The sequence below is a fragment of the Garra rufa genome, chromosome 7, assembly GCF_049309525.1.
Source record: "Garra rufa chromosome 7, GarRuf1.0, whole genome shotgun sequence".
In the NCBI taxonomy this organism is placed as follows: Eukaryota; Metazoa; Chordata; class Actinopteri; order Cypriniformes; family Cyprinidae; genus Garra; species Garra rufa.
This window is the reverse complement of record NC_133367.1, coordinates 45,779,750-45,851,838: the sequence shown is the minus strand read 5'-3', so window position 1 is coordinate 45,851,838 and position 72,089 is coordinate 45,779,750. Positions and strand designations below refer to the sequence as shown.

Here is a 72,089-nt window from a genome sequence, read left to right as displayed (position 1 = left end):
CTTTGGGAACGCCTCCAGCGTGCCCACGCTCTGAATCACGTGTGAAATCAGTCCAATAGAGAGTTACGTATGACGTCACGGACGGGGTGACGTCAGGAGCCAGGAAGCTATAAAGCACATGCGGTGAATGCAGCCGGCAGCTTCTGTCTTTCAGTCGCGCTCTGTGTGAATTGTTTGTCTGTTAACACTGTTTTTGAGGCCAGTTTGCTTCACTTTTATTTGAGTGTTAACATAGATAGAGATGGGCGATAGCAAGCGTTTTAAGAAGTGTATTCCTCCGTGCCAACGTTACATCACGGCCGAGGATACACACGCTATGTGTGTTGCTTGCTTGGGAGTGAGGCATGCCCAGTCAGCCTTTGAGGAGGCTGACTGTGTGCATTGTTTGCGGCTTCCCCTCCGCACGCTTCGCTCCCGGAGGGCTCTTTTTGAGGAAGGAGCCCTCACCAGCGTTCCTCGCGGATCAGGTCCCGCTTCGGCTGAGGCTGAGCGGCGCCTGCATTCGTGGGGATCGCAACTGGATCTGGTATCGAGTTTGGAGACGGGCGAGCCCCTTTCTCCATCCTCCTCTGCCAGATCCATGCCTCTCTCTGGCGTAGAAGCCCGCTCGTCGGTTTCTTCTCGCCAGGAGGAGCACTCGCCGCTGCGTCTATCTTCCTCTGAGGAGGGAGATATGGATGTAGGCGAGCAGGCTGGAACCACGCCCGCCCAGCCACTCGAGTACGAGGAGTTAATGGAGGTGATCACCCGTGCTGTTGCCAAGCTCAACATCAGCTGGCCAGACGTGGTGACTGGTGAGCAGAAACCGACAAAGTTAAATGAGCGGTTTCTGCGCCCAAAAGCCCCACCTCCACGCCGAGGTCTGCCATTTTTCCCCGACCTCCACACTGAGGTGTCGAAGTCGTGGGGAAAGCCATTTTCGGCCCGTGTTCACGCTCAGTCTGCCTTCACATATTCCAACGTGGTGGGGGCTCGTGAGCACGGTTACGGGACGATGCCTCAAATCGAACAGACGCTTTCTAGCTATCTGTCCCCGAGTTCAGCATCGTCCCTAAAGACCTCGGCACTCCCCAGCAAGCCTTTAAGAACAACATCTTCCTTGCTGGGGAAGGGCTACTCGGCAGCAGGTCAGGCCACAGCCTGCCTTCACACCATGGCAGTGCTGCAGGCATACCAGGCTGACCTGTTGAAAGAGTTCGATGAGGGCGAGGACGGGGCGGCGGTCGATGTCAGCGAGCTGCGTCGTACCGCCGACCTTGCTCTGCGAGCCACCAAGGAGACCGCCCGTGCCATTGGGCGGTCTATGGCAGCCATGGTGGTCGCAGAGAGACACCTCTGGTTGACCCTGTCGGATGTGAGAGACCACGACAGGGCCGTCCTGCTTGATGCCCCGCTTGTGCAGTCTGGCCTGTTCGGCGACGCGGTTCCCTCCGTCGTCGACAGGTTTCAGCAGGCTCGTCAACAAGCGGCGGCATTCCAGAGGTTTCTTCCTCGCCGCTCGAGCTCTGGGGCTGCTGGACGGGAGCAGCCCCGCCCGAGTGCCCGCTCCTCGTACCGAGAGGAACAAAAGCGGAGCGTTGCTACGCGGACTCCTCCTCGACATCAGGGGTCCCGTAGGCGCTCTAAGTCGGGGGCTTCTAAGCCTAAGGACGACCTGAGGGCCGTCCTTCAGGCGAAGAGGTCCTCGGCAAAGAAGCCCTGACGCCAGTGGCTCTGGGCTTCAGAGGGCAGGCCCCCCTGGGCTAGTAACATCTCCCCAGTGCCCTCTGGAGATCCGTTTGCTAACCCTGCCACCTCAGGTGCTTCAGGGCGCAGCGGTCTCCCGCGGTTTGTCCCCCCTGCATCCGCCCGTTCGCGTAGCGGGACAGGGGGACTCGCAAGCTCTAGTACCACCAGAGGTCAGCCTCGAGAGGCTGATTCCCTTAGTAAAGCATTTGGCAGCGTGGCAACTTCTGCCAAACGTGTCTCAATGGGTCCTGCAAACAGTAAAAAGAGGTTACAAAATTCAGTTCGGCGCTCGGCCGCCGCCCTTTCAGGGGATCACCACTACGGTCGTGGCCCCTCAGCAGGCTCTGGTGTTGGAACAAGAAGTAGAAACCCTTCTGAGGAAGGAGGCCATCGAGGTGGTCCCTCCTCATCTTACAGAGAGCGGCTTTTACAGCCGCTACTTCACAGTTCCAAAGAAGGATGGAGGGTTACGTCCTATTCTAGATCTCAGGCTGCTCAATCACGCAGTGCTGAGACTCAAATTCAAGATGCTTACTATAAAGCAAGTCATCTCTCAAATCAGGTCCGAGGACTGGTTTGTCACGATAGACCTCAAGGACGCTTATTTCCATATCTCCATCCTTCCACAACACAGGAAGTTCCTCAGGTTCGCTTTTGGGGGCAAAGCTTACCAATACAGAGTTCTTCCTTTCGGTCTAGCACTCTCACCCCGGACTTTCACCAAGTGTGTAGATGCTGCGCTGGCTCCTCTGCGACTCCAGGGCATCCGCATATTAAACTACATAGACGACTGGCTCATACTAGCGAAGTCGAGAGAACTGGCGGTTCGACATCGAGATGTCGTTCTCGCCCATATGAAGTCTCTGGGGTTAAGACTGAACGCCAAGAAAAGTGTTCTTTCTCCAGTTCAGAGAACCACTTATCTCGGTGTAGTCTGGGATTCAACCACGATGCGGGCACAAATGTCTCCCGCTCGGGTAAAGTCAATCCTCCATGCAGTCATGAGAGTCAAAGAAGGCCGATCACTCACTGTTAAGCAGTTTCAAGTACTGCTCGGTCTCATGGCAGCTGCGTCCAATGTGATCCCTTTTGGCCTGCTGCATATGAGACCATTACAGTGGTGGCTCAGAACCAAAGGGTTCTCCCCGAGGGGCAACCCATTCCGTTTGATCAAGGTCACGCGGCGCTGCCTTCGTGCCCTGAACATTTGGAAGAAAGTTTGGTTTCTGTCCCAAGGCCCGGTGCTGGGAACTCCTTGTCGTCGTGTAACACTAACGACAGATGCTTCGCTCACCGGGTGGGGAGCGGTCATGAGTGGCCACTCAGCCCAAGGTCTGTGGAGCGAGCACCATCTCAATTGGCACATCAATTGCCTGGAAATGCGTGCTGTGTTTTTAGCTCTAAAACACTTCCTACCAGACCTCACAGGGCACCACGTGTTAGTTCGCACCGACAACACATCAGTGGTCGCCTACATCAATCATCAGGGAGGTCTGCGTTCGCGCCCCTTGAACAAGCTGGCGCGCCAGATCCTCCTGTGGTCCCAAGGGAAGCTCCTCTCACTCAGAGCAGTTTATATCCCTGGACATCTCAATGTGGGAGCAGACGTCCTGTCGAGACAGGGGCTGAGGCCCGGGGAATGGAGACTCCACCCAGACGTGGTGGAAGTCCTCTGGAAGAAGTTTGGGAAAGCCCAAGTGGATCTTTTTGCGAGCCAGGAGACAACACATTGTCCCCTTTGGTTCTCTCTGTGTCATCCAGCTCCCCTGGGTCTGGATGCTATGGTACAGGCGTGGCCGAGGCTTCGCCTGTACGCATTTCCCCCGATCGCTCTGCTCCCGGGAGTTCTGGAAAGAGTGCGCCAGGACGGGATTCGCCTCCTGCTGGTGGCCCCGTTCTGGCCGGGTCGAGCCTGGTTCTCAGACCTGAGGTCTCTCCTAGACGGCCCGCCATGGGAAATCCCAGTCAGGAGAGATCTCCTCTCACAGGCAGGAGGGGCAATTCTGCACCCTCGCCCAGAGTTGTGGAAACTGTGGGCGTGGCCCCTGAGGGGGCACGACTCCTAGATTCCGGTCTCTCGACTGAGGTCGTTGAGACCATCCTTCAATCCAGAGCTCCCTCTACGAGAAAGACGTACACCAGGAAGTGGAATATGTTTGTCGCCTGGTGCAGGCAGCACCAAATCGAACCAGTTCACTGCCCGTTGGCTTCAGTGCTGGACTTCTTGCAAGCCCGCCTCTCGGCTGGCAATGCTCATTCTACTTTGAAGGGCTACGTGGCGGCCATAGATGCCTTCCACGCTCCCTTCGGTACTACTTCCCTTGGAAGACTTCCCCTGGTGTCACGATTTCTCCGTGGTGCACTGAGGCTGAGGCCCCCGTTGCGCTCACGTGTCCCTACGTGGGACCTGGCCGTGGTACTTGAGGCTCTTTGCAACCCTCCGTTTGAGCCTATGGAAGCAATTTCGGACAGGTTGTTGTCCTTTAAGACTGCCTTTCTGCTGGCGATCTCCTCTCTCAAGAGAGTGGGTGATCTACAGGCCCTTTCAGTGGCCCCCTCCTTTATCGACTTTGCCCCTGGAATGGTCAAAGCGTTTCTGCACCCTAAGCCGGGCTACTTACCCAAGGTGCCGTCAGCAGTGCCACGGCCCGTAGTGCTTCAGGCCTTCTGTCCTCCCCCATACACGGAGCCGGAACAGCAGAAGCTTAACTGTATGTGTCCAGTGCGAGCACTGGACACATATGTCCACAGAGCTGCCCTGTGGAGGAAGACGGACCAATTATTTGTGTGTTTTGGTCCTCGCAATAGAGGTCTTCCAGCTTCTAAGCTGACTCTAAGTCGGTGGATTACGGATGCCATCTCAACTGCTTACAAGTCCTCTGGTCTTCCCTCTCCTTTGGAAGCCAAGGCGCACTCGACCCGCAAAGTTGCGGCGTCCAAAGCATTCATGTCAGGGGTCCCCCTGCAAGATATCTGTAACGCTGCGGGATGGTCCACGCCGCTTACATTTGCCAGGTTCTACGAACTGGATCTCCCCTATACTCCGGGCTCTATGGCCCTCCTCTCTGACGCTCCCTCTACGAGCAGAGCTGTCTAATTGTGTTTTACTCCAGCAGACTCCTCATGCTTGATAGCAACAACTACACTGGGCTACTTTCGCCCTTCCCAACGGGGGCTGGAGATATCATCTTAGGCTACTTTCGCCTTTTAAATACGGGCTACTTTCGCCCTCTACCCCGGGCTACTTTCGCCCTTTTCGCCACGGGCTACTTTCGTCCGTTGGCAAGTGAGACCCTCGTTTCACTCGGGCCACTTTGGCCCTTCAGACAAGCTGACACTATCTGCTCTGGGCTACTTCCGCCCATATATTCAGGTGGGCTAAGGCCCCCTCGTCTACCAGGGGCTACTGTCACCCCCTTTTAACACGGGCTACTGTCGCCCTCTACCTCGGGCTACTTCCGCCCTATTTCCAGCACGGCTGAGGCCGCAGTGTCATGTTTGGCAGCATTTATACTCTGGGCTACTTTCGCCCCTTACTCTGGGCTACTTTCGCCCTTTTCCACGGGCTACTTTCGCCCGCTTGCGAGTGAGGCTGAGGCCCTCGCATCACTCGGGCTACTTCCGCCCTGCTGATATCCATTCACGGCTGAGGCCGCTTTATGCTTGAGAGCAACTATACTCAGGGCTACTTTCGCCCCTTTTTTTGACGGGAGAGGCTGAGGCCTTCGCTCCATTCGGGCTACTTTCGCCCTTCTTCTAAGACGGCTAGGGCCGCACATTACTCAGGGCTACTTTCGCCCTTCTTTCATGGGCTACTTTCGCCCTTCTCTCTCCACCCGCTCCACACAGAGCAGGGCTTGGAATTCTGGCGGCGTGGGCATATCGTTCCCAAAGCGGAGTGACGCAGCTCGACGTTCCCGAAGGGGAACGCCTCGGGTTTCGTATGAAACCCTAGTTCCTCTAGGGAACGAGACGCTGCGTCGCTTACCACAATTCTGGCATCCCTGCAGCGCTCCTGGTGGCAGAAGCTGCCGGCTGCATTCACCGCATGTGCTTTATAGCTTCCTGGCTCCTGACGTCACCCCGTCCGTGACGTCATACGTAACTCTCTATTGGACTGATTTCACACGTGATTCAGAGCGTGGGCACGCTGGAGGCGTTCCCAAAGCGGAGTGACGCAGCGTCTCGTTCCCTAGAGGAACTAGGGTTTCATACGAAACCCGAGGCGTTTAGCCTTTACTGCGTGCATCTGAACGTGGACCTCTGCTGAAGAGACTTGCGCTCGCTGATGCTGCTGCTGCTGTTGGCGGGACACTAAACACCTCCACGGCAGAATAAATAGCAGAAACAGTGGATTTTATGCTTGTTAGTGTGTTTTTCTTCAGATATTTGTCTTTTCTCTTTATTACGAAAGGTGAATTGTTGTAAATTGTTAAGCACTGTGTTTTCATAGCATTCAGAATGTGGAATAGTGTGATTTAAAAAAATAAATACATTTTGCGAAATTATGGTGTTAGCGCCTTTTGATAGCACTGCTCTGTAACAACTCTTGCATATTGGCTTCGGCTTTCCATGTTCATTTGTTTCATGTCTGAAATATTTCCAGATAGCACTCCTGCTGTGTTCTTTATCAAACAAAGTCGGTCGCAGGGTGCCGCACTCGCCTTTCTGTTCGCTTCTCTTGAATGAGACGAGACAGATACTGCGGTCACGTGTGCTGTAGAAGTGAAAGTGACATCTCGGCTAGTATCGATACTTCGGGAAATTAGTATTGGTATCCTTCAGATATTTCAGTATCGATATTTATCGAAATATCGATATTTTTGACAACACTACCAGAATGAATCAGAGTTTTGAACGAATCTGTTGGATGTCTTCTTCATAAACTCAATGATTTACTGCCACCTTCTAGCGATAATCCTTTTATATTCCAAGAATCATTTCATTCTGTAATTCATTTCAAATTTCTCTAGTCAAAATGTTATGTTTAAAACATTAATCACATTATGTTCTACAACTGTGGTGTGTAAATGCATTTACTGCCTTCTGATCAACATTAACCCATAAATACACCTGTGCAAAGATGGCTTTGGTTGATGCTGATTTATTAACCGCCTATAGTGTCATATTTATCTAAAATAACTGAATTTTACATTACAATTGAACATTAAAGATGACATACATATTTAATAATTAAAAAAAAACATATAGGTCTAATAGTAAAAAATCGACAGTCTCTTATAGAAATACATACTACAACTACTATATATGTATATATATTTTTTCCTTTCTCTTTTTTTCTGTCTCTTATTACTATTATTTTGTTTCAACATTTTATTGTATATTCTCATTTTTACATATTGTAGTCTTTTACAATAATAAAAAAAGTTTACAAAACCTATAATATACAGTAAATATAGTAATCAAAAACAAACTACAACTATATTTAGGAAGCAAAAGCCTCTTAACACAGTCACTAGCTGTTCTTAGGTTAAAGTAAATTAAAAGTTGTATTTGTTAACATTAAAGCACTGTGAAGTGAACAAACAACGATGAACAGCTGTATTTTTATTAACTAATATTAACAAAGCTTTAAAAAATACTGTAACAAATGTATTGCTCATAGTTAATGTTAGTTCATACATTAATTTTAACAAACAAAACCGATTGTAGTATGTTACCCTGAAAACAAAGTTTTGCTTGATAGAGAAAACTAGTTAATAAAACACCACAGAATTGAAAAATTAGACAAGTGTTTAGTAACTTTCTGCTAAATGACAACCAATTTAACAAACAGACACAGCTTTATTCACAAAAAAATGTGTTTTTGTAGATGTATCCACAGCAAGAGCACCTTGAGCTCAAACTCCACTCTGTATTCTTCCCTCACTTCTGGACTGACAGATTTACAGTCAACGATACCTACACAAGTAAATAAATAAATAAATAAAAATTCTGAATTAATGCAATAAACTTTTTATTTATTTTTAAAAACCTTGTTTAGTTAATAAAATAGGTAAATATATACTGCCCAGCCAGTTTTTCTCACTGTAACATGTGTCTGTCAACAACAGTAACGTTAAACTGATTACTAAATGCTGCAAGGTATAACACAAAGTAATTTGCTTTAGAATAATCTATTGTAATATTCATAATTATGTTATATAAATCATAGGTAAACATATATAAGTTACTCCATATCTTACCCAGTGTTGGGTGTAACGCGTTACTAAGTAAAAGTAGAGTAACTGATTACTGTTCATTTTTAAGTATTTTAATTACAGTTACGTTTAATGTACTTGCGTTACACTGTAAAATAATTAAACTCGCTGAATATCATTATTTAATTTGATTAATTAATCTTCTAAATGTGAAAGTAAACTCTGCCGCTTTAGAATCGTTGAAGTGCAGGTGCACGTGATTTCGCGCAAGTTTGCTGCATACTCCTATGGTATTCTTAAAGGGGATGTTGGACTCGGCTGAAGCGAGTGGCTGTTTTGCGAAATGGAAATATGCCCATTACTTCAGTTTTCTGAAACAAGCAGACAAGAACATTACAGTAATATGTAAGCTATGTCCTGGGGAGAAAAAAACTATCGGCCGCTGCGCTGTCAATAGCACGAGTACTCAAGCACCTGACACGGCAGCATAGACGAACACTTCTGTGTGATCCTTCATATTCGACGGATAAAACTGCGGCAACTCCTGCTAAACAGGCAAAACTTGATTTTACTTCGGTAGCGCAGAAAAGTGTCTGAATGAGCAAGGTTACAGTTCACTTTGTGGAAACACATGACATGATTACAAAAATGGTCATTAAAATGTTTTAAATATTAAAATATTGGATAGTATTATAAAAGCTCCTTGAAATTCTAAATAACATTTTAGATTTGTTTAAATAAAGTAAAACATTTATTGAACTCATTGTTTTAAATTAAGTTTCACGTTTACAGGTTGATACATGTCATGTTTAACTTTTCTTAAGTTTCTTAAGAATAATATATATTTTTTGTTATTCTGGAATTGTGTTTCTTACCGAAAGAAGGTTACATTTCTTACAAAAAAGTTTATTATTATAGAATGTTTTCATAGAATGTAATATAGATTATTAAAAAAGCTAAAATGCTAAACTATTTAATGTTTGACTCATGTTTTATTTAATTTCTATTTTTTGTCCACTCAAGGTTTATAGGGATTTTAAGAAGTATTTAGTTAAATTACTTATTGAGTATTTAAGTTACTTTTTAGACACAGTAATTAGATAAGTATTTTAAATACAACATTGATGAAGTAATTAGTAATTAGTAATTAATTACTTTTTTAAAGTAACTTACCCAACACTGATCTTACCACCGCCATCTTCTCTTGCCTAAAAGGAAATTACTAATTATTATTAAATATGTTTAATGCTTATTCGCCTTACTCACCTGGTGGCCATTTTGAAACTCGAACGCCGTTGAGGGGTACACAAACCCGGAAGTTTGACTGACACATACAATCTTCAGAGATTCAGCTGCAATGGAAACTACAGTGTGGACCACCAATCTTTCCTGTCTGCCCGAATTAACAATACAAAATGTGGAGCAGTGGGCCAGTATTAATTAAGGGAAATAGTAACTGGATCGAAGGTTTTATCCACGACATTGAAGGTATGAATGGACGCTAAATTACCTCAGTTTCTACTGGCTTGTAACGACATGGAAAGTATGATTATTAGCAACCTTGGGTGTCATGAAAGGCACTTTAAAAATAAATTGTACTATTATTATTATTATTATTATAATAATCATATAACACTTGGGTGTGTGAAGATTTTAATATATTTAATAAGTGTTTTATCTCGTAAAGCACTTTGTTATCAGACAAAGAAGTGTCTGTCGATTAAATACATGTTAAGTGTTAAATAATGCTCCACATTTTGTATCGTTAATTCGGGCAGACAAAAAAGACACACAGTTTCTGAAGATTGTATGTGTCAGTCAAACTTCCGGGTTTGTGTTCCCCTCAGCGGTGTTCGAGTTTCAAAATGGCCACCAGGTGAATAAGGCGAATTGGCCTTCTTCTTCTTAAAGTTTGTTTGGTGGTTTGCAAATCAACTGATAAGTGTTTTACCGCCACCTGCTGGACTGGAGTGTGGAACAAAAGTTTACTCTGATTGGCCGATACAGTAAAACTCCTTTCACCAATCAGAAACCTTTCAGCTCCTATTGCTCCAGGCTGCAGTTAGCCCTGTCTCATTTTCTTCTGCGCTGCTTACGCTGGATTAAAGCCACAGTGCATTGTTCTTGATCAGAATTGACCTGATTAGCATGAAAAATAACAATTTCACCATAAAATTATTTAAGTAAGTTTCGTGTTTCACAATCACATGCTATAAGGCTAACCAGCATGGGGCAAATGCACATAAATACTTTAGCTAATGTTTTTTTTATTATTATTATTTAATACTTTAATACTTGTTCAAAACTATCACTTTAGCTAAGTTATACTATTTTCTGCTTATTTTGTTAAATAAAATAACCAATGAATAAATATAGGCTACTGTCATTAAAATATGTTAAATAAAACATTTAAAACAGAGACAAAATCATTTTAAAAAGAGAAGATTCTGAAAGCATTGAAGTAGATCCCATAATAATTTAATATGGATTTACAGTAGTAACAACAAATGATATGTTTTATATGTTTAATATGTTTTAAATATGATTGTTTCATTATAAACATGGTGATGATCTCTAAGATACACATCCAACATAATATATGATATTTACCATCTGAGTCATGTCAACAAATGGAAAAGTCAGTCATCTATTCATTATTTTGTTAATTATTGTGCCTTTAGCCCCAACAGCAGGGCGATTTTTACCCCAAACACCATACTTTTACATATTCTTTCGTTATTGAAAAACTGTTGCTTTAATTATCTTAAACCAAAATAGGAATCATTAAGACGACCTTTGTCTCAAAATATATTCAATAATTTTAGTGATTCTCATTTGCTTCTTAAATCTACAACATAAAAAAAAAATCAAATATGAGTTTGCACAGAATCAACTACATGAAAACACATCACTGCGGCGAGTTATTGGCCAAACTTAAAATACCTGTTTAAATTATTAAAACTAGAGATATTTATTAACTAGATGATTTTTTTTTTGTTGTAAACTACCAAAGTGCAGCATGTTATATTCATCACAAACACTGTGAAAGCAAGCTGCTCTAGTCCTAAATCAAAGCACATGACAGACAGTTGTTGGAGAACACCTATATTGTTTATACCTATATAGTATCAACAAGTTGAGCATCACAATCAGGAATCATGTGGGTAGAGTGCATTTAAATTGATGTTTTAGCTGATGGCAAGTCAAAATCTCTCTAGCACTGATCCTGGTGTACAGAAAAAGTAGTGCTCACACAAACACACTCTCACCCTAAAGATTAAACACAATCTCAGAGATCATTCATGTTCTTCACTCTCTGCAGGCTGAATAGCTGCAGTATTGGAGAGGAAGGCTGTGCTGCTCTGATTTCAGCTCTGAGATCAAACCCCTCACACCTGAGACTACTGGATCTGAGCTATAATAAACCAGGAGACTCAGGAGTGAAGCTGTTGTCTGCTCTACTGGAGGATCCACACTGTAAACTGGAGACACTATGGTGAGTGTTATTATATTATTGAACACAAAAACTGTGTGAAAATACAGCCAAAAAAAGAAAATTCTGTTGTCACTTTACTTCTCTTTAAGTCATTTCAAAACAGTACGACTTTCTTCTGTGGAAAATAAAAATAGATATTTATTTTGAGACATGTTTACCAGAATAACAAATAATAGCCCGTACTGGGCAGAGCCTATAGACAGGGCTTACTTCTGTAGGCATAAATTCGACAACCTGCGTGAGAAATACAATTTATTATTTTCTCATAGCCTAAATATTAATTTATTCACTCACAGCTACCCCCATCTTTGGCACATTGCCTGTTTTATTGAGCTGACATATCAAAGTATGTGACCATGGAGAACTCTATAGATCATATATTTAAAACTTTTGTGAGTACATAATGTTGTTACAAAATGTAGTTACATATTTCTTGTTACATGTGTACTTCCAGAAGTGAAAAAATTGTTGTTACCAATGTCCTGTTACACATTTGTACTTACAAATGCTATTCAGTGAGTTGTTACATGTGTGTAATTATACCAGTATTAGAGCTACAGATACAATATACCAATGTGTACATACACTGTAGTTACATGCTACGTACACATCTAGTTACACATGTAAGTTCACAGGTATTAGGGACACTTAATATAAAATGGGACCAAATTAGTAACATTTAAAATAAAAAATTTAACTTTTTGATTTTAAATAATTAATTTACTCTATTACTCTTAATTTAGACAAATTATTTATTTAATCCACTTGAAATAATTAGTTAGTATTGCCATAACTTTAATAAGGAAAGAGAGGTATTCGTTTCCAACGTTTATTAACAGCTGCCATGTACATACAATTGGGTGCACTAAGTTTCTGTTAGCAATTTTAATGTTAATGTTGTAGACATTTTAACGTTACAAATTACATAATCGTTACAAATGACATAAACGGGAGGAAGGCTTTGGGCGCAGTGTGTCAAATCCCACAAAAAGTCTTTGGAAAACCTCAAATGTTTTGCAGAGTTGTGGTGGAAACTGCAGGTTCGGAGCAAATGTCATTCCCGGAAGCAGGCAACATGCCCTGGCCAAATTTCCAAGATCAGTAAGCACTGGGTTTCCCTCAATGATGATGCCCACTGGTTCACGACAGACATATATCTGCACATGTTCAAATCCTCATGGACGCTGCTCTCCGTTTGTCCCTGTATGAGAATAAACAGAACAATAAGTTGCAACAGAGAACAATCTTCAAAAGGTGTGGTTTAGTAAAAGTTCTGAAAATGCCACTCTTACAGTTTATCATCAGATGATTACGACTCCTGCATTAATGTAAAACAAGGATTTTACTTTTGTGAAACTGCAGTAAAAAAAAAAAAAAAAAAATTATTTTTTTATTTTTTTTAAATCATGTCCACAAGCAACTGAAAGACAAAAATGGGACCCTGGTTCCTACACATACATTTGGGTGTTTGTAGGTGTGTTTTTGAACTTTTGACAGAGCCAGACTAGCCATTGCCAACCAATTACAGTATTTGTCTAAGACAAGCTAACCAATCCCCAACTCCAGCGCCGGACTATAACTCAGACAGACATAAGATTGATATCTGAGGAATAAGTGCTTTTCCCAAAAGAGTCAAACTATGCTTTTTAAACAATACTTACATAGTAGTCAGAGATGATTCTTGCCCACTGTTTCCCATGTATTGAATGAGGCATCTCAGAGTCACGTGTCTCTTCTTCACGAGGTACTTGGATCCTATAGTTGGTAGTGAATAAAGGAAAACTGAATATTGCAGGCAATATAACTACAAACATACAATGTCATTATCAGTGTGGTTCTGTAATCTGTACTATACAGAACCACACTGTATTCTTTACTATACATCAGTGGTTCTCAATCCTGGTCCTGGGGGACCCCTGCTCTGCACATTATGCACGTCTCCCTTATTTAACACACCTGACTGAGATCATCACCTCGTCAGTTCAGTTCATGGGTCTCTCTCCTAATGAGCTGATGATCTCAATCAGGTTTGTTATATAAGAGAGACATGCAAAATATGCAGAGCAGGGGGCCCCCAGGACCAGGACTGAGAACCAGTGCTATACTATACTGTAGTATACTATACAATCTATATGAGTACAAGGCAAGGCATGGCTGTGTCCAAAGGTCCCATGATGCAGTCTATAATGTTTTAGATTATCATTCTTTCCTGGTACAACAGCGCTGTATAATTTACAAGGCCATCCCATCTGTCATTAAAAATAGAAAGGGATGCAAATTTAGTTTTTTTCCCCTTTTTTCCAACTCTCAATAACTGACTTTTGGGTACCTTAATTCCTCTAAATGGACAAACCTTTGAAACATTTACCTCAATTGCACCTTCTAAAGAGCTTACCTACTCCATGAACTGCTCCTTCCAGTAGATCTGATGGTCTCCTAAAAAAGCAACTTAAATGAAAGAAGAGTTTAGGAAAATATAAGGATCAAGTTATTGCAATGCAAAATACATATTTAATCTTTTTAATTGAACAAATGGTTTAAGACAATGTAAAATATTTCAAACAAATATATAAAAAGATTAAGTTTAAGAATTTGTGTGATGCATTGCAGAAAGAGGCGCCAAAAAATGTCCCCATCTTTTTCAATCATGCAGGGAACAACTGTTACAACAAACCTAGCAGCTAACGTAACTTTTAACTGACACAACGAGGATGAGAGACCATGTTACTGTTTTGCTAGCTAATTCGGAAAGAGGCAGAACATTTAAGACAAATGATTTGAGACATAATACCGATGCTAACATTATTAGACTCCATAAATAAACAAAATGACGATGATTTTTTAAGTAACCAAACTAAGTAGAAACATAATTTGGCAATGCATCTCATATATACCTATACTACGTTAACGTTAGCAATAGTTGTTAAGATTAATGTTAATTTCAAGACCTTCGGTAAACCCGCATGGCGCCTGCAAAACTGACAAACTTACCGTTACTATCTGCAACCTGCCGACGCTTTTACATGTTAGTGCAATAAATGCATGCTCATTCGGCTACAACCTAACTTTATGCAATGTAAATAGTTACTTACATGTGTTGCACGTTGTATAAAGCTCTCAAAAACTCCACAGAAATCCGAAACTGGTCCGGTTCAGGTGACAACGAGCAACGATGTTGGTGTTCTGCATGTGGGCCGGTCGTGACGTTATACTTTAGATAATAACACTTAAATAGAGTTTTGTAGAAGCATTTTATTGTGAAGGTCAGTAAAAAACTATTTTTTGATAGGGAATAAGTTACAAAAACAATCACACTTTTTACTTTTGTAAAACTTAAATGAATTCAAAAAGAAATCAATTTATTGGGAGAAATATACTTTTTAAAATAAATTCCTATGAACAACACCCTTGAATGCTTTTTACAGTGCAGGTCCTTTCCAAAAAATTAGCATATTGTGATAAAGTTCATTATTTTCTGTAATGTACTAATGAACATTACACTTTCATATATTTTAGATTCATTACACACATTTGAAAGTAGTTCAAGCCTTTTATTGTTTAAATATTGATGATTTTGGCATACAGCTCATGAAAACCCCAAATTCCTATCTCAAAAAATTAGCATATTTCATCCGACCAATAAAATAAAATTTTATGTTTTATCAAGGGCAGGGTCAATGCAGCTAGCTATCAGGAGATTTTGGAGCACTTCATGCTTCCATCTGCTGAAAAGCTTTATGGAGATGAAGATTTCATTTTTCAGCTCGACCTGGCACCTGCTCACAGTGACAAAACCACTGGTAAATGGTTTACTGACCATGGTATTACTGTGCTCAACTCTCCTGACCTGAACCCCATGGAGAATCTGTGGGATATTGTGAAGAGAAAGTTGAGACACGCAAGACCCAACACTCTGGATGAGCTTAAGGCCGCTATCGAAGCATCCTGGGCCTCCATAACACCTCAGCAGTGCCACAGATGATTGCCTCCATGCCACGCCGCATTGAAGCGGTCATTTCTGCAAAAGGATTCCCGACCAAGTATTGAGTGCTAAACTGAAAATAATTATTTGAAGGTTGACTTTTTTTGTATTAAAAACACTGTTCTTTTATTGGTCGGATGAAATATGCTAATTTTTTTAGATTTGGGGTTTTCATGAGCTGTATGCCAAAATCATCAATATTAAAACTATAAAAGGCTAGAACTACTTCAGTTATGTTGTAATGAATCTAAAATATATTAAAGTCTAATGTTTATCAGTACATTACAGAAAATAATGAACTTTATCACAATATGTTAATTTTTTTAAAAGGACCTGTATTATATTAATATGCTCTTGTCTCAAATAATGCCTTTTACCTTTTCTGTTTTGTCTGTTTTCCAAATTGTTGTTATATAATCAACAAAGGAACAACATTTTACTTGTTTGTAATTTCAGACCGCTGACTCGTCAATATAATATGCGCAACATAGCGCCAGCTAGAGTTTCTGTTCTCAATCTCTGGTATATTTAAGCTATTTTCTCAATTTACTCAGTCATTTCCCTCGAATCACTACTTCATGGTAAATTATGACAGCATTTGACAGCATTTATATCCAAATGCACATTTTCCCAAGATTAAATTAAACTATTCTGTGACCGGATGATGCATAAACTCAATACAACAAACATAATCCAGATCCAAAAGGAATAAAGCCATTAATCGGAGTATTGTCTTGTTTAGTATTATATTATTTTATTATGTATATCCCTGGGCACATTATGCAACGTACATTTACACCGTAAAATGAATAATGCACAGCAAGTAGAAAATACAATATTACTTTAATAATTATAACAACATTAACAATCGCGAAAAAAACTGATGTTAAGAGTCATAATGCACAGTCAGCACCAAATAGACAGAACGGCAAAACTCAAAACTGTACTGTATAATAAGTGCTATTATTCATAATTAAATAAACATAGTCTTTGTGATGACCAGAAGCTGACACAAAGTTTTTGAAAAAATGTTTGCTATTTTTAGAGTAAAACACCAGTATAAAGCATAGTATCATAGTATCTATTTTGTAAAAATAGACTTAGATTCCCGAACTTACGCTGCTGTCAGCGGAAAAACTTTTACCCTGCGAGTGCCAATCCGGATGCCAGAAACACGGAAGTCTGAAAAAGGCTAATTACTTATGTTTAATGCTGATTGGCCTTCTTCTTCTTAAAGTTTATTTGGCGGTTTACAAATCAACTGCTAAGTGTTTTACCGCCACCTGCTGGACTGGAGTGTGGAACAAAAGTGTGCCTTTTTCTGTCCTTCGAATGAGACGTTAAACCGAGGTCCTGACTTCTCTGTGGTCATTAAAAATCCCATGGCACTTCTTGTAAAGAGTAGGGGTGTAACCCCGGTGTCCTGGCCAAATTCCCTCCACTGGCCAATCATGGCCTCCTAATAATCCCCATTTATTCATTGAATTGGCTCCATAACTCTCTCCTCTCCACCTGTTGTACTGTGGCTGCCGACGCATCATTCAAAAATAACAATTTCACCATCAAATTATTTAAGTAAGTTTCGTGTTTCACAATCACATGCTATAAGGCTAACCAACATGGGGCAAATGCACATAAATACTTTAGCTAATGTTTCTTTTATTATTATTATTTAATACTTTAATACTTGCTCAAAACTATCACTTTAGCGAAGTTATACTATTTTCTGCTTATTTTGTTAAATAAAATAATCAATAAATAAATATAGGCTACTGTCATTAAAATATGTTAAATAAAACATTTAAAACAGAGACAAAATCATTTTAAAAAGAGAAGATTCTGAAAGCATTGAAGTAGATCCCATAATAATTTAATCTGGATTTACAGTAGTAACAACAAATGATATGTTTTATATGTTCAATATGTTTTTAAATCTGATTGTAGGGGTGGGCGATATGACCTAAAATTAATATCACGGTATTTTTCATCTTTTGAACGGTGACGGTATAATATCACGGTATTTCTTTTTTTGGTACATTTTGGGAGGAGTAGCCTGTCCTGTCCCTTTAGTATGTAAATAAAGTTAATATTTTTATATTATAATAAGTAAATGGTAGGTATCCTTATCAAAAAGAGACATGGGAGAGTATTATGCATTCTCAACATATTTATTTTGCAAAAAACCTAAAGATCTTACTTAACAGTGTACAACAAAACAAAAATTATTTTTTTATTGAAATTTAATTTCTGCAATATTTAAAACCTTTAAATAACTGGGGGAAATCAACCCATGGCAATTAGTTTATAAGTAGACCAATTCTGTGGGGAAAAAGGCGGACTTGGCAACCCTGCATCCAACACGAGCTGCTGGAGTTTGTCTTTGCACACATGAGTACGAAATTTTCGTCCGACATTTATGCACGTTAAAAAAAATACAGGTTATGTTAATCGAGTTTACACACTGCCTCTGAAACTTTCGTCCGTCATAAAAAAAATTCGGATCGTGTTTGATTTTATGCATTTTCGCATCCATAATAAGCATTTTGATAAGGACGGCGAATATGAGAAAAAAAAAAAAAACGCATGCGAAAATCGGACTCAGTGTACAATGACCTATAGATTTGAATGATCACGGGTCGAAAGTAAAGAGAGATGACAAAAATAGACTGGAGGATTTGTTGCAATCTTGTACTCACTGACAAATATCTATTATAAGATGTGCTGCTCCCTTTACAAAATCGAAAGTAAAAGTAAACCGGCCGGTCGCGTTCGCCTCGCGCCGCTCAATTTGTGATCCGCTGTGTAAATCCTTTGGCCGGCCGACCGGGAAAAGTCCCGGTCGTCCCGATTGCCACTCCGCCCCTGGTATAGGCTACAGGCCCGACCTTTCTTCAGGATGTTTCACCAGTCGTTTAATGGCCACTCCCCTTTTACCTACCACCTGCAAAGCTGATACGAATATGTTTTACTTTTTTATTTACAACAATATATACAGTATAAGGACAGGTATTCAGACCACAACTGAACGTTTGAAGAAAATTTATTGTTTTAAATATACCGGTATTGACGGTATTAGAAAATCCATGTCGTGGCGCAATCTCACACCGGTGATGACTATGACACCGGTGTACCGCCCACCCCTATCCAGTCCCTCCAGGATTTCACGATTTTTTTTTGTGATTTTTGCGATGAAAATTATAAATTTTGTGGTGGCAAGTCCTAGAAATTTGCGAAAAATTTTGCGATTTATTTAATTATTTAATTTATTTATTAATAATTAGGACATCACATTTACCATATTAGGTATTATGTTAGAGGCTCAATTATCATTATTATTATTATTATTATGTATGATCCTTTTTAAGAGCTGCACAAGTAAAATGAACAGAATGAGTGGGGTTGGACAATGTAAGGTAGAATTTTAGGTCATAAAATGACATGATTTATAATTCAGATACAGATTCACACAAAAACAATATCTTATACAATGGCATTTCAGCCTTTATACCATTAAAAGGGATAAATAAAGTATATAATTTATCATATTTATTTAAAACATAAATATTACTGTCTTAATTGTTTAGATTTTTTAGAAGGCACATTAAAAACCCTATGTGTTTGCTGCATAAAAATAAACAGCTGAAAAATGTATTGGAAAAAATTCAAAAAAATTAAAATTAAAATTCTGTCACAAGGGGGCGCTTTAGGAGCGCTGAAATATTATCGTTTCCCTAGTAACGGCTGTATACAAATCAGCATTAACGCTGTTTTATCAGGCATGAAATGAAAATGCCAACGACACGTTTCTGAGGACAGTCGGTTCTACTCAGATACATTCATTTAAAGACATCAGTGCTGCGTTTTGACTTTGAAATGTGCAGGGCTCATATTTATTCAATGACATCATTGCCTTTAGATTCGTCTTTCCGTCCCTAGCTGACTTTTAAAATTATAATTAAGACTTTTCTTATACTATTTAACAAATTCAAAACTTTTATGGCGTTCCATTTGCAACAACAGAAGCCCTCTACTTTACGATAGCGGGTCGGCAGGCCAGTGAAACATTTTGGTAGCTCGACTGAAAAACACAATAGCCCACGGGACATCGATCTTGCGAGCCCTGCAGACAGACAGCTCACAGACATCACGTGAGCAGCGTCTTTATCAACATGAGATATATATATATATATATATATATATATATATATATATATATATATATATATATATATATATATATATATATATTAAAATCTTTTTATTATTGAAATATTTGAATAACCATTTTTTGCGATTATTTTGCGGTTAAATGACAAATTATGCAGGATCGCAAAAAAATGCGACATTTTGTTGATTTTGCATTAAATTCAGCGATCGCAGAATCGCGAAAAACTGGAGGGACTGCCTATCTGATTGCTTCATTATAAACATGGTGATGATCTCTAAGGTACACATCCAACATAATATGTGACCCTGGACCACAAAACCAGTCTTAAGTCACTGAAGTATATTTGTGAATAATAAATGTATATTTAATAATATTTGTATAAATGGGAATCATTAAGACGACCTTAGTCTCAAAATAAATTCAATAATTTTAGCGATTCTCATTTGCTTCTTAAATCTACAACATAAAAACAAAACAAAAAAAATGAGTTTTCACAGAATCAACTACACAAAAACACATCACTGCTGGGAGTTATTGGCCAAACTTAAAATTATTAAAACTAGAGATATTTATTAACTAGATTTCTTTTTTATGTAAACTACCAAAGTGCAGCATGTTATATTCACGTGTGGGGAACACAGCCTCATCACAGCAAGCTGCCCATATCATAAATCAAAGCACATGACAGACAGTTTTCAGAGAACACCTATTGTACCTAATATAGTATCAACAAGTTGAGCATCACAATCAGGAATCATGTGGTAGAGTGCATTTAAATTGATGTTTTAGCTGCTGACAAGTCAAAATCTCTCTAGCGCTGATCCTGCTGTATAGAAAAAGTAGTGCTCATACAAACACACTCTCACTCTAAAGATTAAACACAATCTCAGAGATCATTCATGTTCTTCACTCTCTACAGGCTGAGGGACTGCAGTATTGGAGAGGAAGGCTGTGCTGCTCTGATTTCAGCTCTGAGATCAAACTCCTCACACCTGAGAGAACTGAATCTGAACTGTAATATACCAGAAGAGACAGGAGAGAAGCTGCGCACTGCTCTACAGAACGACCCACACTGTAAACTAAAGAAACTATAGTAAGTTATTGAGTCAATTCTTTCATTAATTATCTTCTATTAAAGCAGATCTTAGTGTATTTAATCTTTCTCTTTATTGTACAGTATTTGACAGAGGAAACTCTACAAGCTCCGAACAAGTGAATCAAAACAACACGTCCTGAACAAGACTGTCACCTGGACAAATGCAGACACTGATCCAGCAGTTTCATATCTGAAGGATTTTTGTTTTTAATTTTCATTCAGCCTAGATTTTTTTTTTCCAGTCTCATGGGAACATTTTTTTATATATATATATAAATGAGTATATTGGACATACTAACTGTCATAACATTTTTAGTGTGAAACTACAGTATATTTCAAGCTAATAATTGCATTACTTACACAGTGATTTCACAGTGGGACTTCTATTATATCTAACTTCACTCACAGAAATGTAGAGGATGTCTTGACTGTAAAGTGCACTCTGGTGCAAGATGATGTTTATTTACAGTGAGGTTCAGGTGATCCACAGGTGTGTAGTATTTACAAAGTGCAAAAAAAAAGACAGTACAAAAATAAACAAACAAAATGTCCCAAAATATACAGGTATCCACAATATAGACGTTTGATAAAGGGTTTTGACTCGTTCGTGGCACTACTGCTGCACGCTCACTTGTCTGGTCTACTGAGAGACAAACTTCACAATAAGAGTCGCCCACAGTAGCGCTCAACTTCACCTCCTCCTCTGACTCAACAATTACACAATTACACAAACAACAGAAAACAGGTCAGACATACAAATATATACATATAAGCAGTTCTCGGGTATGTATGTAGATGTAATATGCTTTATATGGATAGGGAAATGAAGCCTCATGAAGCACTGAGGTTTACTTCTGACTGTTTCAGGAAAAGATCAAGAGGTCCTGCAGGCTGCAGCGCGATGACGAAGATGCATCAGGTCCAATACTGGAGGGTTTTTTTTTTGTACAAAGCACAAAAGTACAAAAATGTCAGCATTATACATGTATATAATACAATTAAAAATAATAAAATAAATAAAAAACAAAACCTTTAACAATATAAATTAAAAAGATGAAACAAATTGACAGTTTAAGATTTTAGGATAATGAAATATTTTGGATATTGAACCTCTTTTAAAAAAATAATAATAAATAAAGGTGAATTTGCAGCGGTAAATATTACATTTTGCAAGTTGTAATAGTGGGATAATGATAAAAAATTCGTTAATTTGATCTTTTTTTGATACTGGACGTTGTTAAGCGTGTGCAAGGTGGTTTGTTTGGCCGATGTCATATAGACACATGCGCAGTAGCGATCTCTGAATATAATACTTATGCGCTGGTTTAAAGGGACAATATTGCGTTGTGATGATATTCTAACCTGTGTATTAGTAGAGATGAATATTAATAAGTAATAATTGATAAATAATAATTTACACAAATGTGATGTGATGCTCTCTACACACATGCAAAATATTACAATTTTAAAGTTTTAAATTGCATAACTTTAGAGCGTTTTAACAAATTTAATGGATTAAAAGCATAATGTCTTTGTCAAGTATTATTTTCAGTGAGTGTATATATAACATATTTAAATGAAGCCATTTTATTCAGGTCATATTTATTGCTAAGTGGAAGCAAAAATGTCATTTTATTTGTCATTTTAAAAATATTTCTCTGTCATTTTAATCCTAAAGTTACAATACAATATGTAAAATACTTGAAATACCAGTACACATTCAAGGGAAAATGGAAAAATAATAACAGCACCAATTAAAAAAAAAAAAAAAAAATCTTGTCAGATGTGAAAAAATAAATAATAAAAAATAAATAAATGCATTTAATGATATTTTGAGGGGTAAGAGTTCCTTCTTTAATGACTATTAGTGATGCACGGGTCAATGTATAAACAACCCGAACCTGACCGACGTTTTCAACTAACCCGCCCGCAACTCGGACCGCAGAAAAAGAGAGAAGATATTGTACCCGACCCGCTTCCTGACCCGCATGTTTAATATTTGGACTGACATAGCCCCTATTAATTGCGCTTGGGCTCACCCTGAGGAACTGCAGCTACACAAACAGAAAACTGTGGAATGGAGGATTTTCAAAAGTCAAAATGTCTCGTTACGACCAAGGGGCAACCTTCCGGTCTCCCTCGTGAAACCAACACGGAAGTGACTGAAACTGCAATTCATCGACTGGCCGCTTGAGGCTGGCTGCAAAAGGGAGTCAATCCCATTGACTCCCCATGTTAAAATGCCCAACTTTACAGCAGAAAAAAGTATGTTTACAGCCTGGTTCAAAAAATGGTTTTGGTCTATTTAGCTAGTTTTGCCCTTCATGTCAACTGTGAGGTGGGTGAATTTTTTTATAACTCATCGGTTTAAGTTATATTAAGCCTTAAAGTTCAGCATAATTAAGGGCGTGGCCACTTGAGTGACAGGGGGATTGCCGCTGCTGTCACCACTGTCGCGCTAGGCGGGCGTGGTTTCAGCAACCAGCTCCACCCACATCCCGCCTTTTTGCCCATTTTTGATTATCCGGGAGTGACGCGCGATGACGCGATTCCAAGATGGCGACGGCCGAATCCCGCCCACTATGAGCTTCAAATTAGCGCTTCAGAATCCTACGGGTGACGTCACGGATACTACGTCCATATTTTTTACAGTCTATGGTTACGACACGGATGTTTAGCTACTCTGTTCGATTTGCAGGTTTTGGTTATTAGCCTGTTTTTTCCTTATTCTAAATGCTTAAAGTCTGTTATATGATTTGAATATGAATGTACTTCACCTGTGTTTTAACAATGTGGCCAGTGATGCGCGGGTCAATGCTAGCTGTATTTTTATTAACTAATACTAACAAAGCTTAAAAACTGTTTAATAAATGTATTGTTCACAGTTAATGTTAGTTAATACATTAATTTTAACAAACAAAACCTATTGTAATATATTACCCAGAAAACAATGTTTTGCTCGATCCAGAAAACTAGTTAATAAAACACCACCGAATTGAGAAATGAGTCGTGTTTAGTAAATCTCAAACATAGCACAAATTCAAGACGTTTTTAAAGCTTTTTTGTTTACAGAGGTAGATATTGTATTTAAATACAATTGCAGTTCTTGTTTAAAGATGTTAAAGTGGGGTTTACAATTAGTATATTTACATATTTACATATATTTACAAAGATTTCTTCTTATGCAGAATATTACAATTGTTCCAAATAAAGAAGTTGTGTGGCGAGAAATTATGCTTATAAATAAGTTTCCAAGCCAAAAGCATCTGCTGATGATATCTAGAAAGTTTAATAGGGAGTTTATTAACAGAATAATTACACATCAATAAAAAATTAATACCACCTAACTGTGAAAAGATATATCGAGGGATTACATTCCAAATAGAAGACTGATTGTGGAGAAAGCGTTTTAGCCTATTTATTTTTAAGGTGTTATTAGGAGAATTAAAGTCAATAAAATGTAATGCACCCTTATTATAAGAATTTAAAATGACAGATTTTCTAACATTATGAGTTTTATTTTTCCAAAGGAATTTAAATAGCATTACATCAATCAACTTGCTGGTTGGTCTATCTACAAATAAGGAATGAGCAGCATAAGAAAATCTAGAAATACCCTCCGCTTTAGTAAGCAAAGTCCTACCTTTCAATGACAGATCTCTCAATAACCAAACATTAAAAAAAAATTTTTGTTGTTGTTGTTTTCTCTATAATTGGCTTAAAACTTCTTGACATCTTAGTTTACTATCTTTCATTATCTTGATTCCTAAATATTTGACATTATCTTTGATGGGAATCAGCAACAGAGATACCCTTCACAGGGCTCTCTTTAATATGAAAACATCAAAATTGTGTAGCTAATAAAAAAAGATACGGGGAGATGGGGCAACCTTGCCTTACCCCACGTTTTAAAGAAAATCTAGGAGAAGTGCCATTAGTAAGCCGGATAGAACTATTCCCATTATGATAAAGCATCTTAATACTGCCAAAAAAACTACCAAAACCTAATCTGTGCATGGCCTGTAACATAAAATCATGTTCTAAACAATCAAAAGCTTTATAATAATCGAGAAAGAGAATGAAACTGTCAGTTGAGATCAATTCTGAGTAATCCAGCAAATCTAAGACCAGGCGAATATTATTAGAAATATGTCTTTGAGATATAAATCCGGATTGGCACTCATCAATTATATTATTAAGAGTAGATTTTAACCTCTTTGCCAAAACTAAGGCGATAATCTTATAATCAGTATTCAATAAAGAAATTGGACGCCAGTTTTCAATTAAAAGGGGATCTCTGTTGGGCTTGGATATTAACGTTATTAGACCCCGACATAAAGAGGGAGGAAGTGTTGTTTTTTCAATACTCTCTAAAAACATTTTATGTAAAAAAGGAGCCAATTTTTGATTGAAGGCTTTATACATTTCTGCAGAAAGCCCATCGGTACCAGGGGATTTGTTCTTTTTTTAAATTATTTATAGAGACAACAATTTCTCATAGACTAATAGGAGCATCACATAAACTACAATCTCCAATACTTATTTTTTTTTATATCTGATAAAGAATCAAAAAAAGTTTTGGCCGATTCTTTACAAAACTTAGAGGAGTATAAGTCATTGTAAAAACTGGCACAAAAATTTGCAATTGCCTTTAAGTTATCAGTTACAATTCTGTTAATACACCGTTTCTGAATAGAAATTTTAATTGGCTGCCTTTCCAGCCTAAAGAAATATGCAGAATTCTGCTCACCTTCTCCAACCAATTCCGACGAGATCTAATGAATGCATCTTCAGCCTTCTGCTTATATATGTTCTCCAAGTTATGTTTCTGATCTATAAGCTCAATTCTCTCTGAGTCTGTAAGATATTCTATTTTTTTATGTGATAAAGTAGTAATTCTAGCCATAATTTGATCTTCATTCATTTATTTAGTTTTCGCTAACAAACTACAATATTTCCGACAATATTTCACATTTTAGAAGTTCCCAATTACTGCAAAACATATTTTCTTTATTAGCTTTATTCCAATAAAAGGAAATTAAGCTGTCAATTTTGGTTTGAACTTCATTATGATGAAGAATTGAAGTATTAAGCTTCCAATATGAGGATCTTTTAGATATGGAATCAGGGCCCGGTTTTTCAAAAGGATTAATCCGGATAAAATTGATAATCCTTTATTTTGCGATCCTTGATCACGTAATCCAGTTTACTTTTGAGCCAGTTTTTCAAAGCAACATCGGATTGGATCAATCTGATCCAGATAGGAACTTTTCAGGATCACCAAATCTGGATAACCAGTGCTCAAACAGGATAGGAAATCACAATGGAGAACTATAGATATGTAAAGAGCAACAAGTAGAATAGCCAGTGTGGGGTCAATATAAGTTTATTTTTATTTGAAATTAAAACACACACATTTAAAAAAAAAAAAACACCCCATTCTCTTCCAGCAGTCCACTCATCTGAGACCTACAACACAAACCAACCTCCTGCATTCTGCCAGAACGAGCAAACAGGACATGCAACAAGGGACGCATGCAATAGTTAGACACTATTTCTGATTTGGATTTGTTTTGGATTTCAAAAATCAGTGATTGCCATTCTTTGCATTTTTTGGTCATTCTGTAATCATTGCATGCATAACTAATAAATATTCTAAAAACAAAAATATTTTCAATTGTGATGAATATATATATATATATATATATCAATTAGTGACTGAATAAAATGTATTGTTTTTGGTCAATTTTGACAGTGGTTTGGGGGATTATTTTATGAGGCCAAACTCTTTCTATTTTGCTGTAGCCCTACTGAAAGGTTAAATACGTTAAAGCCTACCTAATCACTATAGCCTGACGGATGAACAAATAAAATTAAAACCTTATGAATAAATAGGATATCTTGTAAGATACTGCATGATCAAATATAGTATTATTTGATACATTTTTAAAGTTTTCATTACATTTTGGGCATGAAATCCACGCTTAATCCACCCTTCTGATGGGATCAGGTTAATACAGAATTTTTGGATCAAAGTGATCCAAATCCTACAAAAAAGTTCTGAAAAACCCAAACTAAAGGTTTGATCCGGATCCAAACCAAGATTGGATTACGTGATCTAATCCGATTATGTAATCCATTTTTTCTTTTGAAAAACACATTTTCAAGATTTGATCCAATCCGTTATCCAAAATCCTAGTGGATTACTTTTGAAAAACTGGGCCCAGAAGATACAAAAGTAACACATATAAAAATAGCCTTATGATCAGAAAACAGAGAGGGAAATATATCATCCTAATATTTGATAGTTCTGTTGAAGCTAACAAAAAATCAAAACTGGATTGACTGGTAAATGAATTATTGTTCCAAGTATAGACTTTTTGCAAGGGATGCTTTTCTCGCCACACATCAACAGCAGAAAATTTTTGCATAAAAAATAATAAATAATCAGAATTAGTATTAGATGGCTGGGGGGGGCATCTTTCTAAGGTATTATTTTAAACTACATTAAAATCACCACCAAAAATGAAGGGAGAGTTTGGAAATTTAGATAACATATGATTTAAACGTGTTCCTATTTAATAATAATAATAAAAAAAAACGTATTATCTTTACGTGAGTTATATCCGTAAATATTGGCAATAACATAAGTCAAATTTGCAAATTATAAAGCAAGTAAAATAAAGTGCCCATTAGCATCAGAGTCAATAAACAAAGTCTTTCCTCTGAAATAATTTTTTAAAATACAAACTCCTGCAGAATGTTCATTTCCATGAGACATCCACATTTCTAATCCCCATTGTGACCTCCATAAGTTTACATCTTGTACAGTTGAATGAGATTCTTGTAGAAAGCAAAAGTCAGTATTGAAACGTTTAAGATACAAAAAAAATCGCCTTACGCTTAAGAATATTACGTAGCCCTCTACAATTTAAAGAGATAATAGACAACGACATAAGAAAAATGAAAAAATAAATAAATCTAAGATCAAGAAGAGAACAAGACCTAAGAACAAGTCAACGCTAAGTATCACTGAAACAAGGAACCTAACTGGTCAGAAGCTTTATACCAGGGGTGGGGAACCTTGATCCCTGAGGGCCGGTGTCCCTGCATAGTTTACCTCCAACCCTAATCAAACACACCTGAACAAGCTAATCAAGGTCTTCAGGATACAGGTTGGTATCTTTTTCTTCAGGGTTGGAGCTAAACTCTGCAGGGACACCGGCCCTCATGGATCAAGGTTCCCCACCCCTGCTTTATACAATGGGATGAGGACCACAATCCCTTTGTAAAGTTAGGAATGAGTTGACCATTTCAATACAACAACGTCAAAAAGGGGGGAGAGAATAGGGAAAATACTGGATCAGAGTGAAGTCCAAAAAAAGCAGTGAACCGCACAACAATCTCAGTCACCTCAGCAAAAGCAAACGAGGTGGATCCTTTAAAGTGCCCCTATTATTTTAAAGGTAGTTAATATTGTTGTAATAGTCTCTTAAAACAGGTTTACATGTATGCAAGTTCAAAAAACACTTTAGTTTTCTCCAAAAATAGATTTAATTTTACCCCGTTTCTAAATGATTCGTAAACGACTCGTGTGAAGCAGTTCGAAGAATCAGTCTCTCTAAACCCCTCCTTTCCGTGAGCCCTCACCGCTGTGATTGGTCAGATGGTGCAGTCCTTTTGGATTGGTCTACCGCTACAGCGCAAAACGAAACGCCCATTGTCATAACTGAATGACAGCTGTGGAGACCTGTTAATGCATAGAAAAGATAGCCTCGATTTTACCTTATCAATTCAAGCCGGAGTCTGACGATGAAACGGTTGAAGTGGCACATCGACAAGAAACTGTTTTGCGAGCACGACTGGAGCAGGACGTTTCTCAGTGGGTGTCATGTTAAATGTGGAAAGTGCTTGCAATTTGCTTTTGTAAGCGAAATGGGCACACCTCCATGTTGTGAACTTCAACATTGTATAATGTATAACACTGCGTTAAGCCATCGTTTATCATTATCATTACTTAAACTAATAAGGCAGACAGACAGTCAAGCTGCATCAGTCACCATTTTTAGACTACATTGAACTCACAGCTGAACAACAGAACTACAGAAACGCAAGTTAACCGGTTACCAAGACATGAGCGGGGTTGTTGTTACACACCATAACGCACACAAAGACGTATTTTGAACGATCGCTAGAAAATACAATCATCAATTATTAATCATACTTACAGGTAGAAGTTCAGAGGAGCAAGCCGGTCCAAATAAACTGGGTCCACTGATCCATTTTTTTTAAAACCAAGCGTTTGGTGAATCCCCCGTTGTAACGTTACTCTCCCCAAGATTTTTTTTTTATTTTTTATTTTTTTATTGAACAATCATTCATGTACAAACAACTTGGCAATATCAAAACATCATTATATTACAATATACAGAACAGGTGCATACAATAAAATAGAAAGAGAATGGAGAGAGAAAGAAAGAAAAATAAAAATAACCTAAAAAAAAAACGTGCAGGGGGGCTAGCGTTTTTCTTGTAAATCATATTCTATAATAATTGAAAACAAATTTACTGCATTTTTACCTTTCATTACCTTTAGGGCTTTTGTATACAGAATAAACTCATTATGAAATGCACAAAAGGTTGGTTTTACTTCCTAGTATTTTGACTTATGTATATAGAATTTACCCAACATGAGGATGTTATTTACCAAAAGATCATCTTTACTCTTACTCATTACAAGTCCATAGCTAATGTCCTTTAGGGTGAAGCTATCAAGGTTACGTACCTTTGGGTAAAGCCAGTCATGGATATCCAGCCATAATGCATCCACATACATACAATGAAAAAACAAGTGATCTGTGGTTTCAATATCATCACAGAATATACATTTGTTAGTATCAAATCCAAATCTAAGTCTTAAGTACTCACTGGATGGATATATTCCGTTTAATATGTTTAAAATGAATTTCTTTAATTTTGGGTGATAAAGGAAATTTAACGTATTTAGTTCTGAGAGAATGAATGGTATCTTTTTGGAAATAATAATCAATTGAATTTCTGTTAACTAAGTTAGGATAGGAAATATTATTAAACATATTTCTAATATTTTTGTTTGATAGTTTATCTTCTCTGAAATCACAGCCTTCAATTACCAGTGGAGGTAAACATAAGGTCATGGTATTAGAGTAAAAGAGAGTTTCTTTAATTAGACTAATAATAGAATTAGGGATAGCTTTAACAACCGATTCAAATTTAGCCCGATTACAAATTAAATATTTAATACAGAAACTCTCATATGATATAATACCACTCTTTTCCATTAAATGGGACACTGACCAAATACCTTTCTCCATCCAATCCTTATCATACAGTGATTTGTTTTTAACTGTAATGTATCTATTATTCCATAGTGGTGTATATTGTGTGGTGTGAAATTATGGTTGTATAAAATCTTCCAATATAGCAAGACTTGCTGGTGAAACTGTGATAATTTAACTGGGAGACGTTGAGCAGTAAAATCACATCTTAATAGAAACTCTATTCCTCCTAATTTCTTGAATAACTCTCTGGGAATATGAAACCAAAAATTGTTTTAATTTAAAAGAGATTTCAGATAATTAATTTTAAGGGTCCCATTTATAGAATCAAAATCAATAGCTTGTAAACCTCCATCTTTATATTGTTTTATCATATGTACTTTTTGCATGTAATGGGTTCTTTTTCCAGATGTAACCAAAGTAAATCTGATTTTTTTTTTTGATAGCCCTATTTGAAATAGCAATTGTGTATGCAGGATATATTAATCTTGAAATACTTTCCATCTTTGTCAAAAATATTCTACCTAACAAACTTATATCTCTCAACAGCCAAGAGTTGAGTTTAATTTGACATATATCTATTGTTTTCCACACATTCCTAAGTTCATTTTCAGATTAATCTTTTGAGATAAGCATTCCTCAATATTTAACTGTTGATTTTATAGGGATGTTATAAGCATCAGTTAAGAGACATTGATGGATTGGCATTAATTCACATTTGTTCATATTAATTTTTAAACCAGAGGCATTAGAATAAATGTGAATAGATTGTAGTATTTTAGGAACCTCTGATAATTGCTTCAAAAAAAAAAAAGCAGTATCATCTGCAAATTGACTAATGATTACTGACTGGCCAAGTACCTCTAATGGGGCTATAGTTGAGTTTTTAATAAAGATGGAAAGCATCTCTGTGCTTATAATAAAAAGAAATGGGGACATAGGACAACCCTGCTTTATACCACGATTAATGGGAAATCTGTGTGAAGTACCTCCTGATAAGGAAACTGAACGACTTTATGATGTTTCGAAACTTATCTCCAAAACCAAACAATCTTAAACAATCAAAAATAAAGGGATGTTCAATTGAATCAAATGCCTTATAAAAGTCAATGAAGAGAATAAAACCATCATCTTCTATTAGATGTCTGTAATCCAGAAGATCAAATACTAAACGAATATTATTGTGTATAGACCTTCCCTTCATAAAGCCAGATTGAGATTCGCTTATAATTTTGTGTAAAACGACTTTCAATCTATTTGCATATACAAGGGCTATAATTTTATAATCTGTGTTTAATAATGTAATTGGTCTAAAGTTATCCAATATTTTGGGGTCCTTATCAGGCTTAGGAATTAAAGTTATTATTCCTTGTTTCATGGTGGATGGAAATGACATCTTTTCTGTTGCTTCTCCAAACATAAGCATAAAAGGTTCTTTTAGTATGCTCCAAAAGTGTTTATAAAAATTTGCAGTAAGGCCGTCACATCCTGGAGATTTGTCTAAAGATAAACTGCCTACTGCTTTATCCAATTCATCAGAGGTTATATCTGCATCACATAGTGCTACAAAATCATTATTTATAAGGGGAATAAAGTTTTTAATATGATCAAAAAAGAACGTTGTATCATCCATAGAAAAGGATGATGAATATAGGTTATTATAAAAAGAAACAACTTCCTTAGTAATTGAAGCTTGATCAGTAATTACCTGACCCTGAATTAATAAGGATTTAACTGAAAGCCTCTCGTCTTCTTTTTTCTAACCGACAGAAATATGATGTACTCCTTTCCCCCTCCTCAATCCATTTAGCCCTAGACCTGATGAAAGCCCTTTCTGCCTTATTAAGATAAATTACATCAAGTTTGTTTAAAAGACCTTGTAATTTCTGTTTTTCATTATATGTAGGTGATTTTTTTGTTATAATAGACATTTATTTCTTTAATAATATTAATTTCAGATAATCTATTACTTCTATTCAGTGTTTTTCCAAAACAAATTGAATATTCCCTCATTTTAAATTTAAGGAATTCCCATTTGGAGATGTATGATATTATTGAATTATCAGACATCACATTAGAGACCATGGCCCTAATACCCTCATTAAAGGACTGGCATTTTAATAAACATGAATTGAATTTCCAATACCCTTTATTTTGTCGGCTAACACCAGGAGGTTTAAAAATCAATTTAATAACAGAATGGTCAGTGAGAGGGGCTGCTGACATACCACAGTCACTAACAAGATTCAAAATAGAAACTGAAATTAACCAAAAATCTATTCTTGACTTTACTACACTATTTGGTTTAAAACAGGAATATTGTTCTGTGTTCGGATATTTAAATCGCCAAGGATCCAATAAATTGTGAGTACGACAAAAATCTGTTAAAACATGGTTGTAAGAAGAATTTTGGCTACATCTGGAGGGATATCTATCAAGGCACTCATCATTAACCATGTTAAAATCACCACCCATAATTATACAAGCTGTTGGATAAATGAGTTTAAGATTTACAATGACATTGGAAACATCTGAAATCAACTGTCTATTTTGAATTACATTATTAAAACCATAAACATTGACCATAATAAAATATTGGTCATCCATATGCAAGACACAGATTAACCAGTGACCATTATTACTGAATCACTAATTTACCAGGTGAGTTACAAAACAAAACAGCTACACCGGCTGATCTAGTGGACCCATGATCAAAAAGAATTTTGTCTCCCCACTGATTAACCCAAAATTTTTCATCCTCTGGTTTGGAGTGAGTTTCCTGCAACAAAATAAAGTGTGCTTTTTCGCCCTTGCAAAACAGAAATAATGACTTTCTTTCTCTTAGTGTTCTCTCTTAAGCCCCTAGCATTAAGTGAAATACAGGAAAAAACAAAATTATTCATAAACAAAATTGGCAACAGCCAAAAATATTACTATGTCCAACAAGTTATACTTTTGAAGAAAAAAAATTGAGAAAATAACGCCCAAAACAGGCTCTGTCCCTTCCGACTGCATTCAATGCAAACAAAACCATCCAATCTAAACCTACAAGTCAAAAGACATTTCAGTCTTTAAATACTGCCTTTGTTCATATACCTTGTGTGCTCCTAAGTGATTCTTTGTCCGTTTATATATCCAGCACCTCCTCTGAAGTATGCCCGCTTCCCCGCATCCCTAGCTTCTTTTATCCTGGGCCACAGTAGAGCTCGGGCCTCCCTATCGGCTTTGCAGAGGTCTTCGATGAAGCTGATTCGGAGCTCTTTGCAGATCGCGTGATCCTTGGTCATTCTCCACAGTTCATCTCGGTGTATTCTCTGAGTAAACTGAATGATGACATGCCTTGTTTTGTTTTCTTCACGTCTACCAATTCGATGAACCGAGTCCACGATGTGGTTAATGATCGAGGACCATGATGGGGAGATTTTCACAAGCAACTGAACAATTGCCTCACGAACGTCTTCGCCTTCCTTTTCCTTTAGACCACGAATGCTCAGATTCCACCGGCGTTTGTATCGCTCCATCTCCAAAACACGCTCCATCAATTCCGCGTTATCTTTTTTTAAAGCCGCTACTTCTTGGACCGTAGACTGTAACTGAGTTTTGCAGTCCTTGATTTCGGCCGCGTTAAACTCGACTGCCTTGGCTATGCTGGATAACATGATGTAATTTTGTTGTAGCCGAGTACCTAGTGTATCCACCTTATCCATTAGCTGCTTTATTGCTTCTAAGACTGCATTCGTTCCTTCTTTACCCTCTGACCCAGTGTCCTTCCTTTTAACTGTTGGTGCGTTCTTTGCCAGCGAGAAAGGATCTTTTCTTTTAGTATTCTCGGTGGAAACCTCTATCCTTATCATACTCATGGCCGTCAACTGGCTCATTACTGCGGGACAACGCAAGATTCTTCTTCCTAGTCATGGTGCACCTTCTTTCATTTAGTTATTATTTTCTTGATATATGCTACTTCAAAAAAAATGAACATATTATATCGATTGGATAGCGTAACATGTGAAAATCTGGGACAGTCCTTCAGATCTCACAACGTGCAGTGCACCCGATCCGCCATCTTGCCCGGGATCCCCGTTACTCCCCAAGATTGGAAAAGCAGTCATCAGTCGGACATTACGCAAATGTGTAGTTCGTGACGTGTGGCCGTTACAGAAAAAGATTTGAATTGCTGACGACTCGTTTAGGCGAATGTGACTGTACACTGTGAGTTTCTGTATTTATTCATTTCACAAAGCCTTTATTTTGTGTTTCAGATTTATATAAGCAGAATGTGATCTCAATTCAATCACCCACACAATATTATTCCTAAATGACAACAAATCCACAAGACTATCCAACAAATCCAAATCTGAGAATATGTATTATTATTCTTGTTGATACATTCTTACAGTATTCCTACTATTTGTCAGTTGATGTTTGCTCTGTTTCTGTAGCTGGTGTGATTCTGGAGAGTCCTGTTCATCCTGTGACTGAAGGAGATACTCTGACTCTACGCTGTTTATATCAATTTACAACCCCACCAAACCTCAGAGCTGATTTCTATAAAGATGAATCACTCATCCAGAGTCAAACTACAGAGATGATCATCTCTACTGTCTCAAAGTCACATGAGGGTTTCTACTACTGCAAACACACAGAGAGAGGAGAGTCACCCAAGAGCTGGATCTCAGTCAGAGGTGAGAGTCAATGAAACTGTGAGCTGATTTATTTCTTCTTATGTTCTTGTTCAGATATGGTGCTTGATAAAGTGATTGTGTGTCTCTTCTTCAGTGTCTCATTCAGAGTCTCAGATCTCAGTTCTCCACATACTCAGTTCAGTTCTGGCACTTTCTCCATATTTGTTAGTGACAGTCGTGCTGATTTTCAAATGCTGCAGGATGAGAGGTATTTGTCTGATTTATTACATTATGTTCAATTAAACACCAGATTGGTCAGCATTATTGTTAATACTGTGTAGTTTGTCATCCTTTGGGTTTGTAAGGTGCTTACTAAAGCTGCTTTGAAGCATGTATTTTGAAAATTGCTGTAAAACAAATAAGTTAAATTGAATCCGTCTCGCACCTCCTGTTTTATCTTTTACTCTACAAATACATAACTTTCCTCACTGACAAAACACGTAACGTCTTTGTTTTGTCTTTTCTAGTCAAATTTGATTACTTATAGTTAAAAGATGATGGTAGGAAGATTATAAAACCAATAAACAGAGATAAAGAAAGCACAAACCTGTTCAAGTAATTGTTTGATTGTTCTGTGTGTATTTAACAGTTGCATCTGTTGATGAGCAAGAAACTGCAATCTGATCTTAATTTGTTGTGATGATGAGAAAACTTCAGCTTCATCCTGGAGTCTCAGTATCTCAGTCACAAGTTCAGACTGAAAGTGATTTCTTACTGTAAAAGTCACTTTTTGAGAGTGACTCCTTTGGCATCTCACAGCATCGCAACCCTTTTGACTTCATGTACTGTAGTAAGTGAGTGAAACAGGATCTTCAATGAAAAAACATGTAGGGAAGTCTATGTCTACGTATATTGTTTCATATTTCTTGTTCTGCTTTACTATCATGTAAAAAGTGATACACTATATTTACTCAATAAAATTGTCAACAAATTACAAGCAATATTATTAATTAAATTCAACACATAAGGACTAATCAAATGAGATGCTTACAAATTCGCCATTCAAAATGAGTAAAATTGCACAAAAATTATAAGTAACAAAAATACTGGTTTAAAAAAAAGAAAACAACTATGCTAATGAATACTGTTATGCATGCCAGACCAATAGTTGGTGATCAAGAAACTCCCTGAAAAAACATAATTTTTTTGTTTACATGGAGATGATACAGGCATCATGTTCAAAAGCTTGTGTTTTCAGGCCCCAAAACAGAGTTGTTGAAGACACCTGATGTTACCAAACAGAATCACTGAAGGAGAAAATCATTGTTTAGTTTACCATTACAGTTGTCAGTGTTTGCTTTAGTTGGGCTCTGGACACATGACTAGCGTTAGATATTGTTCGACTGCTGTATAGAGAGAAAAAAACAGTTGGGTGGTGTTAGTTGTGTTTAAAAAACAACAATTTCTTTGTTTGAAAAACTATAGCAAGAACAGTGAATTACAAGAAAAACAAATATTTCTCTAAATATAAGCAACAGTGATACTAATTAAAAGTCTTATGTGTTTATGTTTTGGGAATGTAACACTATTTCTTATCACGTTATCAGTATTATCACGGTATTGTTAGAATGTGCTGGAAATGTTGGAAAAGTACTGACACATAAATCACTTACATTTAAAATCAACAAACAGCAAGTAAAATGATTTTTTGTTTCCATAATCACTAAAACAATAACAGTACCAGTGAATTTTTAATTGAAACATTAACGACAACAGTTTATCTAATAGCATGTTCAAATATCTAATGCAAATGTTCAAATAACAAACTTATCTGAATTGTTTAAACATCTAGAATCCACATAAGCTTGTTTTTCATCAACTGGTCAAAGTTTACAGCAGACCATGCAAATTCGGTCAGTTTTTTGGCCTGACAAAATCTGCACACAAGCTGAATGTAAACATAAGTCTCTGTAAATCCACTCTATGTGCTGAATTAAAGCTGTTTCTGTCAAATTCCTGGGAAAGCAGTATTGTGATTAAGAACACTTCTTCATTGGTATTACATGGAGCGAAAATGAAAACAGAATGCCATCGAATCTTTTCTGAAGACATCTTTTTCCAGTATTTACAATGAAATCACCTATATTTTTTTAATGTATTGAATAGATTTAAAGGATCTTATTTTATTATCTGCTTGTAAGCTGCTGTCTGCTCGTTATTTTATGTTCTTTGATAACATTTCAATCATCTGTATAAAACTCTTTACTTAAAATAATTGAATCACCACACTTTGAAGATGTTAACCCATTTTTTTTCTTCATCACAAATAAAATCACATATTTTTTTGTTTAATGATTGAACACATAAGAGATTAACCATGTTGCAAATGCCCCTCGTTGCAACCGTCCCCACTCTCCCCTACATATTCCTGCAGAGTTTTGCTCCAACCTTGATCAAACTGTATCTGAAATCAACCCTATACCCTCATTCACTATTCCCTACATTAGGCCACTAATACAGTTCACTTGAAGGAGAGAATGAAAGCAAGTGAGTGAATTCAGACACTGAGTGCACCGAAAGGACTGGCGTTTTTGCAGAGTTTGTGCTGCTTGCTGTTTAATAATCATTTGAAAGTGGCAGCTGGCAGCTAAGATGAAAGGATTTCTCTTGAACTGGAACTTGTCATGAAAAATATGTACAAATCTTAATAAATTTAATAATCAAATAAAATGTAAGTTTTACATTCTGTAACAAAAGGACGAACCAAGACTATAAAATGCTGGGTTAAAAACAACCCTATGCTGAATAAAATATGGACAAACCCTGTGACTAGGTTTAATGTTCAACCCAACCTTTTTTATTAAATTCAGTCATTGCTTAAAAATTACTATATTTCTTGTTTAAAATGAACCCCAAATAGGCTGTAAATGATCAACACCTCAGTATTGTGGTACATTATAAAACAGTATGCAAGAATAATGTATTTTGTAATTTAATTCAAATTATTAAACGGATGCCACCTTATTGGGATAATAAATCTCTCCCTACACCTACCCCAACTCTAGCCAATATTTATTGTCAATTTTTCAATTATCTCTTATTTTTTATTGAAAATAAAGGCTTTTCTGATGTAATGGGATTTGAAACACGAGAAAAAATTGTTTGGCCAAAGTCGGATTCAAGCTCGATCACGTCAAAAAGACCACGTCATGCTCTACGCCACTTGAGCTGTTGTTATAAGTTCAATAAATTAACATTTATTCATAAGCTGAAAAAAATAATAATTAAATAATAAACATTTTTCTAAGTGCTTATGAATAAATGTTCATCTTTTGATTATTGCTAATGCCTCTAATAATTAAATTGTACTCAAAAGTCTGTAAAATGATTGGCATTAATGACAAATTGCAGTAATTCACATTATTATACATAAAACTTACTGCATTTTTCTGTTTTACTAAATGACACAAATGTGTGTGAAATTACAAAAAATAATCTGTAATTAATACAATAATAAAACTGTCAGATGATAAAATGGTCAAATGACTGGCAACAATATCTTCCAAAAAAAACACATAAAATTTACGTAAACTCTCCTTATTACAAGTGTTTCCTGAATTATTGTGATCAAACACATTTACTGTATAAATAAATGAATAAAACATCAGCAACAGAACATTAAACACTAACAGATCTCTCTAGATCTCAGCATCTTCACTCATTACAAACCAGTCTGACTTTATTTCTTTCATACAAAACTTATTATTGAGAATTATTAGCGGTTTCAGTGTTGCAGTTCAGTTTAACAACACCCAAAGTACAGCTGTGAGGAAAGTATATTCAGGTGTTTTAACTTGGAATAATAAGAATAAAGATTCAATATTAGGAGACTCAAACTCCTCCTTGTCAGGTGACACATGAAAGTGAAACTATTACAGCAGGATCTGTTTTGTCACATGAGGAAGTAAACTACGTTAAGAGAGAAAAACACAGTGAGTAACACAATTTCACAATCATCTTTGATAGACAAAATCAATCCTGAGACTGGTTTAAAGTGAAACATTAACATAAAGTACAACATTAAGCAGTTTTAGATATTTTGAAAGTAGTTAAATAGCATTAGAAGAGAAAACTTCTGTAAATCGTCAGATTGCACCTTTACTTTCATTTTAACACAGTGCTTGTCTGAATTTGTTGTGCTGTTTATGATCAATTTGATTCTGTGTAGATAATGTCAGTATGAAATAGTTTTTCATGAGTGCAGGTCATTACTGTGAACTGACTGTTGAGACAGAGCTGGATTTGAGGAAATTAATTTCTGAGATGATTCATAACTCACTCTGTGGATCAACATCTGGATCTGCTTTTAGATGAAACCATGGCCTCCAGAATTAATCTCTCTGATGAACATGAAACAAAGATAAAGACAGTCAAGAGGTGAGAGAACTTCAAATGTTTCGCATTTTTAATGCTCAGAAACAATAAATGTATACTACAACAGCATTTTCATGTACAGTCAGATTCAGGAGGTGAGTCAGATTTACTTGAACACATCGATGTGTCTGTGAGGAAAAAACAACTGATGGATCTTTCAAACATTTCTATAATGCATGAATGAAAAAAGCACATGGGGCAGATTCATTTTATTTAAATGAAAATAATACTTTAATCTTTTAACTCTCACGTCACAACAGACTACTCAAGTGAAATATCAACATTAATGGGAGTTTGAAACAGTAAATGTGTTTCTGTCAGAGCAGTGTGAGATTTTCAGAAACAGTTTGTATTGCTGTTATATTTCAGTCTGTGGCAGAATCAATCTCCTGAACCCAGCTGTGTGTCCATGAAGAGTGACCAGTCAATGGGTCATCCAATTGATTTCAGTTTGGGAGAATCATCTGCTGATCTGAGGTGTTGTTTAATTTACAGTATAAGAAATAAATGATATTCATTAATTTACTGATGTGCATTAAATACATTAGTATATTTACAAAAATGTTCAATATTTGTTTAACAACAGTCAAAAACATAAAGGACCAGAATCACAAACAGCAAAGAAGAACTTAGACTCCATTTTCAAGGTTGGTTTTGTGTGTGTGTCCATCCCAACACAATAATTCATGCTCTAAATCTTGTGTATTGATCCTTTGGTTCACCTTCTCTGTTACTGAATAGATGTTTATTGTTTCAATATTTATTATGATTTCAGGAGCTTGAGCACAGAATCGTCTCTGTGGTGAAGAGTGAGTTAAAAAGTTTTAAGAGACTACTGAGTCCAGATTACCCAGAATGCTCTGAAAGAGACCATTATGATGATGAGGGTCATAACGGAGTCAGAGAGGGGCTTCTGAAGATCACACTGCTCATCCTGAGGAAGATGAAGCAGACAGACCTCGCTAACACACTACAGACCAGTAAGAGCTCTGGATCAGCAGATTATAGCCTGTATTTTTATGATCAACCTTCTGTCTTCAGTCACTAATGTTCCTGAATGTCACGACACATCTAACATATCAAACCTAAAAATACATTTCTAAAATATTGCTCTGCCGATAACAACAGTTATTTCCTTTGCTCAGAACTGATGCCTGTGTATCAACAAAAACTCAAATCCAGACTCCAGGACAAATATCAGAGAATCAGTGAAGGAATGTCCAATCATGGAGACTCAACACGTCTGAATGAGATCTACACAGAGCTCTACATCACAGAGGGAGGCAGTGGAGAGGTCAATAATGAACATGAGGTGAGACAGATTGAGACAGTGTCCAGGAGACCAGAGACACAGGAAACACCAATCAACTGCAATGACATCTTTAAACCCTCACCTGGACAAGACAAACCCATCAGGACTGTGCTGACTAAAGGAGTCGCTGGAATTGGAAAAACAGTCTCTGTGCAGAAGTTCATTCTGGACTGGGCTGAAGGAAAAGACAATCAGGATGTTCATTTCATATTTCCACTTCCTTTCAGGGAGCTGAATCTGATACAGAAAAATCTCAGTCTTGTGGATCTTCTAAACCACCTTCACACAGAAACCAAAGAATTTAAGTCGTCAGATTATGAAGACTACAAAGTCATGTTCATATTTGATGGTCTGGATGAGTGTCGACTACGTCTAGATTTCCAAAACAATCTGAGCTTGTCTGATGTAACAGAATCAGCCTCAGTGGATGTGCTGCTGACCAACCTCATCAAGGGGAATCTACTTCCTTCTGCTCTCCTCTGGATCACCTCTCGACCAGCAGCAGCCAATCAGATCCCTCCTGAGTGTGTCCACCAGGTCACAGAGGTACGAGGATTCAACGACCCTCAGAAGGAGGAATATTACAGGAAGAGAATAAATGATCAGAGTCTGGCTGATAGAGTCGTCACACACATCCGATCATCAAGAAGTCTGTTCATCATGTGTCACATACCAGTCTTCTGCTGGATTTCAGCCGCTGTTCTAGAGAGGATGATGGGTAAAGCAGAGAGAGCAGAGATTCCCAAGACTCTCACACAAATGTTCACACACTTCCTGATCTTTCAGACCAAACTGAAGACACAGAAGTATGATGGGAAATATGAAATCAATCCTGATCAGGCTAGAAAGACTATTCTGTCTCTAGGAAAACTGGCTTTTGAACAGCTGGAAAAAGGGAACCTGATCTTCTATGAGGAGGACCTGAAAGAGAGCGGCATTGATGTCAGAGAAGTGTCAGTGTACTCAGGAGTTTGTACCCAGATCTTCAGAGAGGAGTTTGGACTGCAGCTGGGGAAGGTGTACAGCTTTGTTCATCTGAGTATTCAGGAGTTTCTTGCTGCTTTATTCAAGCTGCTGTCCTTTTCTGAACAAAACACAGGACTGAGGAATGAGTTCAGGTCACCAATGACCAGTTTACTGAAGAGAGAAGTGGACAAGGCCTTACAGAGTGAGAACGGACACTGGGACCTTTTCCTCCGGTTCCTTCTAGGTCTCTCACTAGAGTCTAATCAGACTCTCTTACAAGGCCTCCTGAGAAAGACAGTAAGCAGCTCTGATATCAATCAGGAAACAGCTGAATACATTAAACAGAAGATCAGAGAGAATCCCTCTCCAGAGAAATCCATCAATCTGTTCCACTGTCTGAATGAACTGAATGATCGCTCACTAGAGCAGGAAGTCCAGACATACCTGAGCAGAACAGGTGACCTTCGTCTCCTTGGAGTGTCTCTGTCTGCTGCTCAGTGGTCGGCTCTGGTGTTTGTGTTGTTGAACTCAGAAGAAGAGCTGGATGAGTTTAAACTGAGTAAATATGATCGATCAGAAGAATGTCTCCTGAGGCTGCTGCCAGTGATCAAAGCATCTAGAAAGGCTGAGTGAGTATTTTACATTGTCTTTGTTTTATTGACATTGTTTTATACGGTATAGGTTTGTGTTTCTCTGTGTTACTGTATATTTTAAGGTCTTTCTTATTTGACACTCAGCTATCATCATAAAGCGCTCTACTAATGACCTGATGAGTTGAATCAAGTGTTTGATTAGAGAGATTTGTCTAATCTGTGCAAAAAAAAAAAAGTCAAGAATAAATAAATATAAATAAATAAATAATAAATAAATAAAATAATATAATATAATAAAGTCAATATGCCTTTAGGAACAGGGTTGTGACTCTCTGATATTATAAATATTGGAATTGGGATCATTACCAATCACTTAAAAGTTACATTCAGATTTCTTGAAAAAAAAAAAAACACTTAAATTCAATCTAATAATTCATAAGTTATTAGCAGAGGTGGAAAGAGTAATAAAATATGCTACTCAAGTAAAAGTATTGTTACTTCAATTAAATTTTACTTAAGTACAAGTAAAAGTACTGGCCAAAAATTATTTTTATTATTTATTTATTTTTTGCTGGGTGGGGGATTCAAACAAAACAAAAAAACAAGGGGATATTCTCAACCTGGTTGTTTTTATTTGAGGAAACAACTTTACAAATTAAAGTGCAATAAAAACAAATTAATAAGATACAATAAAAAAATAACCATATAAAACATTTAGGGAAATTTTTTGGCAAATAATCCCATAAAACTTTAAACATCACAACCACTGAATGTTGCATAAACTGTGAATTCAGTAGAGCAGGGGCTCCCAACCTTTTTTTACTGCGGGGCCCCCCTCCTTCTCCGTTCAATTTTGCAAGGCCCCCCTATGCCAGACATGTCCTCTTATTTATTATTGTCTTATTTATTTATTTATTTACTTCCGCAGTAAAGAGAAAAGTGTTTATTTTTAAGTCTTTTTTATTAACCAAAAAATTTGTTTTGCCTTACTATTCTTCTACTGCATGTTATATAAAAAAAAAAACTTAAAATTCAAACAAACTTTAAAATAAAACTTTAAATATACCTTATAACTTTTAAAGAAAACCTCTGCTAAATTCTAACTTTTTAAAATTATATATACAGATTTAAAGCACCTGAATTCCTTACTGAAGACATTCTTTACAACTTCAGAGTACTTTTTCTTAAATAAGTGAACCTGCCTTACCAAACAGGACAGGGAGATGCCAAAAGACCACTAAACCTATCCCTTTGAACCTGACTGACTGAATATCTACTGTTTCCATTAAAAAAATTAACACACGAACTCAAACTACAGCAAATACATTCTAAATCTGTTGAAACGCATCGATGTGAAGGTTCGACACAGACACAATCATTGAACTGTCAGTGCGCGCCTGATGCTCATAAACACAGAGCCTCACTCCTCTTCTATGGGTGAGCATTCATTATAAAACACTCACAGGACAATAATTTGGACAACTAGGCAAAAGTTTTGAGGCAAAAATACGATAGGGATCAAAGCCCAGAGAACGCGCATAGTTTGTGAATCAATAGCGCAGAATGTACGACTCTGATATACACGAGTGTTATACATTAGGCACGCGCAAGTTTGTTACCTTGACATTAGCGCGACGGTTTGCTTCATACATTCAGCCGAGAGATGTAACTCTGCAAAACTGTCCGTCTCCATCTTTCTTGAGTTAGCGCTGTGTTTGTTCTCCCACTCACCAAGCAATCAGTAGTTTCCGGTGCGCGATCCCCTCCTTCCCTCCACACACATTTTTTTTTAATTAATTTTTTTTTGTATTATTTTTTTATTTATTTATTTTTATTTAGTAACGGATGATATTTGAAATGTAGTTAATAAGAATATTTAAATGAAAACGTACTTAAGTAAAAATTAAAAAATTTTAAAGTTACTTTAAAAAGTAGAAGTACACAAAAAACCTACTCAATAACAGTAACGCGAGTAAATGTAATTCGTTACTTTCCACTTCTGGTTATTAGACAAAATGTTTTTTGGTGAAACTGGGGAAAAAGTGAAAGATTTTTAGTCAATGCCACTCAAGGGACAATAGATGCAAGCATGTAGTCATGTGACATTTTACTTTTTTTTTTTCTCCAGAAAAATATGGTTACTGTTTGGTATGCAGTTTGTTAATAAAGATAACGTCTATTTGAAAATGTGCTTTATCGTTTTCGGACGTGTGAGAGCCATATCGTCAGGGGGCGTTCTGCACTCATCAATCCCCTCGAGAGCGCTCTCACCATGGCCAGATTTTCTGGAATTTACCGATGTCTCTGTAGTGGTTACACATGACATGTAATTCATATTATGTCTATGGTTACACAGGGCTGCCACCTCTCACGTATTCAGTGTGAGACTCACGCAATTGACACTTTTCACACACTCTCACGCCACACATCCATTTTCTCACACAGTCAAAAGCACCCTCAGTTAAAACTGTAATAATAAGATATTGGCTAAACAGATTTGGCAAAAGCTCCAGTGCGTATTTGTGTTTGTGCTCTGGACATCGCCAAAAGACAGTGTTTTCGTAGCGCTGAGCAATGTAGCCAATCACAGACATTTATATTGATCTAGAACGCCTGTGATTGGCCATTGTGTTCTGAATTCGCTCACCTCTAAATGCCAGATTGCACTTGTGGACTCTCACTGTAAATAAGTGGTTCATTGATAATAAAAGGACTTTTGCGATTAACTGAAGCGACACGTTTTAGTGATTATCAAGGAAGGGCTATTGCGCACACCAAGGCTACGTTTAATCCGTTTAGTATTTGAATAAAAGTTATGTTTTTCGTTCTGCTAACAGCTGTATACCCGGTACAAGAAGCAGAATTTCAGGAGTGATAAATCCCTCATGAATGAAGGATTAATTTTCGAATATGAGAAAAATATAATTCCTCAGAACAGCAGACTACAGAAGAATATTTGAATTTTCGTGTCAAAATATATATTGTTTTAAATGCAGTTGCAATTATTTATAATGACTAAATCTAGGAATTCTTTTACTGCACATAACTTTTTACCACAACAAGAAAAGTAAATAAATTTGCAGCACTGCAGCAGTTATTTTACGTTATTTTATGATAAAAACACAGTATGACATTTTTATAAATATATATAAAAAAAAAAAAATAATAATTTCACAATGCTGAAGTCAGACCAAATTTTAATTAAAAAAAACTGCTCATGCGAACATGTGTGTAGCACCTTTTTTGTATCATGATTTAAAATGCAGTGTTTAGTTCTAATTTTCAATTTATTATTATTTTTTAATTGCAAAAACAGTTTCATTGCCAGAAAAAAATATATATATTTATGGCTGGTAAATTCTCTCAAATCACCAAAAAATGTTGTTTGTATCATGAATAAAATGGCAGATATGGCAAAAAGTTTTAGGCCCTGCTTGTAAGTGTAGAAATTACAACAAAAGTATTGGAGCTCTGAATTGTGAACTCTCAAAGTGCACCAGATAGATGAATTTAACTGTAAAATGTACAAAATTTTCTTACGGGGGAGCATGCTCCCGGACCCCCCTAAAGACACTGTGGGAATACTCACTCCAAGCTGAACTCAAAAGTTGGCAGCCCTGGGTTACACATGACATGTAATTCGTTGTAAGTAAATCTAAGGGGCAGTCTTTGGTCTCATTTATCTATTATTTGTTCCAGAGAAGAAGATAGTTTATGTAGCATGTTTATGTCAATTCAATGCTGTATATCAGAAAGCTGCCTTTACTCTTTTCTAGCAACTTTTTGATAGCTGTTTTTGTTGTTGTTGTTTATTAAATATTATTACTCAATAAATAAAAATGTAAACTATATTTTAAATAATGTATTTAATGATAATTGTTTAGTATTAAGAAGCCTGTGTTCGTGATGGTGATTTTAGTTAAAGTTACATTGTTCCGCCTTTAGATGGCGACAAGAGACTGTTTTATGAGTGAACAGTTAAAAGTGACTTTGGGACTTTTAAACTGAAAATTTAAGCGGAAGTTATGTTTAGCTTCAACAACAGTTTGCCACAGCGAATAAATGGACTGAGCAGCAAAATCACCTTTAACAGAAGAATGGATGTTAATATTTTCTTCAGTAAACTTTTAAACTAATGTCATATGATCGTGAATATGAATAATGAATCAGATGCAGGTCCGTTAATCACTTGCTCAGTCCATCTCTCTCTCTCATAATACTCAAACATGATACAGTGAGGTTTTAATACAGTAATCATAGGCTTTTAATGAAGCAACTCAACTTTCCTTCGTTACTAGTTCTAAACTGACGTTTTGGAATTAGTGAGATTTGTAATATTACTTGCATATCATTGCTCTTTTGTTGATTCTGATTGCTTTATTTCCTCATTTGTAAGTCGCTTTGGATGAAAACGTCTGCTAAATGACTAAATGTAAATGTACTGCTGCACAATAAACGGGCTGAATACAAATTAAAATATAGTTCAGGTTTAAGACTCAAGTCATTTTGGGGAATATTTATGGGAATATTTGGGTCCTATTTTTTGAGTCAAATGTGAATTTATTTAATTTTGACTCTGAAGTCTATTAAAATGGGACTTGAGTCTCTCTCAGTGCCTGGTTTAATAATTGATATCTATGATATGTATTACATCTGTGTTTATCAGCAATTACATTAGACACATGAGTCCAGCACTAATAACTCATCTTTAGTTGTTCTGTTTATTCTCTGCAGTCTTTCCGGCTGTCCTATTACACAGAAAGGTGTTGCTCTGATTTCTGCTCTACTGGAGGATCCACACTGTAAACTGGAGAAACTACGGTGAGTCTCATCACATCTCAGTAACTATAAGGTTTGGAGTAAAAAGTAAAAACTCAGATGTGTTTTCTGTAGCAGTGGTTTTGTTTGCTGCCCTTTCACCCTCAGTTCAAACCCTCTTTAAATAAATGTATAAATAATTAATAAATACAAAAAATTAAATTGGCATCTTATTAATTGCAATATTTTGATGAAGCCTTTAGTGTTTGTCTTTAATATCACAGCTACAGTGACTGCTAGAATCTAGAAGTGCTTCTTTCATTATTGCACACCAGTATTAGAGTACAATCGGGACAAAGACACGTGTCTCCTCAGAGTTATCAGACAAATGAATATTGAATGCAACTTCCAAAGGGAAAATATAGAAATATATGAGGTGGAAAGAACAGCTTTTTATGTCAGACTCGAGGTAAAAGACTTTTTGACAATACCGATACAAATACTTCAATTAAAGTAATGTTTTACACAGTGTTGGGGAGGTTACTTTGGAAATGTAATAGATTACAGATTACAAATTACCCTATTTAAAATGTAATAAGTAGTGTACCTTTTCAATTACTTTAGAAAAGTAAAGTAACTGATTACATCTGATTACTCTTTGATTACTTTTTTTTTTTTTTTGATTAAGTTTCTAATGGATATTTTCAACTAAATCATTTCAAGCATTTATATAAAGCAGGTGTGACCTTACAGTAGTTTACTGTTAGAATTTCAAAATCTTTCATCACTTGAATTAAGATTATATTAATTTATTTTATAAAACGGTTAGTTCCATTCCTCAATTCTGATTGGTCAGCAGCTGTGTCGTATTCATGATACGGCACTGCTATGACCGCTTCACTCAACGGTTTTGTGTATCATTGAACCCCCTTAGCAACCACCCTTAGCAACGTAAACACAGCTGCAGCAGTTAGGGACTACTTTTTACAGCGGAAGGCAGTTAATGATTTTACTTTATGAAAACGTACAACTTAATATATATAAATTAATATATATTTTTGATTTTAATATTTTTATTGTGTGGTAACCGTTTTATAAAAGCAATAAGGTACTTGAGGCCATGCTGTATCATGAATAAATCACGGCTGAAGGGGTTGCAGGCACTCCGCTTCGCGTCGTGCCTAACAATGCCCTTCAGCCGTGATTTATTCACGATACAGCACGGCCTCAAGTACCTTATTGCTTAATTAAAGAAGCCATCACAAAACCAGACCTTATAACAAAAAAATAGTTTACTGTTGTTACAAAATCAAAATTTTGCATAGCTATGACAGGACACACTGGAAAGTAACAATGCCTTAAAAAAGATTTCTTTAAATATATAAATTATCTATTTAAAATAATAGATAATTATTTTTAGTTATTTAAGAGAAAACACAATTCTAGATTATAATAATTTAGTAAAAACAAGTTTTTCTTCTTCTTCTTACTGATATAATAATAAAAAAAGTAACAATCTGCATACTATTTTTTTTTTACCACTATGTGTGAAGGGAAATCATTAAACCATACAGGGCTAATAATTATTTCTCACTAACAGAAGAAAGAATAGATTCTAGAATAAATACTGCCAAATCCTAACAGACTCCATTATTGTAGCTGTGTCATAAAATCCATGGTATTGTTTTTTATTGTTTTAAATACAGTTACATTTAATCTAAAACACTGCTTAGATTCAGTGACCAACTGGGGTGCTTCACTAGATGATAGCTCGATTTTGCAAGAAAGAATGGGACAAACTAATTGAGATATTTGTCCACTAGGTGGCACGTTAGGTCAACATCGATCTATTTTATGAAACCTGGCACGAAAGTATATTTTTCTTGTTGAAGAAAGTCAATGAATTTAAATTCTAGTTTTGATCTAAACAAAAAGATATAGTTTAAATCAAAGCAAGAATTCCCATTTAAGAAATAATATTACAAATGATTTATAATTACTACAACTGACTTCCAGTCACAGCCTCAGATGAAATCAACTGAAATAAAAGCAGAGGAGGATTAAACAGCTCCACACACAGCATTACCAGCTTCACACATTACTAACCAGGGCTGCGTTTCCCAAAACCAACTTTGGTCACAAGTTCAGTCGTTACCAACAGAGTTCAACAGAAGTTGTGACCATAGTTGGCTAATGATGCTTTTGGGAAACGCACCCCAGTTTGACTTTATTTGTCACACAGAAGTTCACACTGAGAATTAACAGAGGTTTATTTTCATAGTTTTAGTGAATTTCATTTGAAGGTTACCATTTTTAGGGCCCGAGCACCGATGGTGTGAGGACCCTATTGGATCTGCTTCGTTTATTATTATTATTATTATTCTTCTTCTCCGGAATGAATCGCATTTTTGAGGGCCTAAACATACCCGAAAACTCATGAAACTTTGCACACACATCAAACCTGGCGAAAATGGACGTCTGATATGGGTTTCAGAGATGGGTGTGGCAAAACGGCTCGATAGCGCCACCTTTACACGTTCCGTGGTGTGCGCTTTCAGCTGTGATTCACGTACATGCATGAAAATCGGTACACACATGTAGCTCACCAATACCTACAAAAAAGCCTCCTGGGACAAAATCCGAAACCCAACAGGAAGTCGGTTATTATTAATTTTCTTAGCAAAATTTGTGTCATTTTTGCCATTTTCAGGCGTGGTACTTGAACGAACTCCTCCTAGAGATTTACTCCGATCAACAGCAAATTTGGTGAGTCTAATCTAAAGCCCTTTGTGACGTTAAATTGTGAAGATCTAGAGTTTTCATCGAAGGGCGTGTCCGTGGCGGCCTCGCAAATTTCGATGTTTCGCCATGAAAAAGGAAGTTGCTATAACTTAGGCATAAAATGTCCGATCTGTCCCAAACTTCACATGTGTGATAACACTCCTGACCTGATGACATCTACATATCCATATTCAGTTATAGTCATAGCGCCACCTGCTGGCAACAGGAAGTGTCATGCTGTACTCTACAACCAACTCCTCCTAGAGATTTATACAGATCAACACCAAAATAGGTCAGTCTAATATAAAGGCCTTAGTGATGTTAAATTGTGAAGATCTTGAGTTTTCGGTAAAGGGCGTGTCCGTGGCGGCCTGACAAATTTCGAGGTCTCGCCATGGATATAAAACTTGTTATAACTCAGCCATAAAATGTCCGATTTGCCTCAAACTTCACATATTCGATAAGAGTCCTGGCCTGAACACATCTGAAGGCCAATATTCTATTATAATCACAGCGCCACCTGTTGGCAACAGGAAATGACTTGTATCAAACTCCTCCTAGAGATTTAATGATATCAACATTATATTTGGTCAGTCTGATCTAGAGGCCTTAGAGATGTTAAATTGCAAAGATCTTGAGTTTTCGTTGAAGGGCGTGTCCGTGGCGGCGTGACAAAGTTTGATGTTTCGCCATGGACATAGAAGTTGTTATAACTCAGGCATAAAATGTCCGATCTGCCTCAAACTTCACAAGTTTGGTAAGAGTCTTGGCCTGAAGACACCTAAAGGCCAATATTCAGATATTATCATAGCGCCACCTGTTGGCAGCAGGATATATCATATCTTTCACTAACTCAAACATACCAAGGTCAATCTGCACCAAACTTCATATGTTTGATGAAAGTGGTGGCCTGAACACATCTACATGCCAATAATCAGTTATAGGCATAGCGCCACCAGCTGGCAGCAGGAAATTTGGCACATTTAAGTGACTTTGACATATTTCTCCTATTTTTACTGTATTAAAAGCATACTACCCACCATTTGCTGTGTTCCTAAAGCCACCGGTCGGCGGTGAGCCCGTGTGCGAGGGCCCGTTCATCGCTGCTTGCAGCTTTAATTTGAATAGTGTTTGCTTTAGTTGGTCACTAGGTCATTGTCTTTATAACATTGTTTTTTAAAGCACATTATCATAACAAAGAAAAATTCAGATATACAGATCTTTGAACATCACGAAACAAGCTACTAAAAAATCACAACACAAATTTGAATTTATTTATTGAGGGAAAGCCCCTTGAGATGCTCCATCTAATTTTCGAGGGGGACCCTATAACGCATACATAGAACAATACGAAATACAACACAAGTAATAAAAAAAAAAAAAAAAAATCACAGCTCACTTCCCTATTCACCCACCCATAATCTACAATTATGTCAAAAAATATAAATAAAGCATGCACATACAAAATAATATACATTTTAGTACAGTAATGAAAACCTAAATATAAATATGTAGTTTATCAGAAATATTAATAAAAAAACATTTTTGAAAAAAATAAAAAAATAAAAAAAATAAAATAAAAATAGAAATAACATATACATAAATATATATATTGCCTATAGACAATTCTCACTCTAAAGTTAAAAACATAAACAGGTTGTTTTCAAGTGAGATATTAAATTAATCCTAAAAAGATGAAAAGATGTAATTGATTTAAGGGAAGAAGGAAGATTGTTCCAATCATATGGAGCTTTATATTGAAAAGACCTTCGACCAACTTCAGTAAGGATTGTAGGAATAAAAAAATGTGGATACTGCATATGACGAAGTGTATAAATAGATGTAGATGAAACTAAAAACTGTTTTAAATAAGAAGGAAAATTTAAATAAATACACTTGAAAAGAAACTGAAGCCAATGATATTGCCTTCGGGATTTAGGTTGAAGCCAACCAAGAGCTTCATACAACATACAATGATGAGTTCTATAAGGACATCTCAAAACAAACCTACATAAAGAATTATGAATAATGTTTAAAGGTTTTAAATTGGTATCAGAAGTATTTTGATAAATAATGTCTGCATAGTCAATAATAGGAAGAATTAATTGGGAGATTAATCTTTTCCTGACTTGAAATGAAAAGCAATTAATTGAGCGATAAAGAGAACCGAGACACCCATATGATTTTTTAGTAATATAGTCAATGTGATGCTTAAAAGACAATTCAGGATCGAGCCAAAGACCAAGATATTTGAATCGATCGACTTTACATAAGAGTGACCCATCTTTAAAAATAATATCTAAGTCAAAAGAGTGAGAACGATGACATCTTCTAGAAAACACCGTACTACAGGACTTCTTTTGGTTAAGAATGAGTTTATTTTTATAAAACCAATTCTGTAATGAGTTAAAGTCTAACTGCAAAGAGGACTGAATATATGAAGTATCAGAATGAGAAAAATAAATAACGGTATCATCTGCATAAAGCTGAATAGACGAATGTAAGCAGATTTTGGGAAGGTCGTTAATAAATAAACAAAAAAGCAAAGGACCTAGGGTTGATCCTTGGGGAACACCCTTGTCAACAACCAAGTAATCCGAGTTTGAACCTTGGAATGAAACATATTGTTGTCTATTATGAAGATAAGAATAAAACCAAAGAAGAGAGTTTTGATCAAAACCTATAGAATGTAACTTATCAAGCAGAAGATAATGATCCACCATATCAAATGCTTTAGAAAGATCGATAAAGATAGCACCGGTAGTTTGACATTTATCAGAAGAAGTAAACAAATCACTGGTGAATTTCATTAGAGCTGTAGTGGTAGAGAAATTAGGTCTAAAACCTGACTGAAATGGGGACAAAATATTAAACTGATTAATATAATTAGATATTTGATTGAAAATTAATTTCTCAAAAACCTTTGCTACAGTACAAATAATAGAAATTGGACGGTGATTATTCAAATCAGATGGGTCACCACTTTTGAAAAGAGGAATAGTCTTAGCACATTTCCATATGGAAGTCATTGAACAATCAAATCACAAAGGAAATTAATATTCACAGAATCAAAAAAACAAAAAAACAAAAAAACAGCTGCAATTCAGAGACCTACTCACAATCCTCCACTCACGAAATAAAGAATAAATAGTCCGAAACAAATTTAGTCACTTTAAAAAGAAAAAACGTACTTATAGTCCAACAATCACAGAGTAGAGGATAAGTAGTCACGGAAAAAAAGATCGGCATCCTCGGGGCAACGAAACAGTTTGGGCTTTCCATCCACCATAACTCTTAGAGTTGCAGGAAACAGTAGAGAATATTTGACATCAGCCGCACGAAGGGTTTTTTTGATAGTGTCAAACTGTCGCCGTTTCTTCGTAACAGTTGCACTGTAATCCGGGAAGATGTAGACTCCTGTGCCTTTGTATACAAGCTCGTCTTTTTCCCGAGCCAGACGGAGAATCCTGACTTTATCCTGGAAATTCAGAAACTAGGCCAGAATTGGTCTGGGTTTAAGCTGTGATCCAGATAGGAAGGTTGGCGAGCGGTGCGCTCTTTCGATAACTGGAGCCGTGGGAAAGTGTTCTTTACCAAGCAATTGTGCAATCAGTTGATTCAAAAAAGATAACATGTCTCTACCTTCACTCTTCTCCGGGATATTAACAAAGCAAAGATTTGATAAACGGCTTCTGTTTTCAGCCCTTCTTATTGAGGTAAGCATTTTCTTTTTCAAGGTCTTGAACACGCTTGGTCAGATTGTCCACATTATCTTCGTTTGAGCTCAGCCGTTGTTCCAGTTCAGAAACATGCTCAGAAAGCGAAGTGAGGGAGCCTTGAATTGTGCACAGGCCGGTTTGAAGATGATCAATTTTTGCATCAAAGTGAACAATCATTTCAGATTTTATCTGTTGTATAGCGTCCCAGATTGATTGAAGACTTCTGAGACTGTGGCGTTGTCCATTATGAGATATAGATGGCAACGTTAATGAGCTCCGAACGAACACAAAACAGCAACGATGAAAAGTCCGAACTTTAAACTCTATTAATATATTCAAAGTATTAAATTAAAGGCCCATTTAAACAGAATAAAGACAAAAACCAGTAGCGGCCATCTTTTTTTTTTCAACATGTGTTGCTATGATAATAGCAAATAGCAAAAACTAAAGCAAATAGTTAGTATAAAAGAAAATACTAAGACAATTCATTTATTCATATTGCAGTGCATTTTGGGAAGCATGGATGACTTTTAAATGACATCTAAACCTCTGTTCTCAATAATAACTTTTTTGTTAGACATATGACAGAAATGAAGTCAAAGCGGTTAGTAATGCGTGAAGCTGCTGCTGCTGTTTGTGGAGTTGTTTAATCCTCCTCTGCTGAGATCTTCAGAGATTTAATGTTTTATTTCAGATGATTTCATCTAAGGCTGTGACTGGAAGTCAGTTGTAGTAATTATAAATAATTTTTTATATTTCTTAAATGAGAATTTTTGTTTTGATTAAATCTATATCTTCAGATCAAAACTAGAATTTAACTGACTTTCTTCAACAAGAAAAAATAATCTGTGCCAGGTTTATAGAACAGTTTTTATAGAAATATTGTTATTTTAAGTTTTTTATTTTTTATTTTTCAAGATATAGATGTGAACCATTACCCTACATTTTTTTAATTGGGTGAATGGATTTTTTTAGTGTATTCCGTCATACATTAAAGGCATAATTTGATACGGCAAAGTCAAAAACATTAGAAAATATTTTTAGAATTCATTTTGAAGAACACTTGCTAAGTTTCCATCAGTTTTTTGATGTTTTGTTATCGACAAAGAAAATATGCCTAAAAACAAAAAACATTATTATTTTTCTGATTAACTTTTATATATTTCTTATATATATTTTTTTCTATATAATTATTAAATTAACAAAATGAAATAAACTGTGCAACAAGTAGCAGCCTATATGCAGAATTTAGTTTCATTTTTGTGATGCGCTCACAGTGGCATCTTGTTTGTTTCCGTCATTTAAAAAAAGTGTTGTTTTTATTGTGAATATAGCAAACACAAATATAATAAATATTTAGAATAGTTTCGAAAAATGTCTTACTCTTAAAATACCACAGAAGGAGTAGCCTATTGTTGAGTAAAGTTGTTTCCACATTTATAAGAGAGGAATAAATCAAGTGATGGTGTCGGCGCCTCTGGCAGTTAAGCATTAGGCTACTAACTGGACAACGCAGTCTGTTCATTGACAATAAAATACAGCCAATACAGGTAAATAATTACAAAAATACAAATTGACAAATCTTTTTCCTGTTCATGAATAACAGATTTGCAAGTACTCAGTGGCACCAAGACTTGAATATTTTAATCAGTTTGAAGAGTATTTATATAAGAGAGAACATCATTCATAAATACTACTTTCTCTAATTCAGTGTGAGAAAAAAAATACAGTGATGTTCATTTTCTAAATTTCCCTGCCCTCTAAACCACTTCACAATCTTAAAAACAGCAGAGTAATATGTCAAATTAAATAGTTAAAAATGTAAGGGTCAAGAGATCAACTAATGCAAACATTGACCACTTTAAAGGTTGCTTACAAAATGTGATTTTCTCCTTTGGTGATTCTGCTTGTTAACATCAGGTGTCTTCAATAATGATCAATCATCACTTAATTAATCACTAATTATCTCATTAACTTTAATGTCATAAACTCTGCTTCAGTGTTAATTTACACTCTTGAGAGGAAACTCAAATAAACTCCCGGGAGAGATAAATTAACTCTGGCCTCAGTCGCACTTGAGTTGCATTTTTATAGTCTTCAGACTTGACTTGACGATTACTTTTGACCCGACTCCAGGAGAAGGACTTGTGAATATGTTAAAAGCAACTCGAGTCTTTTATCCTTAAATACTGATATTCACAGTAGGGTGTTCAATTGCGTTGAGGTACAATTCATATTTCTTTATTAAATAACTTACAAAATAATTAGAAAACTTTCTGTGAGGAGTAATTTTACAAACAGCACGAGTGAATCTCCGCAAGCTCTCTGTCTTTAAATGACCACATCGCGTCTGCACTATAAGCGAGCTGCACACTGCACGGTTGAAACAGGAATTGTCACAGTTTACATCGTCACTAAAGTTTATAATTTGCATTTCTTTTCAAGTTTGGCCAGTATTTAAACCATTCAGCACTTCTGCGCTCTCCAGAGACGGTGTGCTCATGCTCACTCAATAATTGCCCTATTGTAAAAACTAAAGTGCACAGCATGATCAAACATTTAATAACATTTTGAAAAAAAGCCCCCCTCAACCGCTTAAATAATAAAAAAATCCTCCCTCCCACAAGAGTCACGTAAAAGGGAAATTCACCCCAATTTCAAAAATTGTGTATAGTCTAAAATGAAGCCACTGTTTTTTTTTTTTTTCACAAAAATAACATTTATTGACTTTAAAATGTGAAAATACATTTAAAAATATCCTACAATACATTTCAATTTTGTATTTTTCAGTCTGTAAACATTTTTAATTTTGCATAAACCTAAAAATGTATAGATTTTAACTATAAAATCTTTAGTTCCAGTACAGGGTATATGTCAAACATTACATGACAAACCAGTTTTCATGACTGCTGCTTGTCAGAGAAAGTGTTAACAGCATTATAAAATAACACTGATATCTATTGATTTTATTTTGAGTTAAAAGCTAACTTAGAAAAGTGTTTTCAATATCATTTTTAATATCAGTGAGAATAAAAATAATGAACATTTATACAGTGGTGGCCAAAATGATTCGAACACTAGTATTTTCACCAGCTGAAATCTCACAGAAATCTCACTGGATTATTTCAATTAATGGCAAAATGAATGTTAGGAAATGTAAACTGATATTTCCTACTTACACACTACAGCAAAAGATAGAAATAACTGACCTAAAACCATTTTTAGCTGGTAAAAATACTAATGTTCAAGTAATTTTGTCCACCTATATATATATATATATATATATATACCAATCTTCATATATTACAAACATCAATTTATCTTATCTTTTGGTGTCTTTTCTTCAAATAATTTTATGTAAAACAGCTCTATATGTAACGAGTGCATACAGAAGACCTAAACGGGATGCATTAATTCTGGTTTCTGCGTGTGACGTTCAGCATGAATCCTTTTTTTCTTTCCTGAGATGGACATGAGCTGGCATCATCTTGCTGGGCTGGAGTCTTCTTCCCTGCAGTAAATAAAAAAATAGTTATTAATGTAAAAGTTTATAAGCAAAACTGACAGCTTGATGACAATATACAGTACAAGTTGGATTGGCCAGACTGTGTCAGATAAGACTTACATACAAAATGTGCAGAGCAGAGTATTTTTAAAAACTGTATTGTATTGTATTATTATTATATCCGAGGACTGATGCTCAGTTTTCACCTCTTCCTCTCACGCCTCATGGTCGACTTTCTCTCTCACGCTCTCTGAAAGTTAAAGACGCATAACTTCACGAGTGAAAAATGTAAATATAACAATAATGACAAAAATTATGGAGAAATAATGAGTAACTTTACCTTTCTGAGGTCAAATTGCAAAAAATACGTCCATTACGTCGGTTAATACAGCTGAGAGAAAATGCCGCTCAAAACTATACTGTACTATGATTCACAGGAAAATATAATTTTACTGTAAAATTTCCCACTGTTGTAGTTTTACCCATGATGCTTTGCAGATTCACAGCAACATACTGTATACATAATCTACAGTATAGATTTGTTCATTTAACAGACTTGTGAACATCTCTGCAATAATGTTACTCTTAATATTTTAATATTATTGTCTATATAATACTACAAATGGTTGGAAGAACAAAAATGATGAACTAGTATCAGGAATCATGTGGGTAGAATGCATTTCAATTAGTTTCTTAACTTGAGCTTGTTCTGTCAAGTTGAAATCTCCATAGTGCCAATCCTGGTGTATAGAAAAAGTAGTGCTCATACAAACACACAAACAAACACACTCTCACCCTAAAGATTAAACACAATCTCAGAGATCATTCATGTTCTTCACTCTCTACAGGCTGTTTAACTGCAGTATTGGAGAGGAAGGCTGTGCTGCTCTGATTTCAGCTCTGAGATCAAACCCCTCACACCTGAGACAACTGTATCTGAGCTGTAATAAACCAGGAGACTCAGGAGCGAAGCTGTTGTCTGCTCTACTGGAGGATCCACACTGTAAACTGGAGACACTAAGGTGAGTGTTATTATATTATTGAACACAAAAACTGTGAAAATACTGCCAAAAAAATTAAAATCCTGTTGTCACTTTACTTATCTTTAAGTCATTTCAAAACAGTACGACTTTCTTCTGTGGAAAATAAAAATAGATATTTATTTTGAGACATGTTTACCAGAATAACAAATAATAGCCCGTACTGGGCAGAGCCTATAGACAGGGCTTACTTCTGTAGGCATAAATTCGACAACATGCGTGAGAAATACAATTTATTATTTTCTTATAGCCCAAATATTAATTTATTCACTCACAGCTACCCCCATCTTTGGCACATTGCCTGTTTTATTGAGCTGACATATCAAAGTATGTGACCATGGAGAACTCTATAGATCAGTGCATGCGACACACTGGACACTGCATTTTGCAGACCACTATCCATTTGGTGTAAATAAGCAACAGTCATAGCTTTTGTTTTAAACAATTTGATGATTTTATTTAATTAATATTCAGTATTAACTGATGTCTGTCTCACAAAATGGTGTTTTATTTTTCTGCCAAATAAACATTTTAAGTAAAGACACAGAACCGCTTTGCAACTGACTCCTAGCCTAGAATCTAGACGCGCCCCTAGCGGCAGCAAATTCAATTTGCTTCCAAGGTCAGTCTAGTTACTCTCAATTCACTTAAAATTCCGAAAAATCCAAGATGTACCGGGCCAATCACGAGTCGGTGGGCGGGCTTAACATGATGACGACTGACTGACCTGCGACCATAAGTTCCGTCAGACATGAATTCCTGGTTCTGTGAATTACGCGTGGAAAACTGAACAGTATTTATATAATTTTTTACTTTGGATACACAGCCACGTCCATGTGTCCTGAGCAGGAGCTCGTTACATGTGAACGCGCTGTGGTGTAGAATACGCAAACACCGGAAGCGATCTGTGGCGTGTATACGACACTCATTGTTCACACAGTGCACAGAGATTGTGGATATAGCGGCTATTCAAAATGGTAATTTCTTTTCCTTTATCCTGGTTGTTCAAACCCATTTAAAGCTAAAAGATTACGTTTACTTGCGCAAACTCATCCTGGACTTTTTCACCGATTTCCCCTTCCCGTGTTTGCGTATACTACATCAGAGCAGGGTGTAATTTGGATTTGTCTGTGCATGTTTTTGTTTACTTTTAAAGGTTTAGTGCCCATCTATGTTTATTATTTGGCTGACAAAACTGCACAGTGCACTGATTTTCGTTAAAAATCTCCGTCGCTCTGACTACGTCACCTGACAGACTAAGTCTCTGATTGGCTGTAGCGCTATCCTATTGCGTGGAGAGGAGTTTGAAAGACAACCGTTTATCCCACCCCTCCGGTTGAGCCCTGTCTATGGAGAGTGCCCAGACCCTACATTTATGTGGGTCTGGCTTGCCAGGCTAACTGACTCCAGCATAACGCACAGAATGGTGCTTCGTTCCTGAATGAATATGACTCTTTGAATGCATCTGTTGAGTGAGTGATTTATAATGACCCAATAGTAGAGAAAGACTTTTGATTCTTATTCCAGAATGAATCAGAGTTTTGAACGAATCTGTTGGACGTCTCCTTCATAAACTCAATGATTTACTGCCACCTTCTAGCGATAATCCTTTTATATTCCAAGTATCATTTCATTCTGTAATTCATTTAAAATTTCTTTAATCAAAATGTTATGTTTAAAACATTAATCACATTATGTTCTACAACTGTGGTGTGTAAATGCATTTACTGCCTTCTGATCAACATTAACCCATAAATACACCTGTGCAAAGATGACTTTGGTTGATGCTGATTTATTAACCGCCTATAGTGTCATATTTATCTAAAATAACTGAATTTTACATTACAATGTAACATTAAAGATGACCAACATATTTAATAATTAAAAATATATATAATAGTAAAAAATCGACAGTCTCTTATAGCAATACATACTACAACTACTACTAATAATTGGCTAGTAATTATAAAACAATAATTATCATATTGCAAAAATAAATAAACAAATAAATACTCTGGTTTTATTGTTCAAAGTGTTATTTCATGGGTTTGATTCTTGTAACTGAGATGTGCTATTTTATAGTGGCTATTTAACATTACTCCTAAAATTTAACACTGCAGTCTGGAGCAATGGACGTGTCAAAAGGTTTTGTGTAAACAAAGGTTTTGCCTGCATGACGCGGGTTACTGACATCACCACGACAAGTTTAGGTTATAGTTTACAAAACCTATAAATAGTAAATATAAATTATATATAAATTATATATATATATATATATATATATATATTTAGTATTATTATATATAATTATATTATATATAAACAAAATAAAAGTAATGAAGGGGAGAAAAATAGAGAAAGGAATATATATATATATATATATATATATTTTTTTTTTTCTCTCTCTTTTTTTCTCTCTCTTATTACTATTATTTTGTTTCAACATTTTATTGTATATTCTCATTTTTACATATTGTAGTCTTTTACAATAATAAAAAAAGTACAAAACCTATAATATACAGTAAATATAGTAATCAAAAATAAAAAACAACTATATTTAGGAAGCAAAAGCCTCTTAACACAGTCACTAGCTGTTCTTAGATTAAAGTAAATTAAAAGTTGTATTTGTTAACATTAAAGCACTGTGAAGTGAACAAACAATGATGAACAGCTGTATTTTTATTAACTAATATTAACAAAGCTTAAAATACTGTATCAAATGTATTGCTTACAATTAATGTTAGTTAATACTTTAATTTTAACAAACAAAACCGATTGTAGTATGTTACCCTGAAAACAATGTTTTGCTTGATAGAGAAAACTAGTTAATAAAACACCACAGAATGGAAAAATTAGTCAAGTGTTTAGTAACTTTCTGCTAAATGACAATCAATTTAACAAACAGACACAGCTTTATTCACAAAAAGGTGTTTTTGTAGATGTATCCACAGCAAGAGCACCTTGAGCTCAAACTCCACTCTGTATTCTTTCCTCACTTCTGGACTGACAGATTTCCAAGTAAAAAATAAATAAATAAATAAAAATCTGAATTAATGCAATAAACTTTTTATTTATTTTTAAAAACCATGTTTAGTTAATAAAATAGTTAAATATATACTGCCCAGCCAGTTTTTCTCACTGTAACGTGTGTCTGTCAACAACAGTAACGTTAAACTGATTACTAAATGCTGCAAGATTAACACAAAGTAATTTGCATTAGAATAAGCTATTGTGATATACATAATTATGTTATATAAAGCATAGATAAACATATATTAATTACACCATATCTTACCACCGCCATCTTCTCTTTTCTAAAGGAAATAAGCCTTTTTCACAAAAATCGGAAATCACATCAGCGCAGGGTAAAGTCAGTTCTGGTCTGCACCTACACGCTGTAAAAACTGTTACTTAGATCCAACTCAAAAAAATTAAGGCAACATTTTCCAACTACTTTTTGTAAGTTTAGTGAACTTCTTGTTATTTTGATTTGGTAAAAATATTATTTATTTTACTCTATGCTAAAAAATTAAGTAGAGTCTACAATATAAATCAAAACATTTGAGTTTAACCATTGTGACAAAGAGCAAAATATTGACCAAATCATACTTAGTTAAAATAAGTAACATTTAAAATAAAAAATTTTACTTTTTGATTTTAATTAATTTACTCTATTACTCTTAATTTAGACAAATTATTTATTTAATCCACTTGAAATAATTAGTTAGTATTGCCATAACTTTAATAAGGAAAGAGAGGTATTCGTTTCCAACTTTTATTAACAGCTGCCATGTACATACAATTGGGTGCACTAAGTTTCTGTTAGCAATTTTAATGTTAATGTTGTAGACATTTTAACGTTACAAATGACGTAAACGGGAGGAAGGCTTTGGGCGCAGTGTGTCAAATCCCACAAAAAGTCTTTGGAAAACCTCAAATGTTTTGCAGAGTTGTGGTGGAAACTGCAGGTTCGGAGCAAATGTCATTCCCGGAAGCAGGCAACATGCCCTGGCCAAATTTCCAAGATCAGTAAGCACTGGGTTTCCCTCAATGATGATGCCCACTGGTTCACGACAGACATATATCTGCACATGTTCAAATCCTCATGGACGCTGCTCTCCGTTTGTCCCTGTATGAGAATAAACAGAACAATAAGTTGCAACAGAGAACAATCTTCAAAAGGTGTGGTTTAGTAAAAGTTCTGAAAATGCCACTCTTACAGTTTATCATCAGATGATTACGACTCCTGCATTAATGTAAAACAAGGATTTTACTTTTGTGAAACTGCAGTAAAAAACAGAAAAAAAAAAAAATATTTTTTTATTTTTTTTAAATCAAGTCCACAAGCAACTGAAAGACAAAAAGGGGACCCTGGTTCCTACACATACATTTGGGTGTTTGTAGGTGTGTTTTTGAACTTTTGACAGAGCCAGACTAGCCATTGCCAACCAATTACAGTATTTGTCTAAGACAAGCTAACCAATCCCCAACTCCAGCGCCGGACTATAACTCAGACAGACATAAGATTGATATCTGAGGAATAAGTGCTTTTCCCAAAAGAGTCAAACTATGCTTTTTAAACAATACTTACATAGTAGTCAGAGATGATTCTTGCCCACTGTTTCCCATGTATTGAATGAGGCATCTCAGAGTCACGTGTCTCTTCTTCACGAGGTACTTGGATCCTATAGTTGGTAGTGAATAAAGGAAAACTGAATATTGCAGGCAATATAACTACAAACATACAATGTCATTATCAGTGTGGTTCTGTAATCTGTACTATACAGAACCACACTGTATTCTTTACTATACATCAGTGGTTCTCAATCCTGGTCCTGGGGGACCCCTGCTCTGCACATTATGCACGTCTCCCTTATTTAACACACCTGACTGAGATCATCACCTCTTCAGTTCAGTTCATGGGTCTCTCTCCTAATGAGCTGATGATCTCAATCAGGTTTGTTATATAAGAGAGACATGTAAAATATGCAGAGCAGGGGGCCCCCAGGACCAGGACTGAGAACCAGTGCTATACTATACTGTAGTAAACTATACAATCTATATGTGTACAAGGCAAGGCATGGCTGTGTCCAAAGGTCCCATGATGCAGTCTATAATGTTTTAGATTATCATTCTTTCCTGGTACAACAGCGCTGTATAATTTACAAGGCCATCCCATCTGTCATTAAAAATAGAAAGGGATGCAAATTTAGTTTTTTTCCCCTTTTTTCCAACTCTCAATAACTGACTTTTGGGTACCTTAATTCCTCTAAATGGACAAACCTTTGAAACATTTACCTCAATTCCACCTTCTAAAGAGCTTACCTGCTCCATGAACTGCTCCTTCCAGTAGATCTGATGGTCTCCTAAAAAAGCAACATAAATGAAAGAAGAGTTTAGGAAAATATAAGGATCAAGTTATTGCAATGCAAAATACATATTTAATCTTTTTAATTGAACAAATGGTTTAAGACAATGTAAAATATTTCAAACAAATATATAAAAAGATGAAGTTTAAGAATTTGTGTGATGCATTGCAGAAAGAGGTGCCAAAAAATGCCCCCATCTTTTTCAATCATGCAGGGAACAACTGTGACAACAAACCTAGCAGCTAACGTAACTTTTAACTGACACAACGAGGATGAGAGACCATGTTACTGTTTTGCTAGCTAATTCGGAAAGAGGCAGAACATTTAAGACAAATGATTTGAGACATAATACCGATGCTAACATTATTAGACTCCATAAATAAACAAAATGACGATGATTTTTTAAGTAACCAAACTAAGTAGAAACATAATTTGGCAATGCATCTCATATATACCTATACTACGTTAACGTTAGCAAAAGTTGTTAAGATTGATGTTAATTTCAAGACCTTCGGTAAACCCGCATTGCAACTTTATGCAATGTAAATAGTTACTTACATGTGTTGCACGTTGTATAAAGCTCTCAAAAACTCCACAGAAATCCGAAACTGGTCCGGTTCAGGTGACAACGAGCAACGATGTTGGTGTTCTGCATGTGGGCCGGTCGTGACGTTATACTTTAGATAATAACACTTAAATAGAGTTTTGTAGAAGCATTTTATTGTGAAGGTCAGTAAAAAACAATTTTTTGATAGGGAATAAGTTACAAAAACAATCACACTTTTTACTTTTGTAAAACTTAAATGAATTCAAAAAGAAAAGGGAATCAATTTATTGGGAGAAATATACTTTTTAAAATAAATTCCTATGAACAACACCCTTGAATGTTTTTTACAGTCCTTTCCAAAAAATTAGCATATTGTGATAAAGTTCATTATTTTCTGTAATGTACTAATGAACATTACACTTTCATATATTTTAGATTCATTACACACATTTGAAAGTAGTTCAAGCCTTTTATTGTTTTAATATTGATGATTTTGGCATACAGCTCATGAAAACCCCAAATTCCTATCTCAAAAAATTAGCATATTTCATCCGACCAATAAAAGAAAATTTTATGTTTTATCAAGGGCAGGGTCAATGCAGCTAGCTATCAGGAGATTTTGGAGCACTTCATGCTATCATCTGCTGAAAAGCTTTATGGAGATGAAGATTTCATTTTTCAGCACGACCTGGCACCTGCTCACAGTGACAAAACCACTGGTAAATGGTTTACTGACCATGGTATTACTGTGCTCAACTCTCCTGACCTGAACCCCATAGAGAATCTGTGGGATATTGTGAAGAGAAAGTTGAGAGACGCAAGACCCAACACACTGGATGAGCTTAAGGCCGCTATCGAAGCATCCTGGGCCTCCATAACACCTCAGCAGTGCCACAGGCTGATTGTATGCTAATTGAAATATGCTAATTTTTTTAGATTTGGGGTTTTCATGAGCTGTATGCCAAAATCATCAATATTAAAACAGTAAAAGGCTAGAACTACTTCAGTTATGTTGTAATGAATCTAAAATATATGAAAGTCTAATGTTTATCAGTACATTACAGAAAATAATGAACTTTATCACAATTTGCTAATTTTTTTTTTTAAAAGGACCTGTATTATATTAATATGCTCTTGTCTCAAATAATGCCTTTTACCTTTTCTGTTTTGTCTGTTTTCCAAGTTGTTGTTATATAATCAACAAAGAAACCACATTTTACTTGTTTGTAATTTCAGACCGCTGACTCGTCAATATAATATGCGCAACATAGCGCCAGCTAGAGTTTCTGTTCTCAATCTCTGGTATATTTAAGCTATTTTCTCAATTTACTCAGTCATTTCCCTCGAATCACTACTTCATGGTAAATTATGACAGTATTTGACAGCATTTATATCCAAATGCACATTTTCCCAAAATTAAATTAAACGATTCTGTGTCCGGATTGATGCATAAACTCAATACAACAACATAATCCAGATCCAAAAGGAATAAAGCCATTAATCTGAGTATTGTCTTGTTTAGTATTATATTATTTTATTATGTATATCCCTGGGCACATTATGCAACGTACATTTACACCGTAAAATGAATAATGCACAGCAAGTAGAAAATACAATATTACTTTAATAATAATAATAATATGCGATTCAACAACATTAACAATCGCGAAAAAACTGATGTGAAGAGTCATAATGCACAGCCAGCACCAAATAGACAGAACGGCAAAACTCAAAACTGTACTGTATTATAAGTGCTATCATTCATAATTAAATAATCATAGTTTTTGTGATGACCAGAAGCTGACACAAAGTTTTTAAAAATGTTTGCTATTTTTAGAGTAAAACACCAGTATAAAGCATTGTATCATAGTATCTATTTTGTAAAACTTTTACCCTGCAAGTGCCAATCCGGAAGCCAGAAACACGGAAGTGTGTAAAAGGCTAATTACTTATGTTTAATGCTTATTGGCCTTCTTCTTCTTAAAGTTTATTTGGCGGTTTACAAATCAACTGATAAGTGTTTTACCGCCACCTGCTGGACTGGAGTGGGGAACAAAAGTTTACTCTGATTGGCCGATACAGTAAAACTCCTTTCACCAATCAGAAACCTTTCGGCTCCTATTGCTCCAGGCTGCAGTTACCCCTGTCTCATTTTCTTCTGCGCTGCTTACGCTGGATTAAAGCCACAGTGCATTGTTCTTGATCAGAATTGACCTGATTAACATGAAAAAAAAAACAATTTCACCATAAAATTATTTAAGTAAGTTTCGTGTTTCACAATCACATGCTATAAGGCTAACCAGCATGGGGCAAATGCACATAAATACTTTAGCTAATGTTTTTTTTATTATTATTTAATACTTGTTCAAAACTATCACTTTAGCTAAGTTATACTATTGTCTGCTTATTTTGTTAAATAAAATAATCAATAAATAAATATAGGCTACTGTCATTAAAATATGTTAAATAAAACATTTTAAAACAGAGACAAAATCATTTAAAAAAGTGAAGATTCTGAAAGCATTGAAGTAGATCTCATAATAATTTAATCTGGATTTACAGTAGTAACAACAAATGATATGTTTTATATGTTTAATATGTTTTTAAATCTGATTGTTTGATTATAAACATGGTGATGATCTCTAAGGTACACATCCAACATAATATGTGACCCTGGACCACAAAACCAGTCTTAAGTCACTGGGGTATATTTGTAGCAATAGCCAAAAATACATTGCATGGGTTATAATTTTTGATTTTTCTTTTATGCCAAAAATCATTAGGAAATTAAGTAAAGATCATGTTTATGAAGATTTTTTGTAAAATTCCTACTGTAAATATATCAAAATGTCATTTTTGATTAGTAATATGCATTGTTAAGAACCTAATTTGGAGAACTTTAAAGGTGATTTTCTCAGTATTTTGATTTTTTGCACCCTCAGATTCCTAATTTTCAAATAAATGTATCTCGGCCAAATATTGTCCTATCCTAACAAACCATACATCAACAGAAAGCTTATTTATTGAGCTTTCAAATTATGTATATATCTCAGTTTTGTAAAATTTTACCTTATGACTGGTTTTGTGGTCCAGGGTCACATATATGATATTTACCATCTGAGTCATGTCAACAAATGGAAAAGTCAGTCATCTATTCATTATTTTCTAAATTATTGTGCCTTTAGCCCCAACAGCAGGGCGATTTTTCCCCCAAATACCATACTTTTACATATTCTTTTCGTTATTGAAAAACTGTTGCTTTAATTATCTTAAACCATTATGGGAATCATTAAGACGACATTTTTCTCAAAATATATTCAATAATTTTAGCGATTCTCATTTGCTTCTTAAATCTACAACATAAAAAAAAAATCAAATATGAGTTTGCACAGAATCAACTACATGAAAACACATCACTGCGGGGAGTTTTTGGCCAAATTTAAAATACCTGTTTAAATTATTAAAACTAAAGATATTTATTAACTAGATGATTTTTTTTTCTTGTAAACTATCAATGTGCAGCATGTTATATTCATCACAAACACTGTGAAAGCAAGCTGCTCTAGTCCTAAATCAAAGCACATGACAGACAGTTGTCGGAGAACACCTATATTGTTTATACCTATATAGTATCAACAAGTTGAGCATCACAATCAGGAATCATGTGGGTAGAGCGCATTTAAATTGATGTTTTAGCTGATGGCAAGTCAAAATCTCTCTAGCGCTGATCCTGGTGTATAGAAAAAGTAGTGCTCACACAAACACACTCTCACCCTAAAGATTAAACACAATCTCAGAGATCATTCATGTTCTTCACTCTCTACAGGCTGATGAACTGCAGTATTGGAGAGGAAGGCTGTGCTGCTCTGATTTCAGCTCTGAGATCAAACTCCTCACACCTGAGACAACTGTATCTGAGATATAATATACCAGAAGAGACAGGAGAGAAGCTGCGCTCTGCTCTACTAAACGACCCACACTGTAAACTGGAGACACTATAGTAAGTTATTGAGTCAATGCTTTCATTAATTATCTTCTATTAAAGCAGATCTTAGTGTATTTAATCTTTCTCTTTATTGTACAGTATTTGACAGTGGAAACTCTACAAGCTCCGAACAAGTGAATCAAAACAACACGTCCTGAACAAGACTGTCACTTGGACAAATGCAGACACTGATCCAGCAGTTTCATATCTGAAGGAGTTTTGTTTTTAATTTTCATTCAGCCTAGATTTTTTTTTTTCCAGTCTCATGGGAACATTTTTTTATATATATATATAAATGAGTATATTGGACATACTAACTGTCATAACATTTTTAGTGTGAAACTACAGTATATTTCAAGCTAATAATTGCATTACTTACACAGTGATTTCACAGTGGGACTTCTATTATATCTAACTGCACTCACAGAAATGTAGAGGATGTCTTGACTGTAAAGTGCACTCTGGTGCAAGATGATGTTTATTTACAGTGAGGTTCAGGTGATCCACAGGTGTGTAGTATTTACAAAGTGCAAAAAAAAAAGACAGTACAAAAATAAACAAACAAAATGTCCCAAAATATACAGGTATCCACAATATAGACGTTTGATAAAGGGTTTTGACTCGTTCATGGCACTACTGCTGCACGCTCACTTGTCTGGTCTACTGAGAGACAAACTTCACAATAAGAGTCGCCCACAGTAGCGCTCAACTTCACCTCCTCCTCTGACTCAACAATTACACAATTACACAAACAACAGAAAACAGGTCAGACATACAAATATATACATATAAGCAGTTCTCGGGTATGTATGTAGATGTAATATGCTTTATATGGATAGGGAAATGAAGCCTCATGAAGCACTGAGGTTTACTTCTGACTGTTTCAGGAAAAGATCAAGAGGTCCTGCAGGCTGCAGCGCGATGACGAAGATGCATCAGGTCCAATACTGGAGGTTTTTTTTTTTGTACAAAGCACAAAAGTACAAAAATGTCAGCATTATACATGTATATAATACAATTAAAAATAATAAAATAAATAAAAAACAAAACCTTTAACAATATAAATTAAAAAGATGAAACAAATTGACAGTTTAAGATTTTTGGATAATGAAATAGTTTGGATATTGAACCTCTTTTAAAAAAATAATAATAAATAAAGGTGAATTTGCAGCGGTAAATATTACATTTTGCAAGTTGTAATAGTGGGATAATGATAAAAAATTCGTTAATTTGATCTTTTTTTTGATACTGGACGTTGTTAGGCGTGTGCAAGGTGGTTTGTTTGGCCGATGTCATATAGACACATGCGCAGTAGCGATCTCTGAATATAATACTTATGCGCTGGTTTAAAGGGACAATATTGCGTTGTGATAATATTCTAACCTGTGTATTAGTAGAGATGAATATTAATAAGTAATAATTGATAAATAATAATTTACACAAATGTGATGTGATGCTCTCTACACACATGCAAAATATTACAATTTTAAAGTTTTAAATTGCATAACTTTAGAGTGTTTTAACAAATTGAATGGATTAAAAGCATAATGTCTTTGTCAAGTATTATTTTCAGTGAGTGTATATACAACATATTTAAATGAAGCCATTTTATTCAGGTCATATTTATTGCTAAGTGGAAGCAAAAATGTCATTTTATTTGTCATTTTAAAAATATTTCTCTGTCATTTTAATCCTAAAGTTACAATACAATATGTAAAATACTTGAAATACCAGTACACATTCAAGGGAAAATGGAAAAATAATAACAGCACCAATTAAAAAAAAAAAAAAAAATCTTGTCAGATGTGAAAAAATAAATAATAAAAAATAAATAAATGCATTTAATGATATTTTGAGGGGTAAGAGTTCCTTCTTTAATGACTATTAGTGATGCACGGGTCAATGTATAAACAACCCGAACCTGACCGACGTTTTCAACTAACCCGCCCGCAACTCGGACCGCAGAAAAAGAGAGAAGATATTGTACCCGACCCGCTTCCTGACCCGCATGTTTAATATTTGGACTGACATAGCCCCTATTAATTGCGCTTGGGCTCACCCTGAGGAACTGCAGCTACACAAACAGAAAACTGTGGAATGGAGGATTTTCAAAAGTCAAAATGTCTCGTTACGACACGGATGTTTAGCTACTCTGTTCGATTTGCAGGTTTTGGTTATTAGCCTGTTTTTTCCTTATTCTAAATGCTTAAAGTCTGTTATATGATTTGAATATGAATGTACTTCACCTGTGTTTTAACAATGTGGCCAGTGATGCGCGGGTCAATGCTAGCTGTATTTTTATTAACTAATACTAACAAAGCTTAAAAACTGTTTAATAAATGTATTGTTCACAGTTAATGTTAGTTAATACATTAATTTTAACAAACAAAACCTATTGTAATATATTACCCAGAAAACAATGTTTTGCTCGATCCAGAAAACTAGTTAATAAAACACCACCGAATTGAGAAATGAGTCGTGTTTAGTAAATCTCAAACATAGCACAAATTCAAGACGTTTTTAAAGCTTTTTTGTTTACAGAGGTAGATATTGTATTTAAATACAATTGCAGTTCTTGTTTAAAGATGTTAAAGTGGGGTTTACAATTAGTATATTTACATATTTACATATATTTACAAAGATTTCTTCTTATGCAGAATATTACAATTGTTCCAAATAAAGAAGTTGTGTGGCGAGAAATTATGCTTATAAATAAGTTTCCAAGCCAAAAGCATCTGCTGATGATATCTAGAAAGTTTAATAGGGAGTTTATTAACAGAATAATTACACATCAATAAAAAATTAATACCACCTAACTGTGAAAAGATATATCGAGGGATTACATTCCAAATAGAAGACTGATTGTGGAGAAAGCGTTTTAGCCTATTTATTTTTAAGGTGTTATTAGGAGAATTAAAGTCAATAAAATGTAATGCACCCTTATTATAAGAATTTAAAATGACAGATTTTCTAACATTATGAGTTTTATTTTTCCAAAGGAATTTAAATAGCATTACATCAATCAACTTGCTGGTTGGTCTATCTACAAATAAGGAATGAGCAGCATAAGAAAATCTAGAAATACCCTCCGCTTTAGTAAGCAAAGTCCTACCTTTCAATGACAGATCTCTCAATAACCAAACATTAAAAAAAAATTTTGTTGTTGTTGTTTTCTCTATAATTGGCTTAAAACTTCTTGACATCTTAGTTTACTATCTTTCATTATCTTGATTCCTAAATATTTGACATTATCTTTGATGGGAATCAGCAACAGAGATACCCTTCACAGGGCTCTCTTTAATATGAAAACATCAAAATTGTGTAGCTAATAAAAAAAGATACGGGGAGATGGGGCAACCTTGCCTTACCCCACGTTTTAAAGAAAATCTAGGAGAAGTGCCATTAGTAAGCCGGATAGAACTATTCCCATTATGATAAAGCATCTTAATACTGCCAAAAAAACTACCAAAACCTAATCTGTGCATGGCCTGTAACATAAAATCATGTTCTAAACAATCAAAAGCTTTATAATAATCGAGAAAGAGAATGAAACTGTCAGTTGAGATCAATTCTGAGTAATCCAGCAAATCTAAGACCAGGCGAATATTATTAGAAATATGTCTTTGAGACATAAATCCGGATTGGCACTCATCAATTATATTATTAAGAGTAGATTTTAACCTCTTTGCCAAAACTAAGGCGATAATCTTATAATCAGTATTCAATAAAGAAATTGGACGCCAGTTTTCAATTAAAAGGGGATCTCTGTTGGGCTTGGATATTAACGTTATTAGACCCCGACATAAAGAGGGAGGAAGTGTTGTTTTTTCAATACTCTCTAAAAACATTTTATGTAAAAAAAGGAGCCAATTTTTGATTGAAGGCTTTATACATTTCTGCAGAAAGCCCATCGGTACCAGGGGATTTGTTATTTTTTAAATTATTTATAGAGACAACGATTTCTCATAGACTAATAGGAGCATCACATAAACTACAATCTCCAACACTTATTTTTTTTTATATCTGATAAAGAATCAAAAAAAGTTTTGGCCGATTCTTTACAAAACTTAGAGGAGTATAAGTCATTGTAAAAACTGGCACAAAAATTTGCAATTGCCTTTAAGTTATCAGTTACAATTCTGTTAATACACCGTTTCTGAATAGAAATTTTAATTGGCTGCCTTTCCAGCCTAAAGAAATATGCAGAATTCTGCTCACCTTCTCCAACCAATTCCGACGAGATCTAATGAATGCATCTTCAGCCTTCTGCTTATATATGTTCTCCAAGTTATGTTTCTGATCTATAAGCTCAATTCTCTCTGAGTCTGTAAGATATTCTATTTTTTTATGTGATAAAGTAGTAATTCTAGCCATAATTTGATCTTCATTCATTTATTTAGTTTTCGCTAACAAACTACAATATTTCCGACAATATTTCACATTTTAGAAGTTCCCAATTACTGCAAAACATATTTTCTTTATTAGCTTTATTCCAATAAAAGGAAATTAA

General features: G+C 35.8%; 1 protein-coding gene and 1 long non-coding RNA gene across 2 annotated transcripts; both read left to right on the top strand.

Moving 5' to 3' along the window:
• Positions 1-20,460: 20,460 nt before the first annotated feature.
• On the top strand, positions 20,461-21,222 carry LOC141339203 (uncharacterized). The gene is made up of 2 exons (XR_012355907.1): positions 20,461-20,628; positions 20,713-21,222. It is a non-coding gene; the product is annotated as an uncharacterized lncRNA (long non-coding RNA).
• A 12,584-nt stretch (positions 21,223-33,806) lies between these two features.
• On the top strand, positions 33,807-68,526 carry LOC141338190 (NLR family CARD domain-containing protein 3-like). The gene is made up of 11 exons (XM_073843743.1): positions 33,807-33,864; positions 34,388-34,630; positions 34,685-34,838; positions 39,374-39,481; positions 39,591-39,651; positions 39,780-39,984; positions 40,150-41,911; positions 46,610-46,696; positions 57,487-57,660; positions 67,421-67,594; positions 67,679-68,526. Exons 1-11 carry the CDS (start codon positions 33,807-33,809, stop codon positions 67,683-67,685), a joined length of 3,033 nt encoding a protein of 1,010 aa, XP_073699844.1. The 3' UTR covers positions 67,686-68,526.
• The last annotated feature ends 3,563 nt before the right edge of the window (positions 68,527-72,089 follow it).

Excerpts from the sequence above, each read along its gene's own strand:
- LOC141338190 (XM_073843743.1), top strand. The coding sequence starts at position 33,807 with ATGGCCGTCAACTGGCTCATTACTGCGGGACAACGCAAGATTCTTCTT. Across the intron at positions 39,482-39,590 it reads GAATCATCTGCTGATCTGAG|TCAAAAACATAAAGGACCAG; the intron begins GTGTTGTTTAAT and ends GTTTAACAACAG. Across the intron at positions 39,985-40,149 it reads CGCTAACACACTACAGACCA|AACTGATGCCTGTGTATCAA; the intron begins GTAAGAGCTCTG and ends TCCTTTGCTCAG.